General features: G+C 50.5%; 2 protein-coding genes across 2 annotated transcripts; both read left to right on the forward strand.

Moving 5' to 3' along the window:
* The first annotated feature begins 458 nt into the window (after positions 1-458).
* On the forward strand, positions 459-24,327 carry NRIP3 (nuclear receptor interacting protein 3). The gene is made up of 7 exons (XM_072119142.1): positions 459-809; positions 9,928-10,107; positions 16,565-16,647; positions 18,469-18,608; positions 18,858-18,910; positions 19,046-19,143; positions 23,353-24,327. Exons 1-7 carry the CDS (start codon positions 651-653, stop codon positions 23,366-23,368), a joined length of 729 nt encoding a protein of 242 aa, XP_071975243.1. The 5' UTR covers positions 459-650; the 3' UTR covers positions 23,369-24,327.
* Positions 24,328-30,063: 5,736 nt separating this feature from the next.
* TMEM9B (TMEM9 domain family member B) lies at positions 30,064-50,791 on the forward strand. The gene is made up of 5 exons (XM_072119143.1): positions 30,064-30,248; positions 37,266-37,357; positions 37,513-37,621; positions 44,746-44,880; positions 49,663-50,791. Exons 1-5 carry the CDS (start codon positions 30,177-30,179, stop codon positions 49,816-49,818), a joined length of 564 nt encoding a protein of 187 aa, XP_071975244.1. The 5' UTR covers positions 30,064-30,176; the 3' UTR covers positions 49,819-50,791.
* Positions 50,792-72,089: the final 21,298 nt, after the last annotated feature.

A 72,089-nucleotide genomic window follows, 5' to 3' on the forward strand; every position in this document is an offset into this window, starting at 1 on the left:
AGCCCCTGGTGATCTAGTGGTATATACAGCGCTCAGCCCCTGGTGATCTAGTGGTATATACAGCGCTCAGCCCCTGGTGATCTAGTGGTATATACAGCGCTCAGCCCCTGGTGATCTAGTGGTATATACAGCGCTCAGTCTCTGGTGATCCAGTGGTATATACAGCGCTCAGCCCCTGGTGATCTAGTGGTATATACAGCGCTCAGCCCCTGGTGATCTAGTGGTATATACAGCGCTCAGCCCCTGGTGATCTAGTGGTATATATTATTAGAAATATATTCTCCTATTTGTCAGGTCCTCGGCTGCCATACAGTGAAGCCTCGGAGAGGACATTACAGGGTTAATTATCTTTATTAGTCTCTGACATCACACGTCAGACATTCATGGGTTAATAATAAATCTCTATCCATTTTCCTCTGATCCTGCAGAGATGTAATTCTTGTAACAGCTCAGGGTTTGGTACAATATCATCCGCTCTGGTCACTCCTCTAGGAGGAGACTGATACATTGTAACAAACTCAGGGCTGCGGCTCCTGGTGATGATTCCTGCACTGGATACAATTGTGACAAACACTCATCTGTGAGAAGGGGATGTTCCCATTCACTGACAGCAAGCAGCTCTAGATCCTCTCCTGTACACAGAGACCGACATGTTCTACTCCGGGATCGTCTCCGAGGGCGGCCGGAAGGACGCGGAGGGCCTCAGGCAGCAGCGCAGGAGCAAGCAATCCCTACAGTTCATCCACAAGGACTCAGCCGACCTCCTGCCGCTGGACGGACTCCGGGGGCTCGGGACCTCCAGAGACACGGTGAGCCCGGGGGAGGGGACCCCGACAATGAGGGGGGGAAGGAAGAGGGGGAGGGGACCCCGACAATGAGGGGGGGAGGAAGAGGGGGAGGGGACCCCGACAATGAGGGGGGGAGGAAGAGGGGGAGGGGACCCCGACAATGAGGGGGGGAGGAAGAGGGGGAGGGGACCCCGACAATGAGGGGGGGAGGAAGAGGGGGAGGGGACCCCGACAATGAGGGGGGGAGGAAGAGGGGGAGGGGACCCCGACAATGAGGGGGGGAGGAAGAGGGGGAGGGGACCCCGACAATGAGGGGGGGAAGGAAGAGGGGGAGGGGACCCCGACAATGAGGGGGGGAGGAAGAGGGGGAGGGGACCCCGACAATGAGGGGGGGAGGAAGAGGGGGAGGGGACCCCGACAATGAGGGGGGGAGGAAGAGGGGGAGGGGACCCCGACAATGAGGGGGGGAAGGAAGAGGGGGAGGGGACCCCGACAATGAGGGGGGGAGGAAGAGGGGGAGGGGACCCCGACAATGAGGGGGGGAAGGAAGAGGGGGAGGGGACCCCGACAATGAGGGGGGGAGGAAGAGGGGGAGGGGACCCCGACAATGAGGGGGGGAGGAAGAGGGGGAGGGGACCCCGACAATGAGGGGGGGAGGAAGAGGGGGAGGGGACCCCGACAATGAGGGGGGGGAGGAAGAGGGGGAAGGGACCCCGACAATGAGGGGGGAAGAAGAGGGGGAGGGGACCCCGACAATGAGGGGAGAAGGAAGAGGGGGAGGGGACCCCGACAATGAGGGGGGGAGGAAGAGGGGGAGGGGACCCCGACAATGAGGGGGGGAGGAAGAGGGGGAGGGGACCCCGACAATGAGGGGGGGGAGGAAGAGGGGGAAGGGACCCCGACAATGAGGGGGGGAGGAAGAGGAGGAGGGGACCCCGACAATGAGGGGGGGAGGAACGGGGGGGTGTGATGAAGATGGGGAGGGGGGTGATAGTGCTGAAGAGGATGATGGGGGTGATGATGAGAGTGATTAAGAGGATGATGGGGGTGATGATGAGAGTGATTAAGAGGATGATGGGGGTGATGATGAGAGTGATTAAGAGGATGATGGGGTGATGATACTGATGAAGAGGATGATGGGGCTGATGATGAGAGTGATTAAGAGGATGAGGGGGGTGATGATGAGAGTGATGAAGAGGATGATGGGGGTGATGATGATACTGATGAAGAGGATGATGGGGGTGATGATACTGATGAAGAGGATGATGGGGCTGATGATGAGAGTGATTAAGAGGATGAGGGGGGTGATGATGAGAGTGATGAAGAGGATGATGGGGGTGATGATGATACTGATGAAGAGGATGATGGGGGTGATGATGAGAGTGATGTAGAAGATGATGAAGGTGATGATGATAGTCATGAAGAGGATGATGGGGGTGATGATGAGAGTGATTAAGAGGATGATGGAGGTGATGATGATACTGATTAAGAGAATGATGGGGCTGATGATGAGAGTGATTAAGAGGATGATGGGGGTGATGATGAGAGTGATTAAGAGGATGATGGGGGTGATGATGAGAGTGATTAAGAGGATGATGGGGGTGATGATGATACTGATGAAGAGGATGATGGGGGTGATGATGAGAGTGATGAAGAGGATGATGGGGCTGATGATGAGAGTGATTAAGAGGATGATGGGGGTGATGATGAGAGTGATTAAGAGGATGATGGGGCTGATGATGAGAGTGATTAAGAGGATGATGGGGGTGATGATGAGAGTAATGTAGAAGATGATGAAGGTGATGATGATAGTCATGAAGAGGATGATGGGGGTGATGATGATAGTCATGAAGAGGATGATGGGGGTGATGATGATAGTCATGAAGAGGATGATGGGAGTGTTGATTGCTGTATTGGTGAGGATGATGGGAGTGATGTCCGGTTTTACATTTGCAGCTATAAAGAATTGCACAGATCTGTAGGGGGCAGCAGCACAGCGGTTATATAAGGGGGGCAGCAGCACAGCGGTTATATAAGGGGGGCAGTGCATATTATATGTGGGGGTCTCTGGGAATGTGACCCCCATGTCCCTGTGTGGAGCACAGAATTCATACTGGAGGCAGAGAAGTGACAAGTTACACAATTATTAAAGTGTCTGCGCCAGTTTTCTGGTGACTTGTATATAAGTGCAGTCCCGCCCACATGACACATTGTGACAGCGCAATTCTGTCTGCTGGAAATAAGACCTGACAACAAACCACCCACGTACTACAACAACCATCCTCCGCACCAGAGCACAAGACTACTGAGCCGCCTGATGCCGGAGAGTAAGAGGAGCGCAATATCTGTCCGCACAGTACAACTTCCCCTATATATACAGTGCACAGTACTACTTCTCCTATATATACAGTGCACAGTACTACTTCTCCTGTATATATATAGTGCACAGTACTACTTCTCCTGTATATATATACAGTGCACAGTACTACTTCTCCTTTATATATACAGTGCACAGTACTACTTCTCCTGTATATATATACACTGCACAGTACTACTTCTCCTGTATATATACAGTGCACAGTACTACTTCTCCTGTATATATACACAGTGCACAGTACTACTTCTCCTGTATATATACAGTGCACAGTACTACTTCTCCTGTATATATATACAGTGCACAGTACTACTTCTCCTGTATATATACAGTGCACAGTACTACTTCTCCTGTATATATATACAGTGCACAGTACTACTTCTCCTGTATATATACAGTGCACAGTACTACTTCTCCTATATATACAGTGCACAGTACTACTTCTCCTGTATATATATAGTGCACAGTACTACTTCTCCTGTATATATACAGTGCACAGTACTACTTCTCCTGTATATATACAGTGCACAGTACTACTTCTCCTGTATATATACAGTGCACAGTACTACTTCTCCTGTATATATATACACTGCACAGTACTACTTCTCCTATATATACAGTGCACAGTACTACTTCTCCTGTATATATACAGTGCACAGTACTACTTCTCCTGTATATATACAGTGCACAGTACTACTTCCCCTATATATACAGTGCACAGTACTACTTCTCCTGTATATATACAGTGCACAGTACTACTTCTCCTGTATATATACCGTGCACAGTACTACTTCTCCTGTATATATATACAGTGCACAGTACTACTTCTCCTGTATATATACAGTGCACAGTACTACTTCTCCTGTATATATATACAGTGCACAGTACTACTTCTCCTGTATATATACAGTGCACAGTACTACTACTCCTGTATATATATACAGTGCACAGTACTACTTCTCCTGTATATATATACACAGTGCACAGTACTACTTCTCCTGTATATATATACAGTGCACAGTACTACTTCTCCTGTATATATACACAGTGCACAGTACTACTTCTCCTGTATATATAAAGTGCACAGTACTACTTCTCCTGTATATATACAGTGCACAGTACTACTTCTCCTGTATATATATACAGTGCACAGTACTACTTCTCCTGTATATATACAGTGCACAGTACTACTCCTGTATATATATACAGTGCACAGTACTACTTCTCCTGTATATATACAGTGCACAGTACTACTTCTCCTGTATATATATAGTGCACAGTACTACTTCTCCTGTATATATATACAGTGCACAGTACTACTTCTCCTGTATATATACAGTGCACAGTACTACTTCTCCTGTATATATATACAGTGCACAGTACTACTTCTCCTGTATATATACAGTGCACAGTACTACTCCTGTATATATATACAGTGCACAGTACTACTTCTCCTGTATATATACAGTGCACAGTACTACTTCTCCTGTATATATACAGTGCACAGTACTACTTCTCCTGTATATATACAGTGCACAGTACTACTTCTCCTGTATATATACAGTGCACAGTACTACTTCTCCTGTATATGCAGTGCACAGTACTACTTCTCCTGTATATATATACAGTGCACAGTACTACTTCTCCTGTATATATATACAGTGCACAGTACTACTTCTCCTGTATATATATACAGTGCACAGTACTACTTCTCCTGTATATATATACAGTGCACAGTACTACTTCTCCTGTATATATACAGTGCACAGTACTACTTCTCCTGTATATATATACAGTGCACAGTACTACTTCTCCTGTATATATACAGTGCACAGTACTACTACTCCTGTATATATATACAGTGCACAGTACTACTTCTCCTGTATATATATACACAGTGCACAGTACTACTTCTCCTGTATATATACAGTGCACAGTACTACTTCTCCTGTATATATATACAGTGCACAGTACTACTTCTCCTGTATATATATACAGTGCACAGTACTACTTCTCCTGTATATATATACAGTGCACAGTACTACTTCTCCTGTATATATATACAGTGCACAGTACTACTTCTCCTGTATATATACAGTGCACAGTACTACTTCTCCTGTATATATATACAGTGCACAGTACTACTTCTCCTGTATATATACAGTGCACAGTACTACTTCTCCTGTATATATATACAGTGCACAGTACTACTTCTCCTGTATATATACAGTGCACAGTACTACTTCTCCTGTATATGCAGTGCACAGTACTACTTCTCCTGTATATATATACAGTGCACAGTACTACTTCTCCTGTATATATATACAGTGCACAGTACTACTTCTCCTGTATATACAGTGCACAGTACTACTTCTCCTGTATATATACAGTGCACAGTACTACTTCTCCTGTATATATATACAGTGCACAGTACTACTTCTCCTTTATATATACAGTGCACAGTACTACTTCTCCTGTATATATACAGTGCACAGTACTACTTCTCCTGTATATATATACAGTGCACAGTACTACTTCTCCTGTATATATATACAGTGCACAGTACTACTTCTCCTGTATATATACAGTGCACAGTACTACTTCTCCTGTATATATATACAGTGCACAGTACTACTTCTCCTGTATATATATACAGTGCACAGTACTACTTCTCCTGTATATATATACAGTGCACAGTACTACTTCTCCTGTATATATATACAGTGCACAGTACTACTTCTCCTGTATATATACAGTGCACAGTACTACTTCTCCTGTATATATATACAGTGCACAGTACTACTTCTCCTGTATATATACAGTGCACAGTACTACTTCTCCTGTATATATATACAGTGCACAGTACTACTTCTCCTGTATATATATACAGTGCACAGTACTACTTCTCCTGTATATATATACAGTGCACAGTACTACTTCTCCTGTATATATATACAGTGCACAGTACTACTTCTCCTGTATATATATACAGTGCACAGTACTACTTCTCCTGTATATATACAGTGCACAGTACTACTTCTCCTGTATATATACAGTGCACAGTACTACTTCTCCTGTATATGCAGTGCACAGTACTACTTCTCCTGTATATATACAGTGCACAGTACTACTTCTCCTGTATATATACAGTGCACAGTACTACTTCTCCTGTATATATACAGTGCACAGTACTACTTCTCCTGTATATATACAGTGCACAGTACTACTTCTCCTGTATATATACAGTGCACAGTACTACTTCTCCTGTATATGCAGTGCACAGTACTACTTCTCCTGTATATATATACAGTGCACAGTACTACTTCTCCTGTATATATATACAGTGCACAGTACTACTTCTCCTGTATATACAGTGCACAGTACTACTTCTCCTGTATATATACAGTGCACAGTACTACTTCTCCTGTATATATATACAGTGCACAGTACTACTTCTCCTGTATATATACAGTGCACAGTACTACTTCTCCTTTATATATACAGTGCACAGTACTACTTCTCCTGTATATATATACAGTGCACAGTACTACTTCTCCTGTATATATATACAGTGCACAGTACTACTTCTCCTGTATATATATACAGTGCACAGTACTACTTCTCCTGTATATATATATACAGTGCACAGTACTACTTCTCCTGTATATATACAGTGCACAGTACTACTTCTCCTGTATATATATACAGTGCACAGTACTACTACTCCTGTATATATAAAGTGCACAGTACTACTTCTCCTGTATATATACAGTGCACAGTACTACTTCTCCTGTATATATATACACAGTGCACAGTACTACTTCTCCTGTATATATATACAGTGCACAGTACTACTTCTCCTGTATATATACACAGTGCACAGTACTACTTCTCCTGTATATATAAAGTGCACAGTACTACTTCTCCTGTATATATACAGTGCACAGTACTACTTCTCCTGTATATATATACAGTGCACAGTACTACTTCTCCTGTATATATACAGTGCACAGTACTACTCCTGTATATATATACAGTGCACAGTACTACTTCTCCTGTATATATACAGTGCACAGTACTACTTCTCCTGTATATATACAGTGCACAGTACTACTTCTCCTGTATATATACAGTGCACAGTACTACTTCTCCTGTATATATACAGTGCACAGTACTACTTCTCCTGTATATGCAGTGCACAGTACTACTTCTCCTGTATATATATACAGTGCACAGTACTACTTCTCCTGTATATATATACAGTGCACAGTACTACTTCTCCTGTATATATATACAGTGCACAGTACTACTTCTCCTGTATATATATACAGTGCACAGTACTACTTCTCCTGTATATACAGTGCACAGTACTACTTCTCCTGTATATATACAGTGCACAGTACTACTTCTCCTGTATATATATACAGTGCACAGTACTACTTCTCCTTTATATATACAGTGCACAGTACTACTTCTCCTGTATATATATACAGTGCACAGTACTACTTCTCCTGTATATATATACAGTGCACAGTACTACTTCTCCTGTATATATATACAGTGCACAGTACTACTTCTCCTGTATATATATATACAGTGCACAGTACTACTTCTCCTGTATATATACAGTGCACAGTACTACTTCTCCTGTATATATATACAGTGCACAGTACTACTTCTCCTGTATATATACAGTGCACAGTACTACTACTCCTGTATATATATACAGTGCACAGTACTACTACTCCTGTATATATATACAGTGCACAGTACTACTTCTCCTGTATATATATACACAGTGCACAGTACTACTTCTCCTGTATATATATACAGTGCACAGTACTACTTCTCCTGTATATATATATATATATACAGTGCACAGTACTACTTCTCCTGTATATATACAGTGCACAGTACTACTTATCCTGTATATATATACAGTGCACAGTACTACTTCTCCTGTATATATATACACTGCACAGTACTACTTCTCCTGTATATATATAGTGCACAGTACTACTTCTCCTGTATATATACAGTGCACAGTACTACTTCTCCTGTATATATATATACAGTGCACAGTACTACTTCTCTTGTATATATACAGTGCACAGTACTACTTCTCCTGTATATATACAGTGCACAGTACTACTTCTCCTGTATATATATACAGTGCACAGTACTACTTCTCCTGTATATATATACAGTGCACAGTACTACTTCTCTTGTATATATACAGTGCACAGTACTACTTCTCCTGTATATATACAGTGCACAGTACTACTTCTCCTGTATATATATACAGTGCACAGTACTACTTCTCCTGTATATATATACAGTGCACAGTACTACTTCTCCTGTATATATACAGTGCACAGTACTACTTCTCCTGTATATATACACAGTGCACAGTACTACTTCTCCTGTATATATACAGTGCACAGTACTACTTCTCCTGTATATATACAGTGCACAGTACTACTTCTCCTGTATATATATACACTGCACAGTACTACTTCTCCTGTATATATATAGTGCACAGTACTACTTCTCCTGTATATATACAGTGCACAGTACTACTTCTCCTGTATATATACAGTGCACAGTACTACTTCTCCTGTATATATACACAGTGCACAGTACTACTTCTCCTGTATATATAAAGTGCACAGTACTACTTCTCCTGTATATATACAGTGCACAGTACTACTTCTCCTGTATATATTTACAGTGCACAGTACTACTTCTCCTGTATATATATACACTGCACAGTACTACTTCTCCTGTATATATATACAGTGCACAGTACTACTTCTCCTGTATATATACAGTGCACAGTACTACTTCTCCTTTATATATACACAGTGCACAGTACTACTTCTCCTGTATATATAAAGTGCACAGTACTACTTCTCCTGTATATATACAGTGCACAGTACTACTTCTCCTGTATATATACAGTGCACAGTACTACTTCTCCTGTATATATACAGTGCACAGTACTACTTCTCCTGTATATATTGGCAGTGCCTTTATCACAGTCTGTGATTCTGCAGAACTTTCTCTGTCTCTCTGAGCATCTGGAGCTGTGACCTTCCCCCTCTGCTCTCCTGACACTATCTTCACAGCAGGGAGGCTGTTAACTCTTAGAGTCTAGTCTTTTTGGATGCTCCTCCATGTGAGCTGCCAGGATAGTCCTGAATGTACAATATGTGGAGCTCAGGGGAGATTTAGTTTTAGGACTCACTGGATTGCCTGAGTTAACTCAAGAGAGAACACAAAGCATCATGGGAAGTGAGGGTAGCATGTAATGGACTCATCTCCAGGACAGAGACAGGAAGCGGTTACACTCCACCCACTTCCTTGCTGCGGAGGATGATTTCTGACAAGAAGCTTCACAACTGATAAATGGCAGAACCCTGCGGGTACAGGAGGAGCAGCACAATCCGGGCGACGGGGGGGGGGGGGGGGGGACATCTGACAATCGGCTAAAAATCATTCTGAAATCAGAGTTACACTGCACCCATCTCTGCTGCAGGATTTCCTTACTGATTTGCATGTGGCAGAGTTTCCGCATCAATGTATTGGGTGCAGCGAGGGATCAGGGTGATAACCGGGATCAGAGCCGTGGCCACAGTTGTCACCTGGAGTTACTCCAGGAAAGCTGGGTGCTGCATTAGCGGTTCTCACTCGGCTTTCCCGCAGGCAGCCCCTCTGTATGTTCCTAATATTATCTGTTCTCCGCTTCTGTTCCTTCTCCTGCAGCAGCCGCACAACATCCTGCAGCGACGTTTACTGGAGAGCAACTTCTCCAAACTGAGGAGCAACCGGACGCCCTGGTTCCAGAAGAGCGAGGGCTCTGCCCAGAGCACCCGGGGGCATCATGGGAAGGGAGAGACCCCCAGGAGGAGCGAGGAGGACGGAGCCTTGTTTGTCTGGTGTCAGGTACAAGGGGGTCATGCAAGGGTTAATAATCTCCAATGTCCAAAGCAGGACCTGCACCCCCCAGGCATCGCCCCATAAACCCCTCCTATCACATTACTCCCCTTGCACCCCAACATGTCCCCTGCACCCCACCATATAACCCACCACACACATCACATAATTCATGGCCGCACCCCATCATATTACTCCTCTAGACACAATCATAAGCCCCCAACCGCACCCCATCATATAACCCCTGCACCCCATCACATCCCCCTCTGCACCTCATCATATAACCCCTGCACCCCATCATATTACTCCTCTAGACACAATCATAAGCCCCCAACCGCACCCCATCACATACCCCCTGCACCCCATCACATCCCCCTCTGCACCTCATCATATAACCCCTGCACCCCATCATATAACCCCTGCACCCCATCACATGCACGCGTGCACCCCATCACATACACCTGCACCCCATCACATACCCCGACCGCACCCTATTACATGACTCCTGCACCCCATCACATAACACCTGCACCCCATCACATACCCCCCTGCACCCCATCACATCCCCCTCTGCACCCCATCATATAACCCCTGCACCCCATCACATGCACGCGTGCACCCCATCACATACACCTGCACCCCATCACATACCCCGACCGCACCCTATTACATGACTCCTGCACCCCATCACATAACACCTGCACCCCATCACATACCCCCCTGCACCCCATCACATCCCCCTCTGCACCCCATCATATAACCCCTGCACCCCATCACATACCCCCTGCACCCCATCACATACCCCCCTGCACCCCATCATATAACCCCTGCACCCCATCACATACCCCCCTGCACCCCATCATATAACCTCTGCACCCCATCACATACCCCCTGCACCCCATCACATCCCCCTCTGCACCCCATCATATAACCCCTGCACCCCATCACATACCCCCCTGCACCCCATCACATACCCCCCTGCACCTCATCATATAACCCCTGCACCCCATCACATGCACGCGTGCACCCCATCACATACCCCGACCGCACCCTATTGCATGACTCCTGCACCCCATCACATCCCCCTCTGCACCCCATCATATAACCCCTGCACCCCATCACATACCCCCCTGCACCCCATCACATACCCCCCTGCACCCCATCATATAACCTCTGCACCCCATCACATGCACCCCTGAACCCCTCACATACACCTGCACCCCATCACATACCCCCCTGCACCCCATCATATAACCTCTGCACCCCATCACATGCACCCCTGCACCCCATCACATACACCTGCACCCCATCACATAACCCCTGCACCCCATCACATACACCTGCACCCCATCACATACACCTGCACCTCATCACATACCCCGACCGCACCCTATTACATGACTCCTGCACCCCATCACATAAAGGGGGTCATGCAAGGGTTAATAATCTCCAATGTCCAAAGCAGGACCTGCACCCCCCAGGCATCGCCCCATAAACCCCTCCTATCACATTACTCCCCTTGCACCCCAACATGTCCCCTGCACCCCACCATATAACCCACCACACACATCACATAATTCATGGCCGCACCCCATCATATTACTCCTCTAGACACAATCATAAGCCCCCAACCGCACCCCATCACATACCCCCTGCACCCCATCACATAACCCCTGCACCCCATCACATAACCCCCTGCACCCCATCATATAATCCCTGCACCCCATCACATACCCCCCTGCACCCCATCATATAACCCCTGCACCCCATCACATCCCCCTCTGCACCTCATCATATAACCCCTGCACCCCATCATATTACTCCTCTAGACACAATCATAAGCCCCCAACCGCACCCCATCACATACCCCCTGCACCCCATCACATCCCCCTCTGCACCTCATCATATAACCCCTGCACCCCATCATATAACCCCTGCACCCCATCACATGCACGCGTGCACCCCATCACATACACCTGCACCCCATCACATACCCCGACCGCACCCTATTACATGACTCCTGCACCCCATCACATAACACCTGCACCCCATCACATACCCCCCTGCACCCCATCACATCCCCCTCTGCACCCCATCATATAACCCCTGCACCCCATCACATACCCCCTGCACCCCATCACATACCCCCCTGCACCCCATCATATAACCCCTGCACCCCATCACATGCACGCGTGCACCCCATCACATACCCCGACCGCACCCTATTGCATGACTCCTGCACCCCATCACATACCCCCCTGCACCCCATCATATAACCTCTGCACCCCATCACATACCCCCTGCACCCCATCACATCCCCCTCTGCACCCCATCATATAACCCCTGCACCCCATCACATACCCCCCTGCACCCCATCACATACCCCCCTGCACCTCATCATATAACCCCTGCACCCCATCACATGCACGCGTGCACCCCATCACATACCCCGACCGCACCCTATTGCATGACTCCTGCACCCCATCACATCCCCCTCTGCACCCCATCATATAACCCCTGCACCCCATCACATACCCCCCTGCACCCCATCACATACCCCCCTGCACCCCATCATATAACCTCTGCACCCCATCACATGCACCCCTGCACCCCATCACATACACCTGCACCCCATCACATACCCCCCTGCACCCCATCATATAACCTCTGCACCCCATCACATGCACCCCTGCACCCCATCACATACACCTGCACCCCATCACATAACCCCTGCACCCCATCACATACACCTGCACCCCATCACATACACCTGCACCTCATCACATACCCCGACCGCACCCTATTACATGACTCCTGCACCCCATCACATAACCCCGACAGCACCCCATCACCTAATCCCGACAGCACCCCATCACATAACCCCTGCACCCCATCATATACCCCCGACCTCACCCTATTCATGACTCCTGCACCCCATCACATAACCCCGACAGCACCCCATCACATAACCCCTGCACCCCATCACATAACCCCTGCACTCCATCACATACACCTGCACCCCATCAGATAACCCCCTGCACCCCATCACACACCCCCTGCACCCCATCACATAACCCCTGCACCCCATCACATAACAATTGCACCCCATCACATGCCCCCTGCACCCCATCACATACCCCCTGCACCCCATCACATGCCCCCTGCACTCCATCACATACACCTGCACCCCATCAGATAACCCCCTGCACCCCATCACACACCCCCTGCACCCCATCACATGACCCCTGCACCCCATCACATGACCCCTGCACCCCATCACATACCCCCTGCACCCCATCACATACCCCCTGCACCCCATCACATAACCCCTGCACCCCATCACATAACCCCCTGCACCCTATCACATACACCTGCACCCCATCACATACCCCGACCGCACCCTATTACATGACTCCTGCACCCCATCACATAACCCCTGCACCCCATCACATACCCCCGACCTCACCCTATTACATACCCCCTGCACCCCATCACATAACCCCTGCACCCCATCACATACCCCCTGCACCCCATCACATAACCCCTGCACCCCATCACATAACCCCCTGCACCCCATCACATAACCCCCTGCACCCCATCACATACACCTGCACCCCATCACATACCCCGACCGCACCCTATTACATGACTCCTGCACCCCATCACATAACACCTGCACCCCATCACATAACCCCGACAGCACCCCATCACATAACCCCTGCACCCCATCACATACCCCTGCACCCCATCACATACCCCTGCACCCCATCACATACCCCCGACCTCACCCTATTACATGACTCCTGCACCCCATCACATAACCCCTGCACCCCATCACTTACCCCCGACCTCACCCTATTACATGACTCCTGCACCCCATCACATAACCCCTGCACCCCATCACATAACCCTGACAGCACCCCATCACATAACCCCGACAGCACCCCATCACATAACCCCGACAGCACCCCATCACATACCCCCGACCTCACCCTATTACATGACTCCTGCACCCCATCACATACCCCCTGCACCCCATCACATACCCCCGACCTCACCCTATTACATGACTCCTGCACCCCATCACATAACCCCCTGCACCCCATCACATACCCCCTGCACCCCATCACATAACCCCGACAGCACCCCATCACATAACCCCGACAGCACCCCATCACATAACCCCGACAGCACCCCATCACATACCCCCGACCTCACCCTATTACATAACCCCCTGCAACCCATCACATACCCCCTGCACCCCATCACATACCCCCTGCACCCCATCACATAACCCCTGCACCCCATCACATGACCCCTGCACCCCATCACATACCCCCTGCACCCCATCACATGCCCCCTGCACCCCATCACATAACCCCCTGCACCCCATCACATAACCCTGCACCCCATCACATGACCCCTGCACCCCATCATATAACCCCTGCACCCCATCACATAACCCCTGCACCCCATCACATAACCCTTGCACCCCATCACATAACCCCTGCACCCCATCACATAACCCTTGCACCCCATCACATAACCCCTGCACCCCATCACATAACCCCTGCACCCCATCACATACACCTGCACCCCATCACATACCCCCTGCACCCCATCACATAACCCCGACAGCACCCCATCACATAACCCCGACAGCACCCCATCACATACCCCCTGCACCCCATCACATACCCCCTGCACCCCATCACATAACCCCTGCACCCCATCACATACCCCCTGCACCCCATCACTTAACCCCTGCACCCCATCACATAACCCCTGCACCCCATCACATAACCCCTGCACTCCATCACATACCCCCTGCACCCCATCACTTAACCCCTGCACCCCATCACATAACCCCTGCACCACATCACATAACCCCGACAGCACCCCATCACATACCCCCCTGCACCCCATCACATAACCCCTGCACCCCATCACATACCCCCGACCTCACCCTATTACATGACTCCTGCACCCCATCACATACCCCCTGCACCCCATCACATACCCCCTGCACTCCATCACATAACCTCTGCACCCCATCACATAACCCCTGCACCCCATCACATAACCCTTGCACCCCATCACATAACCCCTGCACCCCATCACATAACCCCTGCACCCCATCACATATCCCCTGCACCCCATCACATAACCCCTGCACCCCATCACATGACCCCTGCACCCCATCACATGCCCCCTGCACCCCATCACATGCCCCCTGCACCCCATCACATAACCCCCTGCACCCCATCACATGACCCCTGCACCCCATCACATACCCCCTGCACCCCATCACATAACCCCTGCACCCCATCACATACCCCCTGCACCCCATCACATAACCCCCTGCACCCCATCACATACACCTGCACCCCATCACATAACCCCTGCACTCCATCACATAACCCCTGCACCTCATCACTTAACCCCTGCACCCCATCACATAACCCCCGGCACCCCATCACATAACCCCTGCACCCCATCACATAACCCCAACCACACCCCAATCATATTACTCCCCCCTGCACCCCATCACATAACCCCTGCGCCCCATCACATAACCCCTGCGCCCCATCACATGCCCCCTGCACCCCATCACATAACCCCCTGCACCCCATCACATGACCCCTGCACCCCATCAGATAACCCCCTGCACCCCATCACATACCCCCTGCACCCCATCACATAACCCCTGCACCCCATCACATATCCCCTGCACCCCATCACATAACCCCTGCACCCCATCACATGACCCCTGCACCCCATCACATGCCCCCTGCACCCCATCACATGCCCCCTGCACCCCATCACATAACGCCCTGCACCCCATCACATGACCCCTGCACCCCATCACATACCCCCTGCACCCCATCACATAACCCCTGCACCCCATCACATACCCCCTGCACCCCATCACATAACCCCCTGCACCCCATCACATACACCTGCACCCCATCACATAACCCCTGCACCCCATCACATAACCCCTGCACCCCATCACATACCCCCTGCACCCCATCACATAACCCCCTGCACCCCATCACATACACCTGCACCCCATCACATACCCCCTGCACCCCATCACATAACCCCTGCACCTCATCACTTAACCCCTGCACCCCATCACATAACCCCCGGCACCCCATCACATAACCCCAACCACACCCCAATCATATTACTCCCCCCTGCACCCCATCATATAACCACTGCGCCCCATCACATAACCCCTGCACCCCATCACATGCCCCCTGCACCCCATCACATAACCCCCTGCACCCCATCACATACTCCTGCGCCCCATCACATACACCTGCACCCCATCACATAACCCCTGCACCCCATCACTTGCCCCCCTGCACCCCATCACATACTCCTGCGCCCCATCACATACACCTGCACCCCATCACTTGCCCCCCTGCACCCCCAGATAATCAGTGTAATTCTTGTCCAGTGCGCAGGGAAGGAGATGAAGGTGAAGCTGGACACATCCTGTGTGCACAACGTCATATCCTCCGCCTGTCTGGATCGGCTCGGGTGAGTGTCAAAAATATACTCTAGTCACATCCAGAGCTGCATCATAATGTATCCCTTGCTATAGTTACATCCAGAGCTGCATTATATTATATCCTCTACTCCAGTACCATCCAGAGCTGCATTATATTGTATCCTGTACTCCAGTCACATCCAGAGCTGCATTATATTGTATCCTCTACTCCAGCCACATCTAGAGCTGCATCATATTGTATCCTCTACTCCAGTCACATCTAGAGCTGCATCATAATGTATCCCCTACTCCAGTCACATACAGAGCTGCATCATAATTTATCCCCTACTCCAGTCACATCCAGAGCTGCATCATATTGTGTCCTCTACTCCAGTCACATCCAGAACTGCATTACAATGTATCCTCTACTCCAGTCACATCCAGAGCTGCATTACATTGTATCCTCTACTCCAGTCACATCCAGAGCTGCATTACAATGTATCCTCTACTCCAGTCACATCCAGAGCTGGATTACAATGTATCCATTACTCCAGTCACACCTAGAGCTGCATTAAAATGGATCCTCTACTCCAGTCACATTCAGGGCTTCATTATATTATATCCTCTACTCCAGTCCCATCCAGAGCTGCATTACAATGTATCCTCTACTCCAGTCACATCCAGAGCTGCATTAAAATGGATCCTCTACTCCAGTCACATTCAAGGCTTCATTATATTATATCCTCTACTCCAGTCACATCCAGAGCTGCATTACAATGTATCCTCTACTCCAGTCACATCCAGAGCTGCATCACATTATATCCTCTACTCCAGTCACATCCAGAGCTGCATTACATTGTATCCTCTACTCCAGTCACATCCAGAGCTGCATCACATTATATCCTCTACTCCAGTCACATCCAGAGCTGCATTACATTGTATCCTCTACTCCAGTCACATCCAGAGCTGCATTACAATGTATCCATTACTCCAGTCACATCCAGAGCTGCATTACAATGTATCCATTACTCCAGTCACATCCAGAGTTGCATTACATTGTATCCTCTACTCCAGTCACATCCAGAGCTGCATTACAATGTATCCTCTACTCCAGTCACATCCAGAGCTGCATCATATTGTGTCCTCTACTCCAGTCACATCCAGAGTTGCATTACAATGTATCCATTACTCCAGTCACATCCAGAGCTGCATTACAATGTATCCATTACTCCAGTCACATCCAGAGTTGCATTACAATGTATCCTCTACTCCAGTCACATTCAGGGCTTCATTATATTATATCCTCTACTCCAGTCACATCCAGAGCTGCATCACATTATATCTTCTACTCCAGTCACATCCAGAGCTGCATTATATTATCTGCTATACTCCACACGGCATCAGTCTCTACTAATACCAGACACTTCCATCTCCCAGGTCCCATTGGCGCGGTGCTGGTGGCAGCGGGGGAGGGGCAGCGCTGGATTGTGCTGAGGTGTCGCTCCTCTAGCAGATTTAGGTCACTGCGCTCACATCTTATTATCATAAAAGCAGAAAATTATCCGGAGAAGCGGAAAGGTGCAGGGTACCAGCAGAGCATTACCCCTCCCTCTGGTTTGTTACAATGTGTCAGTGCAGGTGGCATGTATCAGTCTGAAGATCAGGTTTATGTGTAGACTGGATACAATTGTAACAGACCCTCAGCCGTGATAAATCCCTTCTAGAACAAAAAGTTAAGTCCCTGACAGCAATCAGAGATGGTAAGAAAAAGGAAAGCAAAGTGTATGTGAAAGTTGTGTGACCCGGATGCTGGGGTCAGAGGGTCCTGGGGGTCAGAGGTCTCGGGGTCACGTCTCTCCTCTCTGTCTCAGGCTGAAGGAACGTTTCAGGTCCTATAAGAAGGAGGAGGAGCAGCTCTGTCTTCCCTGCAATGTGCGGAGCATCGGGCGGGTGGAGGATCTGGCGCTGGTTCTGGGGGGGGAGCCCCTGGACTGCAGCGCCATCGTCATCGGTGAGTAGCAGCTGCTGCTGATGTGTTGCAGGACCTGCTTGCTGTCAGTGAATGTCATCCAGAGCAGCGCCATCTCCCCATCACTGCCGAGGAAATGTCCAGCTTGTGATGTAGAATTGTGTAAACTGGTACAAATGCAGCAAACCCCCAGCTCTGAGACATCCCGAGCACATACTATTGTTTCTATTCACTGGCAGCAAGCAGAGCTCCTGAGATTGACCTGGGATCCTCCTTGTGTCTCTTCTCCAGATGACAAGGAGCGGAGTTTCTCCCTGGGTCTCCAGGCTCTGCGCTCCCTGAAGGTAAGACCCCCGCAGCGCAGCGAGTGGGAGGAGCCATCAGACTGGATACAAAGTAACTGGGAGGAGTCGCTGTAACCCGGGGCGACAGCAATCACTGGGATCAGTCTTGTCCCATGATTCCTTCTGTTTCCTCAGTGTGTAATAAATCTGGAGAAGAATCACCTGGAGGTGGGAAGAAGTGAGAGAGCGGTGGTCCCATTCATTGCGAGCCGCAGCAGCGCCAAAGAGGAACGGTAAGGACTGACACTGCGCCCCCAACGCGTCAGACCCCGGAATAAGTGCAGACCCCAATACACACAGACCCCAGACCAGACCCCAGAATAAGTACAGACCCCAGACCAGACCCCGAATACACACAGACCCCAGACCAGACCACAGAATAAGTGCAGACCCCCAGACCAGACCCCGAATACACACAGACCCCCAGACCAGACCCCAAATACACACAGACCCCAGACCAGACCCCAGAATAAGTACAGACCCCAGACCAGACCCCGAATACACACAGACCCTAGACCAGACCACAGAATAAGTGCAGACCCCCAGACCAGACCCCGAATACACACAGACCCCCAGACCAGACCCCAAATACACACAGACCTCCAGACCAGACCCCAGAATAAGTACAGACCCCAGACCAGACCCCGAATACACACAGACCCTAGACCAGACCACAGAATAAGTACAGACCCCCAGACCAGACCCCGAATACACACAGACCCCCAGACCAGACCCCAAATACACACAGACCCCAGACCAGACCCCAGAATAAGTACAGACCCCAGACCAGACCCCGAATACACACAGACCTCCAGACCAGACCACAGAATAAGTGCAGACCCCCAGACCAGACCCCGAATACACACAGACCCCCAGACCAGACCCCAAATACACACAGACCTCCAGACCAGACCCCAGAATAAGTACAGACCCCCAGACCAGACCCCAAATACACACAGACCCCCAGACCAGACCCCAGAATAAGTACAGACCCCCAGACCAGACCCCAAATACACACAGACCCCCAGACCAAACCCCAGAATAAGTACAGACCCCAGACCAGACCCCAAATACACACAGACCTCCAGATCAGACCCCGGAATAAGTACAGACCCCCAGACCAGACCCCACATACACACAGACCCCCAGACCAGACCCCAGAATAAGTACAGACCCCAGACCAGACCCCGAATACACACAGACTCCAGACCAGACCACAGAATAAGTGCAGACCCCCAGACCAGACCCCGAATACACACAGACCCCCAGACCAGACCCCAAATACACACAGACCTCCAGACCAGACCCCAGAATAAGTACAGACCCCCAGACCAGACCCCAAATACACACAGACCCCCAGACCAGACCCCAGAATAAGTACAGACCCCCAGACCAGACCCCAAATACACACAGACCCCCAGACCAAACCCCAGAATAAGTACAGACCCCAGACCAGACCCCAAATACACACAGACCTCCAGATCAGACCCCGGAATAAGTACAGACCCCCAGACCAGACCCCACATACACACAGACCCCCAGACCAGACCCCAGAATAAGTACAGACCCCAGACCAGACCCCGAATACACACAGACCCCAGACCAGACCACAGAATAAGTGCAGACCCCCAGACCAGACCCCGAATACACACAGACCCCCAGACCAGACCCCAGAATAAGTACAGACCCCAGACCAGACCCCAAATACACACAGACCTCCAGACCAGACCCCAGAATAAGTACAGACCCCCAGACCAGACCCCATATACACACAGACCCCCAGACCAGACCCCAGAATAAGTACAGACCCCAGACCAGACCCCAAATACACACAGACTCCAGACCAGACCCAAATACACACAGACCTCCAGACCAGACCCCAAATACACACAGACCCCCAGACCAGACCCCAGAATAAGTACAGACCTCCAGACCAGACCCCAAATACACACAGACTCCAGACCAGACCCAAATACACACAGACCCCAGACCAGACCCCGAATACACACAGACCCCAGACCAGACCCCAGAATAAGTACAGACCCCAGACCAGACCCCAAATACACACAGACCCCAGAATAAGTGCAGAGATCAGCAGTAATTTTATAAACAGTTGTGGGAAAATGAAACTTGAGCTCTGATTGGTTCCCATGGGCAACTAGAACAGTTCTTTTTTCAGACATTTTTCAGTGACAGTCAGAGACAAATATAGAGACGGTCAGAGACAGACAGAGATAACCAGAGACAGTAAGCGAAAGATACACTCTGAGAAAGTCAAAGATAGAAATAGTCTAGGAAAGTCAGAGACAATCTATGTCTGACTGTCTCTTACAGTTTTAGACTATTTCTATCTCTGACTATCTCAGACTGTCTCTGTTTCTGATAGTCTGAGAAACAGAGACAGTCAGAGACACTCAGTTACAAAATAATTCAGAGACAGTCAGAGAGAGATACAAATACAATATTTTTTGATAACCCGTTTTATTTTGTTATAGCTAAGAGCAGTTACTTACTTTCCGGGAGCTACAGCGAGTATATATATATATACACAGGACGGAGGAGGAGTCTGCTCTCAGTTTCCTGTATTTCCCTGACTATAATAATTGTAGATTCGCACTGAAGGCGTCAGACCCTCTGACTTATCACATGTGGGATTATATTCTCACCACCCAGTGTGAGACCCCGGAGAATTTCTTATACCCCCGCTCCTTGTGCTGTGCTCACTGCTCTGCACAGCCTGGGCTTCTCTCCACAGATACAAGAGGTAGTCACCTGGAGAGGTACAAGAGGGAGTCACCTGGAGAGGTACAAGAGGTAGTCACCTGGAGAGATACAAGAGGGAGTCACCTGGAGAGATACAAGAGGTAGCCACCCGGAGAGGTACGAGAGGTAGCCACCCGGAGAGGTACAAGAGGGAGTCACCCGGAGAGGTACAAGAGGGAGTCACCCGCAGAGGTACAAGAGGTAGTCACCTGGAGAGATACAAGAGGTAGCCACCCGGAGAGGTACGAGAGGTAGCCACCCGGAGAGGTACAAGAGGGAGTCACCCGGAGAGGTACAAGAGGGAGTCACCCGCAGAGGTACAAGAGGTAGTCACCTGGAGAGGTACAAGAGGTAGCCACCCGCAGAGGTACAAGAGGGAGTCACCTGGAGAGATACAAGAGGGAGTCACCTGGAGAGATACAAGAGGGAGTCCCCTGGAGAGGTACAAGAGGTAGTCACCTGGAGAGATACAAGAGGTAGTCACCTGGAGAGACAAGAGGTAGTCACCTGGAGAGATAAGACGTAGTCACCTGGAGAGGTATAAGAGGTAGTCCCCTGGAGAGGTACGAGAGGGAGTCCCCTGGAGAGGTACGAGAGGGAGTCCCCTGGAGAGGTACAAGAGGGAGTCCCCTGGAGAGGTACAAGAGGGAGTCCCCTGGAGAGGTACAAGAGGGAGTCCCCTGGAGAGGTACAAGAGGGAGTCCCCTGGAGAGGTACAAGAGGGAGTCCCCTGGAGAGGTACAAGAGGGAGTCCCCTGGAGAGGTACAAGAGGGAGTCTCCTGGAGAGGTACAAGAGGTAGTCACCTGGAGAGATACAAGAGGTAGTCACCTGGAGAGACAAGAGGTAGTCACCTGGAGAGACAAGAGGTAGTCACCTGGAGAGATAAGAGGTAGTCACCTGGAGAGATACAATAGGTAGTCACCTGGAGAGATACAATAGGTAGTCACCTGGAGAGATACAAGAGGTAGTCACCTGGAGAGATGCAAGAGGGAGTCACCTGGAGAGATACAAAAGGGAGTCACATGGAGAGATACAGGAAGGAGTCACCTGGAGAGGTTCTCACATCACAGGTGCCCTGTGGCTCCTCATTGCCCCCTCTCCAGCTCAAGGGGCTCCTTTTTATGGACCAGAACCCAGAACTGGACAGCATATTCCAGGTGAGGGGAACCAATGCCTTGTACAGTGTAATATTACATCCCTATCCTCTTGTACCTCTCCAGGTGACTCCCTCTTGTATCTGATGGAGATCATTCCAGGTGACTACCTCTTGTACCTCTCCAGGGGACTCCCTCTAGTACCTCTCCAGGTGACTCCCTCTTGTACCTCTCCAGGTGACTCCCTCTTGTACCTCTCCAGGTGACTACCTCTTGTATCTGTGGAGAGCAGCCCAGACTGTGCAGAGCAGTGAGCACAGCACAAGGACCGGGGGGTATAAGAGAGTCTCCGGGGTCTCACACTGTTTGGTGAGAATATAATCCCACATGTGATAAGTCAGAGGGTCTGACGCCTTCAGTGTGAATCTACAATTATTATAGCCAGGAAAATACAGGAAACTGAGTGAGGAGGTGAGAGCAGACTCCTCCCCTGTCCTGTGTATATATATATATATATATATATGTACGGGAGGTTATTACAGGTTTGCACCATTATAACTGTAACCCTTTGTTCTCCTGTCAGTTCATCAGAGGCGTAAGAAGAAAATGGATCCAGAACCAAACAAGAAATGAGCCTCATTATCATCAAATCAGAACAAACCCGTCATCGTGTGGTTGTGTGTGTGCGGGTCCTGTGTCTGCGGGTCCTGTGTGTGCGGGTCCTGTGTGTGCGGGTCCTGTGTCTGCGGGTCCTGTGTGTGCAGGTCCTGTGTGTGCGGGTCCTGTGTGGCGGGTCCTGTGCCTGCGGGTCCTGTGCCTGCGGGTCCTGTGTCTGCGGGTCCTGTGTCTGCGGGTCCTGTGCCTGCGGGTCCTGTGCCTGCGGGTCCTGTGCCCCCCCCCCCGATCATTTCACTAGAACTAGAGATTTTTACTAGATGTATTTTAATATTTTGCTATTTATAGAAAACTGATTGTATCCAGGTAAATGTATCCTCAGCGCCACCACATGGCAGAGGCAGGAACTGCAGGGAACGCCCCAAGGCTGCAGGGCAGATAGTGACAGGACAGCTATATGTGACACCTACCCCAGATTATTCCCCCTCACACCCCAGATTATACTCCGCTCCCCCAGATTATATCCCCCCCCCTGGATTATACCCCCCCCCCCCAGGTTATACCTCACCCCCACCCTGGATTATACCCCCCCCAGATTATACCCCTCCCCCCTGGATTAAACCCCCCCCCCCCAGATTAAACCCCCCCCCCCCAGATTATACCTCACCCCCCACCCTGGATAATAGCCCCCTATCTGTGACAGGAATGGACAGGTGAATAGTTTATCAGAATATGTAACCAGTCCCCGGGCGAGTGCTGCCCCTGTCACCCACACACAGCAGAAGCCGCCGTACAGTGTGTCAGGGACTGAGCCTCCTCCTGCTGAACACCGGAGCCGAACCAGAACACCGCCACATCAGCCGCGACTGCGAGGACAATCACCCCCAACGGATCATCTACCCCAGAAATGTCTTATAATAAACTACTGCATGTCCACACCTCACCTGTGTATCTAATCCTATCCTGTGTGATACTGTCTGCTGAGCTGTGTATCTAATCCTCTCCTGTGTGATACTGCTGAGCTGTGTATCTAATCCTATCCTGTGTGATACTGCTGAGCTGTGTATCTAATCCTCTCCTGTGTGATACTGCTGAGCTGTGTATCTAATCCTATCCTGTGTGATACTATGTGCTGAGCTGTGTATCTAATCCTCTCCTGTGTGATACTGCTGAGCTGTGTATCTCATCCTATCCTGTGTGATACAGTCTGCTGACCTGTGTTTCTAATCCTCTCCTGTGTGATACTGTCTGCTGAGCTGTGTATCTAATCCTCTCCTGTGTGATACTGTCTGCAGAGATGTGTATCTAATCCTATCCTGTGTGATACTGTCTGATGAGCTGTGTATCTAATCCTCTCCTGTGTGATACTGTCTGCAGAGATGTGTATCTAATCCTATCCTGTGTGATACTGTCTGATGAGCTGTGTATCTAATCCTCTCCTGTGTGATACTGACTGCTGAGCTGTGTATCTAATCCCATCCTGTGTGATACTGACTGCTGAGCTGTGTATCTAATCCCATCCTGTGTGATACAGTCTGCTGAGCTGTGTATCTAATCCTCTCCTGTGTGATATTGTCTGCTGAGCTGTGTATCTAATCCTATCCTGTGTGATACTGTCTGCTGAGCTGTGTATCTAATCCTCTCCTGTGTGATACTGTCTGCAGAGATGTGTATCTAATCCTATCCTGTGTGATACTGTCTGATGAGCTGTGTATCTAATCCTCTCCTGTGTGATACTGACTGCTGAGCTGTGTATCTAATCCCATCCTGTGTGATACTGACTGCTGAGCTGTGTATCTAATCCCATCCTGTGTGATACAGTCTGCTGAGCTGTGTATCTAATCCTCTCCTGTGTGATATTGTCTGCTGAGCTGTGTATCTAATCCTATCCTGTGTGATACTGTCTGCTGAGCTGTGTATCTAATCCTATCCTGTGTGATACTGTCTGCTGAGCTGTGTATCTAATCCTCTCCTGTGTGATACTGCTGAGCTGTGTTTCTAATCCTATCCTGTGTGATACTGTCTGCTGAGCTGTGTATCTAATCCTATCCTGTGTGATACTGCTGAGCTGTGTATCTAATCCTCTCCTGTGTGATACTGACTGCTGAGCTGTGTATCTAATCCTATCCTGTGTGATACAGTCTGCTGAGCTGTGTATCTAATCCTCTGCTGTGTGATACAGTCTGCTGAGCTGTGTATCTAATCCTATCCTGTGTGATACTGACTGCTGAGCTGTGTATCTAATCCTCTCCTGTGTGATACTGCTGAGCTGTGTATCTAATCCTATCCTGTGTGATACTGTCTGCTGAGCTGTGTATCTAATACCATCCTGTGTGATACTGTCTGCTGAGCTGTGTATCTAATCCTATCCCGTGTGATACTGTCTGCTGAGCTGTGTATCTAATCCTATCATGTGTGATACTGTCTGCTGAGCTGTGTATGTAATCCTATCCTGTGTGATACTGTCTGCTGAGCTGTGTATCTCATCCTCTCCTGTGTGATACTGTCTGCTGAGCTGTGTATCTAATCCTCTCCTGTGTGATACTGACTGCTGAGCTGTGTATCTAATCCTCTCCTGTGTGATACTGCTGAGCTGTGTATCTAATCCTGTCCTGTGTGATACTGCTGAGCTGTGTATCTAATCCTCTCCTGTGTGATACTGCTGAGCTGTGTATCTAATCCTCTCCTGTGTGATACCGCCTGCTGAGCTGTGTATCTAATCCTCTCCTGTAGGATAGTGCCTGCTGAGCTGTGTATCTAGTCCTCTCCTGTGTGATACTGCTGAGCTGTGTATCTAATCCTGTCCTGTGTGATACAGTCTGCTGAGCTGTGTATCTAATCCTGTCCTGTGTGATACTGCTGAGCTGTGTATCTAATCCTGTCCTGTGTGATACTGCTGAGCTGTGTATCTAATCCTGTCCTGTGTGATACTGCTGAGCTTTGTATCTAATCCTGTCCTGTGTGATACTGTCTGCTGAGTGGTGTATCTAATCCTCTCCTATGCGATACTGCTGAGCTGTGTATCTAATCCTCTCCTATGCGATACTGCTGAGCTGTGTATCCAATCCTATCCTGTGTGATACTGTCTGCTGAGTGATGTATCTAATCCCTTAATGGTGTGGAGTAGAGGGAGACCCAGGTGCACATCAAACACTAGGATGAAGGATTGTAAACCCAGCACTGACATCCTGGTGTGCACCCCCTCTGGCAGAATCTGCTCTTCCTTAAGCTTTTTATGCCCTGGTTTTAAAAATTATGCAAATTAGCCTGAGGAGCTCCAGGTTCCATAGCTGTTAATTGAGCCTAGAGCCCCTCAAACTAATTTGCATAATTTCTAAAGTCTTTTTTTGTAAAAACAGGGGCATAAGAAGCTAAAAAAAAAGAGCAGATCCTGGCAGAGGGGACGCACACCAGGATGGCAGTGCTGGGTTTACAATCCTTCATCCTGGTGGTAGATTCCCCCCGATGTCTTCTCAGAGCTGGGAGTTTGATACAATTGTATCCTGATTCTGCACGGATACTATGTGACCGAGCCTTTACTATGCTAAGCTCAATCTATTCCACCAACTGATACATTGCAGCAAACCCTCAGCCCTCCAGATCATTTGCAGTGATCCGGTGGTGCCACGCTGTGCCCTGGGCTATTAGTGCCACGCCCGCTCCCTGCCGCTCTGCCCAATTATACAGGTGAGACCCCCAGGGCCGTGACCTTTAGATGCTCACAAAGCTGAGGGTTTGTTGCTATGGATCAGCACGGATCTATCTCCCAGATACAACTGTAGCAGACCCTCAGCTCTGAGGAGTACACGATGTGTGTGACCCCTCCCCAACTACATACATTCTCCTTATTATTTATGGATAAGCCTGAATCCCGGAGCCGGAGACGTAACCAGGCGGAAAGTCACCATGGAAACGCTGTACAACGAGGCCACGGGAACTGCCGCGCTGAAAACGTGGAAATCGATCACAAACCACGTGCCGGATCACAGGGGCGCCGCTGCTCCAACATCTACCTGATGGGAGAACAGCTGCACGGCTCGTTATATCCCTGGTCATGTGATGTCACACAGGTGCACGGCTCGTTATATCCCCGGTCATGTGATGTCACACAGGTGCAGGGCTCATTATATCCCCAATCATGTGATGTCACACAGCTGCACGGCTCGTTATATCCCCGATCATGTGATGTCACACAGGTGCAGGGCTCGTTATATCCCCGGTCATGTGATGTCACACAGGTGCATGGCTTATTATATCCCTGGTCATGTGATGTCACACAGGTGCACGGCTCGTTATATCCCTGGTCATGTGATGTCAAACAGGTGCACGGCTCGTTATATCCCTGGTCATGTGATGTCACACAGGTGCACGGCTCGTTATATCCCTGGTCATGTGATGTCACACAGGTGCGCAGCTCGTTATATCCCTGGTCATGTGATGTCACACAGGTGCGCAGCTCGTTATATCCCTGGTCATGTGATGTCACACAGGTGCGCAGCTCATTATATCCCTGGTCATGTGATGTCACACAGGTGTGCAGCTCGTTATATCCCTGGTCATGTGATGTCACACAGGTGCACGGCTCTTTATATCCCCGGTCATGTGATGTCACACAGGTGCATGGCTTATTATATCCCTGGTCATGTGATGTCACACAGGTGCACGGCTCGTTATATCCCTGGTCATGTGATGTCACACAGGTGCACGGCTCGTTATATCCCTGGTCATGTGACATCACACAGGTGCACGGCTTATTATATCCCTGGGCATGTGATGTCACACAGGTGCGCGGCTCATTATATCCCTGGTCATGTGATGTCATACAGGTGCACGGCTCGATATATCTTTGGTCATGTGATGTCACACAGGTGCACGGCTCGTTATATCTCTGGTCATGTGATGTCACACAGGTGCACGGTTCGTTATATCCCCGATCATGTGATGTCACACAGGTGCACGGCTCGTTATATCCCTGGTCATGTGATGTCACACAGGTGCACGGTTCGTTATATCCCCGATCATGTGATATCACACAGGTGCACAGCTCATTATATCCCTGGTCATGTGATGTCACACAGGTGCACGGCTCGTTATATCCCTGGTCATGTGATGTCACACAGGCGCACGGGTCGTTATAACCCTGGTCATGTGATGTCACACAGGTGCACGGCTCGTTATATCCCTGGTCATGTGATGTCACACAGGTACACGGCTCGTTATATCCCTGGACATGTGATGTCACACAGATGCACGGCTTGTTATATCCCTGGTCATAGGATGTCACACAGGTGCAGGGCTCGTTATATCCCTGGTCATGTGATGTCACACAGGTGCAGGGCTCGTTATATCCCTGGTCATGTGATGTCACACAGGTGCAGGGCTCGTTATATCCCTGGTCATGTGATGTCACACAGGTGCAGGGCTCGTTATATCCCTGGTCATGTGATGTCACACAGGTGCACGGCTCATTATATCCCTAGTCATGTGATGTCACACAGGTGCACGGCGTATTATATCCCGGGTCATGTGATGTCACACAGGTGCAGGGCTCGTTATATCCCCGGTCATGTGATGTCACACAGGTGCAGGGCTCGTTATAACCCTGGTCATGTGATGTCATGCAGGTGCAGGGCTCGTTATATCCCTGGTCATGTGATGTCACACAGGCGCACGGGTCGTTATAACCCTGGTCATGTGATGTCACACAGGTGCACGGCTCGTTATATCCCTGGTCATGTGATGTCACACAGGTGCACGGCTCATTATATCCCCGGTCATGTGATGTCACACAGGTGCGCGGATCATTACATCCCTGGTCATGTGATGTCACACAGGTGCACGGCTTGTTATATCCATGGCCTTGTTATGTCACACAGGTGCACGGCTCGTTATATCCCCGGTCATGTGATGTCACACAGGTGCAGGGCTCGTTATATCCCTGGTCATGTGATGTCACACAGGTGCACGGCTCATTATATCCCTGGTCATGTGATGTCACACAGGTGCACGGCTCATTATATCCCTAGTCATGTGATGTCACACAGGTGCACGGCGTATTATATCCCGGGTCATGTGATGTCACACAGGTGCAGGGCTCGTTATATCCCCGGTCATGTGATGTCACTCAGGTGCAGGGCTCGTTATAACCCTGGTCATGTGATGTCACACAGGTGCACGGCTCGTTATATCCCTGGTCATGTGATGTCATGCAGGTGCAGGGCTCGTTATATCCCTGGTCATGTGATGTCACACAGGTGCGCGGCTCGTTATATCCCTGGTCATGTGATGTCATGCAGGTGCACGGCTCGTTATATCCCTGGTCATGTGATGTCACACAGGTGCACGGCTCGTTATATCCCTGGTCATGTGATGTCATGCAGGTGCACGGCTCGTTATATGATGTGATGTCACACAGGTGCACGGCTCGTTATATCCCTGGTCATGTGATGTCACACAGGTGCACAGCTCGTTATATGCCATGTGACGTCATAGCCATTATTCAGGATACAGAGAGTAGATTGGAAATATTTGTAACTTTTTATTACACAAACAATAACAATTCTCCGATGAATCAGCACAGAGCACGTGATCTGCCATGCGCTGCCTGCAGGCACAGAGGCGGCCACCAGGGGTCAGGCTGTCCCTCTGCCGGAGATAACAGGCGAGGCGGAACCCTACTGCACCCCGTACTGGACCCGGGGGAAGGAATAGCGGGTGCGCGCGGATGCGGAAGTCGGCCGGAAGTGGGGCAGAGTCAGCTGACAGCGGGGTCGGTGCTGCTCGGGATCAGCGATGATGGCGGCCTCCCCGGTGTACACGGCGCTGGCGCTGCTGCTGCTGGCGGTGCTCGGCTCCGAGGGGAAGGTAAGAAGGAATCTGTGTGTATAGAGGTGTACGGGGGATGACAATCATAGAGACAACCTGCGCTCACCACCACAGACCCCCATTACCCCTGACTCCGCCCCTGCGTACTCCAATGCCCCCGACCCCTACATACGCCAATTACACCCTGATTTCGCTCCTGACTTCGCCCCTGCGTACACATCTACCTCCTGACTCCTCCCCTGCATACGCCAATTTCCCTTTGACTCCGCCCCTGCCATACTCCAATACCCGACTCCGCCCCTGCCATACTCCAATACCCGACTCCGCCCCTGCCATACTCCAATACCCGACTCCGCCCCTGCCATACTCCAATACCCGACTCCGCCCCTGCCATACTCCAATACCCGACTCCGCCCCTGCCATACTCCAATACCCGACTCCGCCCCTGCCATACTCCAATACCCGACTCCGCCCCTGCCATACTCCAATACCCGACTCCGCCCCTGCCATACTCCAATACCCGACTCCGCCCCTGCCATACTCCAATACCCGACTCCGCCCCTGCCATACTCCAATACCCGACTCCGCCCCTGCCATACTCCAATACCCGACTCCGCCCCTGCCATACTCCAATACCCGACTCCGCCCCTGCCATACTCCAATACCCGACTCCGCCCCTGCCATACTCCAATACCCGACTCCGCCCCTGCCATACTCCAATACCCGACTCCGCCCCTGCCATACTCCAATACCCGACTCCGCCCCTGCCATACTCCAATACCCGACTCCGCCCCTGCCATACTCCAATACCCGACTCCGCCCCTGCCATACTCCAATACCCGACTCCGCCCCTGCCATACTCCAATACCCGACTCCGCCCCTGCCATACTCCAATACCCGACTCCGCCCCTGCCATACTCCAATACCCGACTCCGCCCCTGCCATACTCCAATACCCGACTCCGCCCCTGCCATACTCCAATACCCGACTCCGCCCCTGCCATACTCCAATACCCGACTCCGCCCCTGCCATACTCCAATACCCGACTCCGCCCCTGCCATACTCCAATACCCGACTCCGCCCCTGCCATACTCCAATACCCGACTCCGCCCCTGCCATACTCCAATACCCGACTCCGCCCCTGCCATACTCCAATACCCGACTCCGCCCCTGCCATACTCCAATACCCGACTCCGCCCCTGCCATACTCCAATACCCGACTCCGCCCCTGCCATACTCCAATACCCGACTCCGCCCCTGCCATACTCCAATACCCGACTCCGCCCCTGCCATACTCCAATACCCGACTCCGCCCCTGCCATACTCCAATACCCGACTCCGCCCCTGCCATACTCCAATACCCGACTCCGCCCCTGCCATACTCCAATACCCGACTCCGCCCCTGCCATACTCCAATACCCGACTCCGCCCCTGCCATACTCCAATACCCGACTCCGCCCCTGCCATACTCCAATACCCGACTCCGCCCCTGCCATACTCCAATACCCGACTCCGCCCCTGCCATACTCCAATACCCGACTCCGCCCCTGCCATACTCCAATACCCGACTCCGCCCCTGCCATACTCCAATACCCGACTCCGCCCCTGCCATACTCCAATACCCGACTCCGCCCCTGCCATACTCCAATACCCGACTCCGCCCCTGCCATACTCCAATACCCGACTCCGCCCCTGCCATACTCCAATACCCGACTCCGCCCCTGCCATACTCCAATACCCGACTCCGCCCCTGCCATACTCCAATACCCGACTCCGCCCCTGCCATACTCCAATACCCGACTCCGCCCCTGCCATACTCCAATACCCGACTCCGCCCCTGCCATACTCCAATACCCGACTCCGCCCCTGCCATACTCCAATACCCGACTCCGCCCCTGCCATACTCCAATACCCGACTCCGCCCCTGCCATACTCCAATACCCGACTCCGCCCCTGCCATACTCCAATACCCGACTCCGCCCCTGCCATACTCCAATACCCGACTCCGCCCCTGCCATACTCCAATACCCGACTCCGCCCCTGCCATACTCCAATACCCGACTCCGCCCCTGCCATACTCCAATACCCGACTCCGCCCCTGCCATACTCCAATACCCGACTCCGCCCCTGCCATACTCCAATACCCGACTCCGCCCCTGCCATACTCCAATACCCGACTCCGCCCCTGCCATACTCCAATACCCGACTCCGCCCCTGCCATACTCCAATACCCGACTCCGCCCCTGCCATACTCCAATACCCGACTCCGCCCCTGCCATACTCCAATACCCGACTCCGCCCCTGCCATACTCCAATACCCGACTCCGCCCCTGCCATACTCCAATACCCGACTCCGCCCCTGCCATACTCCAATACCCGACTCCGCCCCTGCCATACTCCAATACCCGACTCCGCCCCTGCCATACTCCAATACCCGACTCCGCCCCTGCCATACTCCAATACCCGACTCCGCCCCTGCCATACTCCAATACCCGACTCCGCCCCTGCCATACTCCAATACCCGACTCCGCCCCTGCCATACTCCAATACCCGACTCCGCCCCTGCCATACTCCAATACCCGACTCCGCCCCTGCCATACTCCAATACCCGACTCCGCCCCTGCCATACTCCAATACCCGACTCCGCCCCTGCCATACTCCAATACCCGACTCCGCCCCTGCCATACTCCAATACCCGACTCCGCCCCTGCCATACTCCAATACCCGACTCCGCCCCTGCCATACTCCAATACCCGACTCCGCCCCTGCCATACTCCAATACCCGACTCCGCCCCTGCCATACTCCAATACCCGACTCCGCCCCTGCCATACTCCAATACCCGACTCCGCCCCTGCCATACTCCAATACCCGACTCCGCCCCTGCCATACTCCAATACCCGACTCCGCCCCTGCCATACTCCAATACCCGACTCCGCCCCTGCCATACTCCAATACCCGACTCCGCCCCTGCCATACTCCAATACCCGACTCCGCCCCTGCCATACTCCAATACCCGACTCCGCCCCTGCCATACTCCAATACCCGACTCCGCCCCTGCCATACTCCAATACCCGACTCCGCCCCTGCCATACTCCAATACCCGACTCCGCCCCTGCCATACTCCAATACCCGACTCCGCCCCTGCCATACTCCAATACCCGACTCCGCCCCTGCCATACTCCAATACCCGACTCCGCCCCTGCCATACTCCAATACCCGACTCCGCCCCTGCCATACTCCAATACCCGACTCCGCCCCTGCCATACTCCAATAGCCCCCCCTGTCTCTGCCCCTGGCATACTCCAATAGCCCCCCCTGTCTCTGCCCCTGCATACTCCAATAGCCCCCCCTGTCTCTGCCCCTGCATACTCCAATAGCCCCCCCTGTCTCTGCCCCTGCATACTCCAATAGCCCCCCCTGTCTCTGCCCCTGCATACTCCAATAGCCCCCCCTGTCTCTGCCCCTGCATACTCCAATAGCCCCCCCTGTCTCTGCCCCTGCATACTCCAATAGCCCCCCCTGTCTCTGCCCCTGCATACTCCAATAGCCCCCCCTGTCTCTGCCCCTGCATACTCCAATAGCCCCCCCTGTCTCTGCCCCTGCATACTCCAATAGCCCCCCCTGTCTCTGCCCCTGCATACTCCAATAGCCCCCCCTGTCTCTGCCCCTGCATACTCCAATAGCCCCCCCTGTCTCTGCCCCTGCATACTCCAATAGCCCCCCCTGTCTCTGCCCCTGCATACTCCAATAGCCCCCCCTGTCTCTGCCCCTGCATACTCCAATAGCCCCCCCTGTCTCTGCCCCTGCATACTCCAATAGCCCCCCCTGTCTCTGCCCCTGCATACTCCAATAGCCCCCCCTGTCTCTGCCCCTGCATACTCCAATAGCCCCCCCTGTCTCTGCCCCTGCATACTCCAATAGCCCCCCCTGTCTCTGCCCCTGCATACTCCAATAGCCCCCCTGTCTCTGCCCCTGCATACTCCAATAGCCCCCCTGTCTCTGCCCCTGCATACTCCAATAGCCCCCCTGTCTCTGCCCCTGCATACTCCAATAGCCCCCCTGTCTCTGCCCCTGCATACTCCAATAGCCCCCCTGTCTCTGCCCCTGCCATACTCCAATAGCCCCCCTGTCTCTGCCCCTACATACACACTGATCATCCTCCACCCCTGCATATACCTCAGTGATTACCCCCTGACTCTCCCCTGGCATAGCCCCAGAATACTGGTGATTCTGCCCCTGTTTAGTCCCTTATTACCACCTAATTCTACATCTGTATATACAGGCGGTCCCCTACTTAAGAACACCCGACTTACAGATGACCCCTAGTTACAGACGGACCTCTGGATGTTGGTAATTTCCTGTACTTTTGCCTAAGGCTACAATAATCAGCTGTAACAGTTATCAGGCGTCTGTAATGAAGATTTATTGTTACTCCTCCTTCTGATGACAACCCAACATTTTTAAAATCAGTTTGTCATTAAATTTTGACTGGAGTTATAAAATTATAAAATATACAGTTCTGACTTGCATACAAATTCAACTTAAGAACAAACATACAGAACCAAACTTGTACGTAACCTGTATCCTGAATAATAATGGCTCCTCCCCTGCCTAGCTCCCTGCTTGCTGGCTCCTCCCCTGCCTAGCTCCCTGCTTGCTGGGTCCTCCGCTGTGTGGCTCCTTACTTTGCTGGCTCCTCCCCTGCCTAGCTCCCTGCTTGCCGGCTCCTCCCCTGCCTAGCTCCCTGCTTGCCGGCTCCTCCCCTGCCTAGCTCCCTGCTTGCCGGCTCCTCCCCTGCCTAGCTCCCTGCTTGCCGGCTCCTCCCCTGCCTAGCTCCCTGCTTGCCGGCTCCTCCCCTGCCTGGCTCCTTACTTTGCTGGCTCCTTCCCTGCGTGGCTCCTTACTTTGCTGGCTCCTTACTTTGCTGGCTCCTTACTTTGCTGGCTCCTTACTTTGCTGGCTCCTTACTTTGCTGGCTCCTTACTTTGCTGGCTCCTTACTTTGCTGGCTCCTTCCCTGCGTGGCTCCTTACTTTGCTGGCTCCTTCCCTGCGTGGCTCCTTACTTTGCTGGCTCCTTCCCTGCGTGGCTCCTTACTTTGCTGGCTCCTTCCCTGCGTGGCTCCTTACTTTGTTGGCTCCTTCCCTGCGTGGCTCCTTACTTTGTTGGCTCCTTCCCTGCGTGGCTCCTTACTTTGCTGGCTCCTTCCCTGCGTGGCTCCTTACTTTGCTGGCTCCTTACTTTGCTGGCTCCTTACTTTGCTGGCTCCTTACTTTGCTGGCTCCTTACTTTGCTGGCTCCTTACTTTGCTGGCTCCTTACTTTGCTGGCTCCTTCCCTGCGTGGCTCCTTACTTTGCTGGCTCCTTCCCTGCGTGGCTCCTTACTTTGCTGGCTCCTTCCCTGCGTGGCTCCTTACTTTGCTGGCTCCTTCCCTGCGTGGCTCCTTACTTTGCTGGCTCCTTCCCTGCGTGGCTCCTTACTTTGTTGGCTCCTTCCCTGCGTGGCTCCTTACTTTGCTGGCTCCTTCCCTGCGTGGCTCCTTACTTTGCTGGCTCCTTCCCTGCGTGGCTCCTTACTTTGCTGGCTCCTTCCCTGCGTGGCTCCTTACTTTGCTGGCTCCTTCCCTGCGTGGCTCCTTACTTTGCTGGCTCCTTCCCTGCGTGGCTCCTTCCCTGCGTGGCTCCTTCCCTGCGTGGCTCCTTCCCTGCGTGGCTCCTTCCCTGCGTGGCTCCTTCCCTGCGTGGCTCCTTCCCTGCGTGGCTCCTTCCCTGCGTGGCTCCTTCCCTGCGTGGCTCCTTCCCTGCGTGGCTCCTTCCCTGCCTGGCTCCTTCCCTGCCTGGCTCCTTCCCTGCCTGGCTCCTTCCCTGCCTGGCTCCTTCCCTGCCTGGCTCCTTCCCTGCCTGGCTCCCCGCTTGCTGGCTCCTCCCCTGCCTGGCTCCCCGCTTTGCTGGCTCCTCCCCTGCCTGGCTCCTTACTTTGCTGGCTCCCTCCCCTGCCTGGCTCCCTACTTTGCTGGCTCCCTCCCCTGCCTGGCTCCCCGCTTGCTGGCTCCCTCCCCTGCCTGGCTCCCCGCTTGCTGGCCCCTCCCCTGCCTGGCTCCTTACTTTGCTGGCTCCCTCCCCTGCCTGGCTCCCCGCTTTAATGGCTCCCTCCCCTGCCTGGCTCCCCGCTTTGCTGGCTCCCTCCCCTGCCTGGCTCCCCGCTTTGCTGGCTCCCTCCCCTGCCTGGCTCCCTGCTTTGCTGGCTCCCTCCCCTGCCTGGCTCCCTGCTTTGCTGGCTCCCTCCCCTGCCTGGCTCCCTGCTTTGCTGGCTCCCTCCCCTGCCTGGCTCCCCGCTTGCTGGCTCCCTCCCCTGCCTGGCTCCCCGCTTGCTGGCTCCCTCCCCTGCCTGGCTCCTTACTTTGCTGGCTCCTCCCCTGGGTGGCTCCTTACTTTGCTGGCTCCTCCCCTGGGTGGCTCCTTACTTTGCTGGCTCCTTACTTTGCTGGCTCCTTACTTTGCTGGCTCCTTACTTTGCTGGCTCCCTCCCCTGCCTGGCTCCCTACTTTGCTGGCTCCTTACTTTGCTGGCTCCCTCCCCTGCCTGGCTCCCTACTTTGCTGGCTCCTTACTTTGCTGGCTCCTCCACTGGCTGGCTCCTTACTTTGCTGGCTCCTTACTTTGCTGGCTCCTCCCCTGGGTGGCTCCTTACTTTGCTGGCTCCTCCCCTGGGTGGCTCCTTACTTTGCTGGCTCCTCCCCTGGGTGGCTCCTTACTTTGCTGGCTCCCTCCCCTGCCTGGCTCCTTACTTTGCTGGCTCCTTACTTTGCTGGCTCCTTACTTTGCTGGCTCCCTCCCCTGCCTGGCTCCCTACTTTGCTGGCTCCTTACTTTGCTGGCTCCCTCCCCTGCCTGGCTCCCTACTTTGCTGGCTCCTTACTTTGCTGGCTCCTCCACTGGCTGGCTCCTTACTTTGCTGGCTCCTTACTTTGCTGGCTCCTCCCCTGCCTGGCTCTGTGACAAGTTATTTCATTCTAGTAGTTTTACTTTTGTATTTCATTGTCTTTATGTATTCCTAGAATTCGGAGGACGTGCGCTGCAAATGTATCTGCCCCCCGTACAAGGACAAACCCGGGAGCATCTACAACCGCAACGTGACGCAGAAGGACTGGTCAGTACACCTTCCCCCCCCCCCCCATTAACCTTCCCTACACAGGGAGCAGCAGAAAGTAACTGATCAGTCCGCCCCCAGGTACATGCTCCGCCCCCTCCGTATTATACAAGCAAAATTCTGGAGGCGGCTGATAATTGTCTCTCTCGTTACAGCGATTGTCTCCATGTGGTGAGCCCCATGCCGGTCCCCGGAGCCGATGTAGAGGCTTATTGTCTGCGCTGTGAGTGTAAATACGAGGAGAGGAGCTCAGTCACCATCAAGGTGAGACCCTGCTGAGTGCAGCTCTGGGGTATAATACAGGATGTAACTCAGGATCAGTACAGGATAAGTAATGTCATGTATGTACACAGTGACTGCACCAGCAGCAGAATAGTGAGTGCAGCTCTGGGGGTATAATACAGGAGGTAACTCAGGATCAGTACAGGATAAGTAATGTCATGTATGTACACAGTGACTGCACCAGCAGCAGAATAGTGAGTGCAGCTCTGGAGTATAATACAGGATGTAACTCAGGATCAGTACAGGATAAGTAATGTCATGTATGTACACAGTGACTGCACCAGCAGCAGAATAGTGAGTGCAGCTCTGGGGTATAATACAGGATGTAACTCAGGATCAGTACAGGATAAGTAATGTCATGTATGTACACAGTGACTGCACCAGCAGCAGGATAGTGAGTGCAGCTCTGGGGTATAATACAGGATGTAACCCAGGATCAGTACAGGATAAGTAATGTCATGTATGTACACAGTGACTGCACCAGCAGCAGAATAGTGACTGCAGCTCTGGGGTATAATACAGGATGTAACTCAGGATCAGTACAGGATAAGTAATGCCATGTATGTACACAGTGACTGCACCAGTAGCAGAATAGTGAGTGCATCTCTGGGGTATAATACAGGATGTAACTCAGGATCAGTACAGGATAAGTAATGTCATGTATGTACACAGTGACTGCACCAGCAGAATAGTGAGTGCAGCTCTGGAGTATAATACAGGATGTAACTCAGGATCAGTACAGGATAAGTAATGTCATGTATGTACACAGTGACTGCACCAGCAGCAGAATAGTGCAGCTCTGGGGTATAATACAGGATGTAACTCAGGATCAGTACAGGATAAGTAATGTCATGTATGTACACAGTGACTGCACCAGCAGCAGAATAGTGAGTGCAGCTCTGGGGTATAATACAGGATGTAACTCAGGATCAGTACAGGATAAGTAATGTCATGTATGTACACAGTGACTGCACCAGCAGCAGAATAGTGAGTGCAGCTCTGGGGTATAATACAGGATGTAACTCAGGATCAGTACAGGATAAGTACTGTCATGTATGTACACAGTGACTGCACCAGCAGCAGAATAGTGAGTGCAGCTCTGGGGTATAATACGGGATGTAACTCAGGATCAGTACAGGATAAGTAATGTCATGTATGTACACAGTGACTGCACCAGCAGCAGAATAGTGAGTGCAGCTCTGGGGTATAATACAGGATGTAACTCAGGATCAGTACAGGATAAGTAATGTCATGTATGTACAGTGACTGCACCAGCAGCAGAATAGTGAGTGCAGCTCTGGGGTATAATACGGGATGTAACTCAGGATCAGTACAGGATAAGTAATGTCATGTATGTACACAGTGACTGCACCAGCAGCAGAATAGTGAGTGCAGCTCTGGGGTATAATACAGGATGTAACTCAGGATCAGTACAGGATAAGTAATGTCATGTATGTACACAGTGACTGCACCAGCAGCAGAATAGTGAGTGCAGCTCTGGGGTATAATACGGGATGTAACTCAGGATAAGTAATGTCATGTATGTACACAGTGACTGCACCAGCAGCAGAATAGTGAGTGCAGCTCTGGGGTATAATACAGGATGTAACTCAGGATCAGTACAGGATAAGTAATGTCATGTATGTACACAGTGACTGCACCAGCAGCAGAATAGTGAGTGCAGCTCTGGGATATAATACAGGATGTAACTCAGGATCAGTACAGGATAAGTAATGTCATGTATGTACACAGTGACTGCACCAGCAGCAGAATAGTGAGTGCAGCTCTGGAGTATAATACAGGATGTAACTCAGGATCAGTACAGGATAAGTAATGTCATGTATGTACACAGTGACTGCACCAGCAGCAGAATAGTGAGTGCAGCTCTGGGGTATAATACGGGATGTAACTCAGGATCAGTACAGGATAAGTAATGTCATGTATGTACACAGTGACTGCACCAGCAGCAGAATAGTGAGTGCAGCTCTGGGGTATAATACGGGATGTAACTCAGGATCAGTACAGGATAAGTAATGTCATGTATGTACACAGTGACTGCACCAGCAGCAGAATAGTGAGTGCAGCTCTGGAGTATAATACAGGATGTAACTCAGGATCAGTACAGGATAAGTAATGTCATGTATGTACACAGTGACTGCACCAGCAGCAGAATAGTGAGTGCAGCTCTGGGGTATAATACGGGATGTAACTCAGGATCAGTACAGGATAAGTAATGTCATGTATGTACACAGTGACTGCACCAGCAGCAGAATAGTGAGTGCAGCTCTGGAGTATAATACAGGATGTAACTCAGGATCAGTACAGGATAAGTAATGTCATGTATGTACAGTGACTGCACCAGCAGCAGAATAATGAGTGCAGCTCTGGAGTATAATACAGGATGTAACTCAGGATCAGTACAGGATAAGTAATGTCATGTATGTACACAGTGACTGCACCAGCAGCAGAATAGTGAGTGCAGCTCTGGGGTATAATACGGGATGTAACTCAGGATCAGTACAGGATAAGTAATGTCATGTATGTACACAGTGACTGCACCAGCAGCAGAATAGTGAGTGCAGCTCTGGGGTATAATACAGGATGTAACTCAGGATCAGTACAGGATAAGTAATGTCATGTATGTACACAGTGACTGCACCAGCAGCAGAATAGTGAGTGCAGCTCTGGGGTATAATACAGGATGTAACTCAGGATCAGTACAGGATAAGTAATGTCATGTATGTACACAGTGACTGCACCAGCAGCAGAATAGTGCAGCTCTGGGGTATAATACAGGATGTAACTCAGGATCAGTACAGGATAAGTAATGTCATGTATGTACACAGTGACTGCACCAGCAGCAGAATAGTGAGTGCAGCTCTGGAGTATAATACAGGATGTAACTCAGGATCAGTACAGGATAAGTAATGTCATGTATGTACACAGTGACTGCACCAGCAGCAGAATAGTGAGTGCAGCTCTGGGGTATAATACAGGATGTAACTCAGGGTCAGTACAGGATAAGTAATGCCATGTATGTACACAGTGACTGCACCAGCAGCAGAATAGTGAGTGCAGCTCTGGGGTATAATACAGGATGTAACTCAGGATCAGTACAGGATAAGTAATGCCATGTATGTACACAGTGACTGCACCAGCAGCAGGATAGTGAGTGCAGCTCTGGGGTATAATACAGGATGTAACTCAGGATCAGTACAGGATAAGTAATGTCATGTATGTACACAGTGACTGCACCAGCAGCAGAATAGTGAGTGCAGCTCTGGGGTATAATACAGGATGTAACTCAGGATCAGTACAGGATAAGTAATGTCATGTATGTACACAGTGACTGCACCAGCAGCAGAATAGTGAGTGCAGCTCTGGGGTATAATACAGGATGTAACTCAGGATCAGTACAGGATAAGTAATGTCATGTATGTACACAGTGACTGCACCAGCAGCAGAATAGTGAGTGCAGCTCTGGGGTATAATACAGGATGTAACTCAGGATCAGTACAGGATAAGTAATGTCATGTATGTACACAGTGACTGCACCAGCAGCAGAATAGTGAGTGCAGCTCTGGGGTATAATACAGGATGTAACTCAGGATCAGTACAGGATAAGTAATGTCATGTATGTACACAGTGACTGCACCAGCAGCAGAATAGTGAGTGCAGCTCTGGGGTATAATACAGGATGTAACTCAGGGTCAGTACAGGATAAGTAATGCCATGTATGTACACAGTGACTGCACCAGCAGCAGAATAGTGAGTGCAGCTCTGGGGTATAATACAGGATGTAACTCAGGATCAGTACAGGATAAGTAATGTCATGTATGTACACAGTGACTGCACCAGCAGCAGGATAGTGAGTGCAGCTCTGGGGTATAATACAGGATGTAACTCAGGATCAGTACAGGATAAGTAATGTCACGTATGTACACAGTGACTGCACCAGCAGCAGAATAGTGAGTGCAGCTCTGGGGTATAATACAGGATGTAACTCAGGATCAGTACAGGATAAGTAATGTCATGTATGTACACAGTGACTGCACCAGCAGCAGAATAGTGAGTGCAGCTCTGGGGTATAATACAGGATGTAACTCAGGATCAGTACAGGATAAGTAATGTCATGTATGTACACAGTGACTGCACCAGCAGCAGAATAGTGAGTGCAGCTCTGGGGTATAATACAGGATGTAACTCAGGATCAGTACAGGATAAGTAATGTCATGTATGTACACAGTGACTGCACCAGCAGCAGAATAGTGAGTACAGCTCTGGGGTATAATACAGGATGTAACTCAGGATCAGTACAGGATAAGTAATGTCATGTATGTACACAGTGACTGCACCAGCAGCAGAATAGTGAGTGCAGCTCTGGGGTATAATACAGGATGTAACTCAGGATCCGTACAGGATAAGTAATGTCATGTATGTACACAGTGACTGCACCAGCAGCAGAATAGTGAGTGCAGCTCTGGGGTATAATACAGGATGTAACTCAGGGTCAGTACAGGATAAGTAATGCCATGTATGTACACAGTGACTGCACCAGCAGCAGAATAGTGAGTGCAGCTCTGGGGTATAATACAGGATGTAACTCAGGATCAGTACAGGATAAGTAATGTCATGTATGTACACAGTGACTGCACCAGCAGCAGAATAGTGCAGCTCTGGGGTATAATACAGGATGTAACTCAGGATCAGTACAGGATAAGTAATGTCATGTATGTACACAGTGACTGCACCAGCAGCAGAATAGTGAGTGCAGCTCTGGAGTATAATACAGGATGTAACTCAGGATCAGTACAGGATAAGTAATGTCATGTATGTACACAGTGACTGCACCAGCAGCAGAATAGTGAGTGCAGCTCTGGGGTATAATACAGGATGTAACTCAGGGTCAGTACAGGATAAGTAATGCCATGTATGTACACAGTGACTGCACCAGCAGCAGAATAGTGAGTGCAGCTCTGGGGTATAATACAGGATGTAACTCAGGATCAGTGCAGGATAAGTAATGTCATGTATGTACACAGTGACTGCACCAGCAGCAGAATAGTGAGTGCAGCTCTGGGGTATAATACAGGATGTAACTCAGGATCAGTACAGGATAAGTAATGCCATGTATGTACACAGTGACTGCACCAGCAGCAGGATAGTGAGTGCAGCTCTGGGGTATAATACAGGATGTAACTCAGGATCAGTACAGGATAAGTAATGTCATGTATGTACACAGTGACTGCACCAGCAGCAGAATAGTGAGAGCAGCTCTGGGATATAATACAGGATGTAACTCAGGATCAGTACAGGATAAGTAATGTCATGTATGTACACAGTGACTGCACCAGCAGCAGAATAGTGAGTGCAGCTCTGGGGTATAATACAGGATGTAACTCAGGATCAGTACAGGATAAGTAATGTCATGTATGTACACAGTGACTGCACCAGCAGCAGAATAGTGAGTGCAGCTCTGGGGTATAATACAGGATGTAACTCAGGATCAGTACAGGATAAGTAATGTCATGTATGTACACAGTGACTGCACCAGCAGCAGAATAGTGAGTGCAGCTCTGGGGTATAATACAGGATGTAACTCAGGATCCGTACAGGATAAGTAATGTCATGTATGTACACAGTGACTGCACCAGCAGCAGAATAGTGAGTGCAGCTCTGGGGTATAATACAGGATGTAACTCAGGGTCAGTACAGGATAAGTAATGCCATGTATGTACACAGTGACTGCACCAGCAGCAGAATAGTGAGTGCAGCTCTGGGGTATAATACAGGATGTAACTCAGGATCAGTACAGGATAAGTAATGTCATGTATGTACAGTGACTGCACCAGCAGCATAATAGTGAGTACAGCTCTGGAGTATAATACAGGATGTAACTCCGGATCAGTACAGGATAAGTAATGCCATGTATGTACACAGTGACTGCACCAGCAGCAGAATAGTGAGTGCAGCTCTGGGGTATAATACAGGATGTAACTCAGGATCAGTACAGGATAAGTAATGTCATGTATGTACACAGTGACTGCACCAGCAGCAGAATAGTGAGTGCAGCTCTGGGGTATAATACAGGATGTAACTCAGGATCAGTACAGGATAAGTAATGTCATGTATGTACACAGTGACTGCACCAGCAGAATAGTGAGTGCAGCTCTGGAGTATAATACAGGATGTAACTCAGGATCAGTACAGGATAAGTAATGTCATGTATGTACACAGTGACTGCACCAGCAGCAGAATAGTGAGTGCAGCTCTGGAGTATAATACAGGATGTAACTCAGGATCAGTACAGGATAAGTAATGTCATGTATGTACACAGTGACTGCACCAACAGCAGAATAGTGAGTGCAGCTCTGGGGTATAATACAGGATGTAACTCAGGATCAGTACAGGATAAGTAATGTCACGTATGTACACAGTGACTGCACCAGCAGCAGAATAGTGAGTGCAGCTCTGGGGTATAATACAGGATGTAACTCAGGATCAGTACAGGATAAGTAATGTCACGTATGTACACAGTGACTGCACCAGCAGCAGAATAGTGAGTGCAGCTCTGGAGTATAATACAGGATGTAACTCAGGATCAGTACAGGATAAGTAATGTCATGTATGTACACAGTGACTGCACCAGCAGCAGAATAGTGAGTGCAGCTCTGGGGTATAATACAGGATGTAACTCAGGATCAGTACAGGATAAGTAATGTCATGTATGTACACAGTGACTGCACCAGCAGCAGAATAGTGAGTACAGCTCTGGGGTATAATACAGGATGTAACTCAGGATCAGTACAGGATAAGTAATGTCATGTATGTACACAGTGACTGCACCAGCAGCAGAATAGTGAGTGCAGCTCTGGGGTATAATACAGGATGTAACTCAGGATCAGTACAGGATAAGTAATGTCATGTATGTACACAGTGACTGCACCAGCAGCAGAATAGTGAGTGCAGCTCTGGAGTATAATACAGGATGTAACTCAGGATCAGTACAGGATAAGTAATGTCATGTATGTACACAGTGACTGCACCAGCAGCAGAATAGTGAGTGCAGCTCTTGGTGATGCAGTTGCTGTTGTGTGTTTCCATAGGTGACGATCATCATCTATCTGTCCATCCTGGGTCTCCTCCTGCTCTATATGGTGTACCTGACCCTGGTGGAGCCCATGTTGAAGAGACGTCTCTTTGGTCACTCTCAGCTAATACAGAATGAAGATGATGTTGGGGTGAGTGTGTAGATGTACTGCGGCTCCATTAGGGGGCGCTCCTCCTCATGGTGTGTACTGTACACTCAGGTCTGTATAATGGGGTCGCACGCAGGCTACGAGCTCCTGGTGACCTCTGTACAGTCTCTGGGCTCGGTGCATTGTGGGAGATGTTTCCTGGTAACAGCAGGTGTAGCGGCCCCTGAACAATGGCGCCTGTTTACTAAGCAGAGGTGGAGTGTGGTGACAATATGGCTGCACCCGCTCCGCGCCGTGTCCTGGCTCCGGATCCCACAATTATTGATGTGGATTAAAATAACAAAGAGGAAACCCGACCCGACAGCTGCCGCCTGTTTTATAAACACGTCACATTGATCCGATCACTGATATAAGATACACAACCTGCTGCTCAGGGCTCTGGGAAAGCTGGGTGACCAGGACCCCATTAACAAATGGGGTTTAGCTGCCCCCCTGAGATGTGATGGGTCTGTACCCCCAGGCTCTGTGCCCTGTGCTCATGTAAATAAAGGTGTGCACATCCTGGAGGGATCATCTGCAGGGGAAAGGCACAGCTGTGCTCTGTGCAGCCAGTGTTATAGAGATAGTGTAATCAGACCTCACACTGCTGTGCTCTGTGCTCTCTGCAGCCAGTGTTATGTACTGTCCCTGGAGAGATGTGTAATCAGACCTCACACTGCTGTGCTCTGTGCTCTCTGCAGCCAGTGCTATGTATTGTCCCTGGAGAGATGTGTAATCAGACCTCACACTGCTGTGCTCTGTGCTCTCTGCAGCCAGTGTTATGTATTGTCCCTGGAGAGATGTGTAATCAGACCTCACACTGCTGTGCTCTGTGCTCTCTGCAGCCAGTGTTATGTATTGTCCCTGGAGAGATGTGTAATCAGACCTCACACTGCTGTGCTCTGTGCTCTCTGCAGCCAGTGTTATGTATTGTCCCTGGAGAGATGTGTAATCAGACCTCACACTGCTGTGCTCTGTGCTCTCTGCAGCCAGTGTTATGTATTGTCCCTGGAGAGATGTGTAATCAGACCTCACACTGCTGTGCTCTGTGCTCTCTGCAGCCAGTGTTATGTATTGTCCCTGGAGAGATGTGTAATCAGACCTCACACTGCTGTGCTCTGTGCTCTCTGCAGCCAGTGTTATGTATTGTCCCTGGAGAGATGTGTAATCAGACCTCACACTGCTGTGCTCTGTGCTCTCTGCAGCCAGTGTTATGTATTGTCCCTGGAGAGATGTGTAATCAGACCTCACACTGCTGTGCTCTGTGCTCTCTGCAGCCAGTGTTATGTATTGTCCCTGGAGAGATGTGTAATCAGACCTCACACTGCTGTGCTCTGTGCTCTCTGCAGCCAGTGTTATGTATTGTCCCTGGAGAGATGTGTAATCAGACCTCACACTGCTGTGCTCTGTGCTCTCTGCAGCCAGTGTTATGTATCGTCCCTGGAGAGATGTGTAATCAGACCTCACACTGCTGTGCTCTGTGCTCTCTGCAGCCAGTGTTATGTATCGTCCCTGGAGATATGTGTAATCAGACCTCACACTGCTGTGCTCTGTGCTCTCTGCAGCCAGTGTTATGTATCATCCCTGGAGAGATGTGTAATCAGACCTCACACTGCTGTGCTCTGTGCTCTCTGCAGCCAGTGTTATGTATTGTCCCTGGAGAGATGTGTAATCAGACCTCACACTGCTGTGCTCTGTGCTCTCTGCAGCCAGTGTTATGTATTGTCCCTGGAGAGATGTGTAATCAGACCTCGCACTGCTGTGCTCTGTGCTCTCTGCAGCCAGTGTTATGTATTGTCCCTGGAGAGATGTGTAATCAGACCTCTCACTGCTGTGCTCTGTGCTCTCTGCAGCCAGTGTTATGTATTGTCCCTGGAGAGATGTGTAATCAGACCTCGCACTGCTGTGCTCTGTGCTCTCTGCAGCCAGTGTTATGTACTGTCCCTGGAGAGATGTGTAATCAGACCTCACACTGCTGTGCTCTGTGCTCTCTGCAGCCAGTGTTATGTACTGTCCCTGGAGAGATGTGTAATCAGACCTCACACTGCTGTGCTCTGTGCTCTCTGCAGCCAGTGTTATGTATTGTCCCTGGAGAGATGTGTAATCAGACCTCACACTGCTGTGCTCTGTGCTCTCTGCAGCCAGTGTTATGTATTGTCCCTGGAGAGATGTGTAATCAGACCTCACACTGCTGTGCTCTGTGCTCTCTGCAGCCAGTGTTATGTATCATCCCTGGAGAGATGTGTAATCAGACCTCACACTGCTGTGCTCTGTGCTCTCTGCAGCCAGTGTTATGTATTGTCCCTGGAGAGATGTGTAATCAGACCTCACACTGCTGTGCTCTGTGCTCTCTGCAGCCAGTGTTATGTATCATCCCTGGAGAGATGTGTAATCAGACCTCACACTGCTGTGCTCTGTGCTCTCTGCAGCCAGTATTATGTATTGTCCCTGGAGAGATGTGTAATCATACCTCACACTGCTGTGCTCTGTGCTCTCTGCAGCCAGTGTTATGTATTGTCCCTGGAGAGATGTGTAATCAGACCTCACACTGCTGTGCTCTGTGCTCTCTGCAGCCAGTGTTATGTATTGTCCCTGGAGAGATGTGTAATCAGACCTCACACTGCTGTGCTCTGTGCTCTCTGCAGCCAGTGTTATGTTTTGTCCCTGGAGAGATGTGTAATCAGACCTCACACTGCTGTGCTCTGTGCTCTCTGCAGCCAGTGTTATGTACTGTCCCTGGAGAGATGTGTAATCATACCTCACACTGCTGTGCTCTGTGCTCTCTGCAGCCAGTGTTATGTATTGTCCCTGGAGAGATGTGTAATCAGACCTCACACTGCTGTGCTCTATGCTCTCTGCAGCCAGTGTTATGTATTGTCCCTGGAGAGATGTGTAATCAGACCTCACACTGCTGTGCTCTGTGCTCTCTGCAGCCAGTGTTATGTATTGTCCCTGGAGAGATGTGTAATCAGACCTCACACTGCTGTACTCTGTGTTCTCTGCAGCCAGTGTTATGTATTGTCCCTGGAGAGATGTGTAATCAGACCTCACACTGCTGTGCTCTGTGCTCTCTGCAGCCAGTGTTATGTACTGTCCCTGGAGAGATGTGTAATCAGACCTCACACTGCTGTGCTCTGTGCTCTCTGCAGCCAGTGTTATGTATTGTCCCTGGAGAGATGTGTAATCAGACCTCACACTGCTGTGCTCTGTGCTCTCTGCAGCCAGTGTTATGTATTGTCCCTGGAGAGATGTGTAATCAGACCTCACACTGCTGTGCTCTGTGCTCTCGGCAGCCAGTGTTATGTACTGTCCCTGGAGAGATGTGTAATCAGACCTCACACTGCTGTGCTCTGTGCTCTCTGCAGCCAGTGTTATGTACTGTCCCTGGAGAGATGTGTAATCAGACCTCACACTGCTGTACTCTGTGTTCTCTGCAGCCAGTGTTATGTACTGTCCCTGGAGAGATGTGTAATCAGACCTCACACTGCTGTGCTCTGTGCTCTCTGCAGCCAGTGTTATGTACTGTCCCTGGAGAGATGTGTAATCAGACCTCACACTGCTGTGCTCTGTGCTCTCTGCAGCCAGTGTTATGTACTGTCCCTGGAGAGATGTGTAATCAGACCTCACACTGCTGTGCTCTGTGCTCTCTGCAGCCAGTGTTATGTATTGTCCCTGGAGAGATGTGTAATCAGACCTCACACTGCTGTGCTCTGTGCTCTCTGCAGCCAGTGTTATGTACTGTCCCTGGAGAGATGTGTAATCAGACCTCACACTGCTGTACTCTGTGTTCTCTGCAGCCAGTGTTATGTACTGTCCCTGGAGAGATGTGTAATCAGACCTCACACTGCTGTGCTCTGTGCTCTCTGCAGCCAGTGTTATGTACTGTCCCTGGAGAGATGTGTAATCAGACCTCACACTGCTGTGCTCTGTGCTCTCTGCAGCCAGTGTTATGTATTGTCCCTGGAGAGATGTGTAATCAGACCTCACACTGCTGTGCTCTGTGCTCTCTGCAGCCAGTGTTATGTATTATCCCTGGAGAGAGGTGTAATCAGACCTCACACTGCTGTGCTCTGTGCTCTCTGCACCCAGTGTTATGTACTGTCCCTGGAGAGATGTGTAATCAGACCTCACACTGCTGTGCTCTGTGCTCTCTGCAGCCAGTGTTATGTACTGTCCCTGGAGAGATGTGTAATCAGACCTCACACTGCTGTGCTCTGTGCTCTCTGCAGCCAGTGTTGTGAATTGTCCCTGGAGAGATGTGTAATCAGACCTCACACTGCTGTGCTCTGTGCTCTCTGCAGCCAGTGTTATGTATTGTCCCTGGAGAGATGTGTAATCAGACCTCACACTGCTGTGCTCTGTGCTCTCTGCAGCCAGTGTTGTGAATTGTCCCTGGAGAGATGTGTAATCAGACCTCACACTGCTGTGCTCTGTGCTCTCTGCAGCCAGTGTTATGTACTGTCCCTGGAGAGATGTGTAATCAGACCTCACACTGCTGTGCTCTGTGCTCTCTGCAGCCAGTGTTATGTATTCTCCCTGGAGAGATGTGTAATCAGACCTCACACTGCTGTGCTCTGTGCTCTCTGCAGCCAGTGTTATGTACTATCCCTGGAGAGATGTGTAATCAGACCTCACACTGCTGTGCTCTGTGCTCTCTGCAGCCAGTGTAATGTATTGTCCCTGGAGAGATGTGTAATCAGACCTCACACTGCTGTGCTCTGTGCTCTCTGCAGCCAGTGTCTGTAGTTATACTTGATGTCTCACCCTCTCTCCTTTCTCCTCCAGGATCACCAGCCTTTCGCTAACGCTCACAACGTCCTCTCCCGCTCGCAGAGCCGCGCCAATGTCCTGAACAAGGTGGAGCACGCGCAGCAGCGCTGGAAGCTACAGGTGCAGGAGCAGCGCAAGTCCGTCTTTGACCGCCATGTGGTGCTGAGCTAGTGTCAGGGCGGCCAGTACTGCGCAGGAGCCACCGGAGGGCGCTGCTTCCCGGAGAGTGACCTCCTTGTATATAATGTTCCTGATAATAAATGGTTAATATATTGTGACTCTGCCGCTGCAGCCCATGTGATCACATGTTCATTCCTCCACCAATCAAATCTTGTCGCTCTGATTCCTGCATCTTGGAGATCTCATCCCCGTCATAGCTATGGGAGCCCTGTATATAGCGCATGCGCTGCCCTGGTGCATTGTGGGGGATGCATGTCCCTATAGCTTCACCCTCACAGGGGACAGAGGATCATGTGTGGTGCGGCCTGCGGGGGGCGATACGTGCAGACTCTGTGCTCCCTGAGCTCGGGGTGCAGGTTACTGAAGAGAGGAGAAAGGACTGGATCAGTATTATCCCCCTCCCCTCTCCATAGACTATCATGGAGAGCTGTAATCTAATCCATCAGGGTGTTATCCCTCATTCCCCGGATTCTCCTGTAGTATCCCGATCCTGGAGCTGCACCAGGACACGGAGGCGCGGAGGGAGGGGCAGCTGTGACCCCACACACACTGCAGGGGGTGCAAGATGGTAAAACCTCCACTACTCCTTTATGTAAATATTCATAGCTGTTACCTAAACTGACACATTGTAACAAACCCCCAACTAGTAAATGCTCAGAGATGACAATGAATTTCCAGAAATCTGCAGAACATTTCATTGGCCACGGAGGACCACGTGATGGGAAGGGGCGGCCGATCCCCGGTGTGGACATTGTATCCGCTGATACAAAGTATCTGTGCATGCGGGGGAGGGGCAAACCTGGAACGTACCAAGCTCAGGTGCCAAGGGGTGCTCCCCAGCTGATGCACCCTGAGACCACTGCTGGGGTGACCGGGGAGGCGACCTCCGACCTGTGACCTTACCCTGGGATCTCTCCTTGTTAACACTTTTCTATGATGAGATAATAAACACTGATTTACCCCCGATATGTGTCACGTGTCAGATTCTTCTATAGACTGGAGGACCGGCAGAGTGATAGGAGGACACTGCCCCCTGCTGGTGTGATGATGTGGGGGCCATGGTATAGGACACACTGCCCCTAGTAGTGATAGGAGGACACACTACCCCCTGCTGGTGTGATAATGTGGAGGCCATGGTATAGGACAGTCACCCCTAGCAGTGATAGGAGGACACTGCCCCCTGCTGGTGTGATGATGTGGGGGCCATGGTATAGGACAGTCACCCTTAGCAGTGATAGGAGGACACTGCCCCCTGCTGGTGTGATGATGTGAGGGCCATGGTATAGGACACACTGCCCCTAGAAGTGATAGGAGGACACACTGCCCCCTGCTGGTGTGATGATGTGAGGGCCATGGTATAGGACAGACACCCCTAGCAGTGATAGGAGGAAACTGCCCCCTGCTGGTGTGATGATGTGGAGGCCATGGTATAGGACAGTCACCCCTAGTAGTGATAGGAGGACACACTGCCCCCTGCTGGTGTGATGATGTGAGGGCCATGGTATAGGACAGTCACCCCTAGGAGTGATAGGAGGACACACTGCCCCCTGCTGGTGTGATGATGTGGGGGTCATGGTATAGGACAGTCACCCCTAGGAGTGATAGGAGGACACTGCCCCCTGCTGGTGTGATGATGTTGGGCCATGGTATAGCACAGTCACCCCTAGCAGTGATAGAGGACACACTGCCCCCTGCTGGTGTGATGATGTGGGGGCCGTGGTATAGGACAGTCACCCCTAGCAGTGATAGGAGGACACTGCCCCCTGCTGGTGTGATGATGTGAGGGCCATGGTATAGGACAGACACCCCTAGCAGTGATAGGAGGAAACTGCCCCCTGCTGGTGTGATGATGTGGGGCCATGGTATAGGACAGTCACCCCTAGCAGTGATAGGAGGACACACTGCCCCCTGCTGGTGTGATGATGTGGGAGCCATGGTATAGGACAGTCACCCCTAGCAGTGATAGGAGGACACACTGCCCCCTGCTGGTGTGATGATGTGGGGCCATGGTATAGGACAGTCACCCCTAGTAGTGATAGGGGGACACACTGCCCCCTGGTGGTGTGATGATGTGAGGGCCATGGCATAGGACAGTCACCCCTAGAAGTGATAGGAGGACACTGCCCCCTGCTGGTGTGATGATGTGGGGGCCATGGTATAGGACAGTCACCCCTAGCAGTGATAGGAGGACACACTGCCCCCTGCTGGTGTGATGATGTGGGGGCCATGGTATAGGACAGACACCCCTAGCAGTGATAGGAGGAAACTGCCCCCTGCTGGTGTGATAATGTGGGGACATGGTATAGGACAGTCACCCCTAGTAGTGATAGGAGGACACTGCCCCCTGCTGGTGTGATGATGTGGGGGCCATGGTATAGGACAGACACCCCTAGCAGTGATAGGAGGAAACTGCCCCCTGCTGGTGTGATGATGTGGGGCCATGGTATAGGACAGTCACCCCTAGTAGTGATAGGAGGACACACTGCCCTCTGCTGGTGTGATGATGTGGGGCCATGGTATAGGGCAGTCACCCCTAGTAGTGATAGGAGGACACACTGCCCCCTGCTGGTGTGATGATGTGGGGGCCATGGTATAGGGTAGTCACCCCTAGAAGTGATAGGAGGACACTGCCCCCTGCTGGTGTGATGATGTGGAGGCCATGGTATAGGACAGTCACCCCTAGCAGTGATAGGAGGACACTGCCCCCTGCTGGTGTGATGATGTGGGGGCCATGGTATAGGACAGTCACCCTTAGCAGTGATAGGAGGACACTGCCCCCTGCTGGTGTGATGATGTGAGGGCCATGGTATAGGACACACTGCCCCTAGAAGTGATAGGAGGACACACTGCCCCCTGCTGGTGTGATGATGTGGGGGCCATGGTATAGGACAGTCACCCCTAGTAGTGATAGGAGGACACACTGCCCCCTACTGGTGTGATGATGTGGGGCCATGGTATAGGACACACTGCCCCTAGTAGTGATAGGAGGACACTGCCCCCTGCTGGTGTGATGATGTGAGGGCCATGGTATAGGACAGACACCCCTAGCAGTGATAGGAGGAAACTGCCCCCTGCTGGTGTGATGATGTGGAGGCCATGGTATAGGACAGTCACCCCTAGTAGTGATAGGAGGACACACTGCCCCCTACTGGTGTGATGATGTGGGGACATGGTATAGGACAGTCACCCCTAGAAGTGATAGGAGGACACTGCCCCCTGCTGGTGTGATGATGTGGGGGCCATGGTATAGGACAGTCACCCCTAGCAGTGATAGGAGGACACACTGCCCCCTGCTGGTGTGATGATGTGGGGGCCATGGTATAGGACAGACACCCCTAGCAGTGATAGGAGGAAACTGCCCCCTGCTGGTGTGATAATGTGGGGTCATGGTATAGGACAGTCACCCCTAGTAGTGATAGGAGGACACTGCCCCCTGCTGGTGTGATGATGTGGGGGCCATGGTATAGGACAGACACCCCTAGCAGTGATAGGAGGAAACTGCCCCCTGCTGGTGTGATGATGTGGGGCCATGGTATAGGACAGTCACCCCTAGTAGTGATAGGAGGACACACTGCCCTCTGCTGGTGTGATGATGTGGGGCCATGGTATAGGGCAGTCACCCCTAGTAGTGATAGGAGGACACACTGCCCCCTGCTGGTGTGATGATGTGGGGCCATGGTATAGGACAGTCACCCCTAGAAGTGATAGGAGGACACTGCCCCCTGCTGGTGTCATGATGTGGGGCCATGGTATAGGACAGTCACCCTTAGAAGTGATAGGAGGACACTGCCCCCTGCTGGTGTGATGTGGGGGCCATGGTATAGGACAGTCACCCCTAGAAGTGATAGGAGGACACTGCCCCCTGCTGGTGTCATTATGTGGGGCCATGGTATAGGGCAGTCACCCCTAGAAGTGATAGGAGGACACACTGCCCCCTGCTGGTGTGATGATGTGGGGGCCATGGTATAGGACAGTCACCCCAAGTAGTGATAGGAGGACACACTGCCCCCTGCTGGTGTGATGATGTGGGGGCCATGGTATAGGGTAGTCACCCCTAGAAGTGATAGGAGGACACTGCCCCCTGCTGGTGTGATGATGTGGGGGCCATGGTATAGGACAGTCACCCCTAGTAGTGATAGGAGGACACACTGCCCCCTGCTGGTGTGATGATGTGAGGGCCATGGTATAGGACAGTCACCCCTAGCAGTCATAGGAGGACAATGCCCCCTGCTGGTGTGATGATGTGGGGGCCATGGTATAGGACAGTCACCCCTAGAAGTGATAGGAGGACACACTGCCCCCTGCTGGTGTGATGATGTGAGGGCCATGGTATAGGGCAGTCACCCCTAGAAGTGATAGGAGGACACACTGCCCCCTGCTGGTGTGATGATGTGAGGGCCATGGTATAGGACAGTCACCCCTAGTAGTGATAGGAGGACACACTGCCCCCTGCTGGTGTGATGATGTGTGGGCCATGGTATAGGGCAGTCACCCCTAGTAGTGATAGGAGGACACACTGCCCCCTGCTGGTGTGATGATGTGAGGGCCATGGTATAGGACAGTCACCCCTAGTAGTGATAGGACACACTGCCCCCTGCTGGTGTGATGATGTGAGGGCCATGGTATAGGACAGTCACCCCTAGTAGTGATAGGAGGACACACTGCCCCCTGCTGGTGTGATGATGTGTGGGCCATGGTATAGGGCAGTCACCCCTAGTAGTGATAGGAGGACACACTGCCCCCTGCTGGTGTGATGATGTGGGGCCATGGTATAGGACAGTCACCCTTAGAAGTGATAGGAGGACACTGCCCCCTGCTGGTGTCATGATGTGGGGCCATGGTATAGGGCAGTCACCCCTAGAAGTGATAGGAGGACACTGCCCCTGCTGGTGTGATGATGTGGGGGCCATGGTATAGGACAGTCACCCCTAGTAGTGATAGGAGGACACACTGCCCCCTGCTGGTGTGATGATGTGGGGCCATGGTATAGGACAGTCACCCTTAGAAGTGATAGGAGGACACTGCCCCCTGCTGGTGTGATGTGGGGGCCATGGTATAGGACAGTCACCCCTAGAAGTGATAGGAGGACACTGCCCCCTGCTGGTGTCATTATGTGGGGCCATGGTATAGGGCAGTCACCCCTAGAAGTGATAGGAGGACACTGCCCCCTGCTGGTGTCATTATGTGGGGCCATGGTATAGGGCAGTCACCCCTAGAAGTGATAGGAGGACACACTGCCCCCTGCTGCTGTGATGATGTGGGGGCCATGGTATAGGACAGTCACCCCTAGAAGTGATAGGAGGACACACTGCCCCCTGCTGGTGTGATGATGTGGGGGCCATGGTATAGGACAGTCACCCCTAGAAGTGATAGGAGGACACACTGCCCCCTGCTGGTGTGATGATGTGAGGGCCATGGTATAGGGCAGTCACCCCTAGTAGTGATAGGAGAACACACTGCCCCCTGCTGGTGTGATGATGTGGGGACATGGTATAGGACAGTCACCCCTAGTAGTGATAGGAGGACACTGCCCCCTGCTGGTGTGATGATGTGGGGGTCATGGTATAGGACAGCCACCCCTAGTAGTGATAGGAGGACACTGCCCCCTGCTGGTGTGATGATGTGGGGGCCATGGTATAGGACAGTCACCCCTAGAAGTGATAGGAGGACACACTGCCCCCTGCTGGTGTGATGATGTGGGGGCCATGGTATAGGGTAGTCACCCCTAGAAGTGATAGGAGGACACTGCCCCCTGCTGGTGTGATGATGTGGGGACATGACATGGGACAGTTTTCCATTAGTTCTCTTTCGTATTCTTCCATCAATCGCTCATCATTAGTCACATTTATAAGTTCTCTCTCTCCCTCCGGGCTGTGGATTTGTTTTGTTGTCTTTATAACAATATAGAGACGTGTAATGTACAAGTGACAACACAGACACAATCACATCATTGCTCCATATTTTCCCATAAACAAGTCTCCTCATCGCTGCAGCCGCCTCTTATTTCCCTGTTTATTTAATGGAATCTGAGCGATAATCCAGACCCTGCTCCATGTATACACAACTCCGAGCATTGTCCTGACCGCTATATATGACAGCAGGTGCCAGAACCTGAGGCCAGGAGAGGACCGACACCGGAGAGGTAAGAGGAGCACACTGCCGTAATAGTGAGTGCAGCTCTGGGGTATAATACAGGATGTAACTCAGGATCAGTACAGGGTAAGTAATGTCATGTATGTACACAGTGACTGCACCAGCAGCAGAATAGTGAGTGCAGCTCTGGGGTATAATACAGGATGTAACTCAGGATCAGTACAGGATAAGTAATGTCATGTATGTACACAGTGACTGCACCAGCAGCAGAATAGTGAGTGCAGCTCTGGGGTATAATACAGGATGTAACTCAGGATCAGTACAGGATAAGTAATGTCATGTATGTACACAGTGACTGCACCAGCAGCAGAATAGTGAGTGCAGCTCTGGAGTATAATACAGGATGTAACTCAGGATCAGTACAGGATAAGTAATGTCATGTATGTACACAGTGACTGCACCAGCAGCAGAATAGTGAGTGCAGCTCTGGAGTATAATACAGGATGTAACTCAGGATCAGTACAGGATAAGTAATGTCATGTATGTACAGTGACTGCACCAGCAGCAGAATAGTGAGTGCAGCTCTGGGGTATAATACAGGATGTAACTCAGGATCAGTACAGGATAAGTAATGTCATGTATGTACACAGTGACTGCACCAGCAGCAGAATAGTGAGTGCAGCTCTGGGGTATAATACAGGATGTGACTCAGGATCAGTACAGGATAAGTAATGTCATGTATGTACACAGTGACTGCACCAGCAGCAGAATAGTGAGTGCAGCTCTGGAGTATAATACAGGATGTAACTCAGGATCAGTACAGGATAAGTAATGTCATGTATGTACACAGTGACTGCACCAGCAGCAGAATAGTGAGTGCAGCTCTGGGGTATAATACAGGATGTAACTCAGGATCAGTACAGGATAAGTAATGTCATGTATGTACACAGTGACTGCACCAGCAGCAGAATAGTGAGTGCAGCTCTGGGGTATAATACAGGATGTAACTCAGGATCAGTACAGGATAAGTAATGTCATGTATGTACACAGTGACTGCACCAGCAGCAGAATAGTGAGTGCAGCTCTGGGGTATAATACAGGATGTAACTCAGGATCAGTACAGGATAAGTAATGTCATGTATGTACAGTGACTGCACCAGCAGCAGAATAGTGAGTGCAGCTCTGGGGTATAATACAGGATGTAACTCAGGATCAGTACAGGATAAGTAATGTCATGTATGTACACAGTGACTGCACCAGCAGCAGAATAGTGAGTGCAGCTCTGGGGTATAATACAGGATGTAACTCAGGATCAGTACAGGATAAGTAATGCCATGTATGTACACAGTGACTGCACCAGCAGCAGAATAGTGAGTGCAGCTCTGGGGTATAATACAGGATGTAACTCAGGATCAGTACAGGATAAGTAATGTCATGTATGTACACAGTGACTGCACCAGCAGCAGAATAGTGAGTGCAGCTCTGGAATATAATACAGGATGTAACTCAGGATCAGTACAGGATAAGTAATGTCATGTATGTACACAGTGACTGCACCAGCAGAATAGTGAGTGCAGCTCTGGGGTATAATACAGGATGTAACTCAGGATCAGTACAGGATAAGTAATGTCATGTATGTACACAGTGACTGCACCAGCAGCAGAATAGTTCGTGCTGGCTCATTCCCCTGTGAGCTACTGAAGGGTGTGGTTGTTGCTGCTGAGCTCCTGCACCACCTGGAGCAATCTCCATCCACCCAGGCCTGTTCTCTCCTCCCCAGGGAGGGAGTGGGTTACTGGGATGAGTGAGCCAGGAAAATCCCAGGCTTCTGCCTCCCGGACCAGGCCGGCGGGGGGCAGGAGAAGCCAGTTACCGGCCAAAGCGGAGGGGGTGAGAAGATCTGCCCGGAGCTAAGGACGCAGCGATGTGACCTCGGCTGCCACCCCCAAGACCCAGGGAAGCCGCAAGGTCTCCGGAACACAGAAGATCAAGGCAAGTAACATCAGCCTGAGTGCTCCTCCTGGAAAGCTGAGTGACTGTGCGGGAAAGCTGGGTGGTTCAGCTGAAAAGCTGGGTGCTCACGGAGGTGTGCAAAAAGCATGGGGTGAACTTAAGGCCCGGGAGTCTGCTACCATCTATGGCTCCCGGATTGCTGAGCACCTCCGTGAGTACGAGGAAGCTGGCAAGGCGCTGAGGAGACTCCAGGAGGAGATAAGGGAGACCTTGGCCCTAGCGGGGGTGGATACTAAAAAGAAGAAGCCTGATCTTCTAACCACCATCAACAGGCTTAAAGCCGAGGTCACCGCTCTGGAGGAGAAGCGTCGGCTTATCCGTGAAAACAGCGGTCCGTTCCGGGAAAAGCTTGAGAATGACACCAGATTTGAAAAAATGCAACAAGAGCAGCTGAGAAAGCAAAAGGGGCTTGAGATCCAGGCGGATGATGGCGATGATGAGGAGGATGAGGAAGACCTGCCGTGTCCGTCTGGTGGCCTGCACCAACACCAGCAGGCCTCGCACGACAGGCTGCCTGCAGAGCAAGCGCCATTACCATCAGGCTGCGGCTCTGCCAACCTGGAGGAGGAAAGTGATGACAGCGGCCAGGGGGGGGCGCTAATGGCTCAGATCCGTCAGCTTGAGTCCCCAGTTCACCTCCAGAACTTCTCCTTCGGCGATGATATGCCAGATGACGACCTAAAGAGAAAGAAGACGAGACCCAAGAAGACCAAGGCGTCTCAGGAGGTGAATCTGGTGTTTCGTCCCCTCCCTGTTCCCTCCGGGCGGGCAGCAGTGCCAGCCTGTCGTGTAGGCCCCGTTGCCCAGCCCAGCACGAATCCTGCAGTGGACTCGGTGCCAGGGTGCGGGGAGATTGCAAAGCCACGTTCTATCATGGCGCAGAGCACCAGCCTTGTTTGTAGTAGCAAGGATGGTGCAGGGAAGGCATCGGCCGAAAGGCCGGACAGTGAGGGCGATCCAGCAAGTCCTGGTACTGTGCGCTGCCCCCCAGTGGGAGGGGGGGGTGGCCCGGTGCCAGGGACGGTGGCTCCTGTGGCCCCTAGCGCTGTGGCTGCATCTAGCTCCGGTGAGCAGCGGCAGTGTGATGGGGCTGCTGGGGCTTCTGGTGCGGCGCCTCCCAAGCGTCCTGTGCAGCCTGTGGGAAAGGGCGCAGGAACAGTGTTATTTTGTATTGGTGCATCTGACCCTGGAGATGACCATAAGAGACTGTCCGGAGTAAATAAAGACAGGAGGCCTCTTGCATCCAGCGAGCAGCGATGCTCAAACCTTAGAAAAACTGCTGGACAACAAGGGGTTAATGCCAATGAGGCAGAGGGCACAAGTAAGATCGGGGTTGGAGCTGCCTCTTCTCAGGCTGTATCAGCTATGGAGGTGGCTCTACCCCCAGTGTCCAGTGACGCTGAGGCAACCCCAGGTCCTCCTGGCCCAGCTGGTGTGAGTGATGCAAGGAAGCGAGGCAGTAATGCACATAGTGTGGTGAATGTGGGGGTGGTGAATGGCGCTGAGGGGGATCCCGGTGTGAGTGCTGGTCCATCTGCACCCCCAGTGGTGGCCGCTCCCATAAGGAGCTATGCGAGTGTCACCGCTGGGGCAAGTGGGGTTAACTCCTTGTCTCCTGGCTCTGGGAACAGCGTTTTGCAAAGACGTCTTCTGGAGGCTCTCAGGAGAGGGGAAAAGTCAATCACTGTAGAGGGGAGAGATGTTGATCTGTCCTTCTGGACAGACAGGCATGGCCTGGCAGCCTTCCAAGAGAAAAGGGGGGGAGAGACTGTATGGTCTTTACCCACAACCGGGCCCGGAGCTGCCCGTAGGAATGTGGTTCGTCTTCGCTGGAGGGGCAGTGACGCATGCCCACCCAGGTCAAGGGTGGTGGAGCTCCTCCTGAAGATGAACTTCAGGGCTAGTGACATCTTTGCCCTGATACATCCTTATGGTACTCCGGAGTTCGATGTCAGCTTTGTTCGGCCGGAGGGCTTAGAGCTCTTCTGGTCGAATTATGAGCTGGCAAAGAACGAGCCCGCATGGCGAGACTTTGCTGTGCAAGCAGTGTCTCGCCAAAACACAGTCAAGAAGGTGACCGTTTTGACCCGTAACGAGTCACTTTCTTGCATGGACATCATGACTTGGCTCAGTCGTTATGGTGAGGTTGTACAGGTACCTCAGAAAAACCGCGATGAATTTGGCATTTGGTCTGGGGCCTGGACCTTCATGATGAAGTTGAAGTGTTCAGGCGGCACAGTCGCCCACATTCCCTCTTCAGCCTTTCTTGGGCGGGACAGAATCCTGATTTTCTACCAGGGGCAGCCGAAGGTCTGTCACAGGTGCGGTGACCCCACACACTTTAGCGCCAGCTGCCAAGTGCAGAAGTGCGCTTTGTGTGGTGGGCTAGGTCATCTCGCTGCATCCTGTAAGGACATTAGGTGTAACCTGTGTGGTGAGCTCGGTCACCCTTTCAGCCGTTGTCCTCGCTCCTTTGCCAATGCGGTTGTGACCCCAGTGGAGGAGAGCCATGAGGTTGCTTCTGCTGGGGAAGGTACCAGCAGAGGTGGAGGAGCTGAGGGGCCTGTGAAGAAAAGCAAGAATAAGTCGCCTTCTCAGTTGAGGCGGCTTGAAGCCAGACAAAAAGGGAGAGAACTGGGGAAGCCTCAGGTTGCTGGGGTGACCCTTGGTCCTTCCTCAGAGGCTGGTCATGCTACTGAGGCCCTGAGGGATGATGAGTTGGATGAGGAGGTCAGGAGGATGGAGCGCGAGAAAGGTGCCATGTCCTCCACGTCCTCCCATTATGAGAGTATGGATGAGGATAACAGGATTTGGCTAGAAAATAAGCGCAAGCAGAAAAAGAAAAAACGCGGCCGATCTAAGGTACCTAAGGAAGGGAAAACTTCCTCCCCTCTGGTTGAGCTTTCCAACCAGTTCCTCACCCTCGATGAGATCGCCTCCTCGGGAAGAGAGGCTGAGGGTGGGGTTCTGGAGGTGGCGGCGGAGCAGCCTGCAGGGGGCGCTGAGTCTCTATCCTCTGGGGATGCTGGGTCCTCAGGGAGACTGACTCAGAGTCAGGAGACAAGGACGAAGGAGAGGGTGGTCCGGGTGGGTCCTTGGGGGCCAGTAATAACATGGACACCTCAATTTCGTTAAAAAGAAGTTGCCCCAATTCTGAAGGGAAAAGGGAAAAGGGATCATCCTCAGAGGACAGTAGAGGGAAGGGAGTTAGTAAGAAAAAAGCCGTCTAACTCAATCACTCATGATGGCGGCACCCACTCCGTTGACGCTGGCGTCCATTAATGTCGCCAGCATTAAGTCTGATGCGGCTAGATTTGCGGCCTTTGATTTTCTCGGCCGAGTTGAAGCCGACATTTTATTTTTGCAGGAGACCAGGCTGCCAGATTTGGCGGCCGTGTTTAAAGCTAAGAGGGAATGGAGACACGGGCCTTCCTATTGGTCTCTTGCGGCCGAGCCGTATAGCGGAGTGGCGGTCCTTTTTACCGCACCGGTAGAATGCAGACGAGTTATTGAGTTAGAAATGGGGAGGTGCCTGATCCTGGATGTCCTCATGAAGGGACAAGAACTGCGCCTAATTAATATCTATGGTCCCCAGTCCAAGTGGGACAGGAAGTGTCTCTTTATGAGGATCAAGCCCTACCTTTTTACAAGTCGGCAGGTGGTCTTTGGAGGGGACTTCAATGCTGTCACGAGGTCCCAGGATAGGGGAGGTTCCAGAGACAAGCTGACTTATGATAGCGTCGCTCTTAATAGCATAGCCAGTGAGGCTCGCCTGGTGGATGTCCACATCCGGCACACCCCAGGCCACGCGGGGTTCACCTATTATAGGGGTAGCTGCAGGTCTAGAATAGACAGGTTTTATTTAAAGGAGGAAGCCATTTCTTCAGCAGTGTCCGTTGTTGAGGTGGAGTTCTCCGACCACTGTCTAATTTTGTTTTCTCTGAATGTTACAGAGACCCCCCGGATGGGAAGAGGCTACTGGAAGCTCAATTCGTCTCTCCTGGAAGAAGCAGAGATAAGACAATCCTTTGAGGACTTTCTTCAGAGCCAGGTACCATTGCTGGGCCTTTGTAGCAGTAAGTCAGAGTGGTGGGAGATGCTCAAGAAAAGGGTGGCGAGATTCTTCCGCCAGCTCTCGAGCCTCAGGAGCCTGGACAGGTACCGCCTGTATCAGGGCCTGAGGAGGAAACTCGAGCATCTCGTCTCGACTGGGGGTAGTCGTGAGGACATCTCCAGAGTGAAATCCTTGCTGAAGAGGTGTCAGTACGATAGACACGCATCTTTGGTTTTTGAGAGGGATTACGGGAAATACCGCTCGCCCGACCCTTACAGAAACTGCAAGATGTCAGTGAATGGTAAAGTTGTCACAGGACTGGTTGACAGTACGGGATCCCTGAAAAGGTCCAGATCAGGGATTCTGGAGGTCGTCAGATCCTTCTACTCGCACCTCTTGGGCAGGAAGGATCTAGATCGGGAGGTGATGTCGGTTTTCCTGGCTGAAACTGTCCCTGAGCCAGGAGTAGACCCCTCTCTTGATGTTTTGACAGAGATGATCAGGGAAGAGGAAGTCAGCCGGGCGATTGAAGGGCTCGCCCTCAAGAAATCGCCAGGTCCGGATGGCTTAACATCTGAGTTTTATAAGACCTTTAAGGACGCCTTGGTTCCCCTCTTGACTGAGGTATTCAATGAGTGTCTTTCCTCGGGCGCTCTGCCGAAGTCAATGAGGAGGTCAGCCCTGATCATCCTGTCAAAGGGTAAGGACCGATCTCGTATTGAGAACTGGCGTCCCATAGCGCTTCTCAATACGGACAGAAAGGTTTTGGCAAAGGTGCTGTTTAATCGGCTGGTGCAGTTTGCGCCCCGGCTCCTTTCGGGGACCCAGCACTGCTCTGTTCCAGGCCGCAGTACATTTAGTGCTGTGCTTTGTGTCCGGGAGGCAGTGGAGCAGGGCAGGGCTGGTAACTGGAAGGGGTACTTGCTGTCCTTGGATCAGGCAAAAGCGTTTGATCGGGTTGACCACGAGTACCTCTGGTCTGTCCTTCTGAGGTATGGCCTGCCGGAGGAGTTTGTCAATTGGCTAAAGGTTTTGTACGCAGGGGCAGAGAGTTTCCCGCTTGTGAACGGTTGGATTGGCCGCTCTTTTGAGGTCGGGTCTGGTGTTCGCCAGGGTTGTCCTCTGAGCCCACCACTGTACGTGTTCGCGATTGACCCATTCCTTAGGAGGGTTGATCGTGGGCCGTTAGTGGGAGTCGGGATGGACCGGGCAGCACCGGAAGCCACTCTAAGGGTGGTAGCGTACGCCGATGACGTCACCGTTTTTGTGTCCTCGAGAGGGGAGGCGCAATGGGTGATGTCAGAGGTTGACCGCTACTCAGAGGCTTCTGGGTCCAAGATCAACCGGGATAAGTGTGAGAGTCTCTGGCTGGGAGAGGGGGATCCAGGCTTTGATCTCCCGGACACTCTTCCAGGGCCCCAAGACTCTGCCAAAGTTCTCGGCATCGAATTTGGCCAGGGGGATTACCCCATGCAAAACTGGGACGGCAGGCTTAAGATCGCCGCTCAGAGGGTGGACCAGTGGAAGGGTTGGTCTACAGTCTGTTCTTCCAGCTGTTATGGGGGAATAGGCTGAACCTTATCAAGAGGGAGGTTACTTACCGCACGAGGAGACAAGGAGGGTTGTGTATGGTCAACCCTGTGGTGTTCCTAGTGAATACCTTTCTTAAGATCAATGTAGCAAACCTCTGGAAAGAGAGGGCTCCTCCGTGGGTATACTCCTGCAGGGGATGGTTTAGGTCTTTCTTCCAGGAATGGGAGACAGGAGGGCGAGTGAAGGATCTTCGTACACCGCATGGGCATCTTCCGGCTTACGCTACCCCGGTTCTGAAGGTGATTCGCCGGTGGGGTCTGGGAATGTGGGAGATCAGGACCATGTCGAGGAAAATCCTTGACAAGAGGGTTCTGTTTGCCCGTTTCCAGAAGCCTCTGGCCCTCAGGGATTGCCCAAGTCGGGATCTTGGGGTGGGTTTAGGTCTTTTGAATTCTATCCGGATCCCCTTGAAGTTTTGGGACTTGGCTTGGCGCTGCTTCCATGGAAAGCTGTGTGTGAGGGACAATCTGAAGTGTAGGAGCTCTGAGGAAAGGGGTTGTCCCCGGGAGGAGTGCGGTGGCCTGCTGGAGAGCATGGACCACTTCCTGCTTCAGTGCCCCTTTAACACAGAGGTGTACAACCGGGTGGGCGCTTCCATCCATTGGCCCGTGTTGGCCGGTCTCTCCTATGCGGAGTGGGCCTATGGAGCATTCAGAGGCCTGGGTGGCCGGGACCGCTGCACGTTATTCCTAGTTAGCCTAGTGGTCAGGTACCACACGTGGAACGCACGGTGCTTAGTATCGACGCAGCGTAAAGTCCTCCCGGTGGATGAGGTGGTTAGGAACATTCTGGGTGACCTGGTGAAGGTGCGCTCTCTGGAGTATGAGAGGCTGGGCACGGGGAGGGCCTCTCTCCTTTAGTGTCCCTTAGTCTGTCCTCTCCCCCCTGGTGAAGGTGCGCTCTCTGGAGTATGAGAGGCTGGGCACGGGGAGGGCCTCTCTCCTTAGTGTCCCTTAGTCTGTCCTCTCCCCTCCTGGTGAAGGTGCGCTCTCTGGAGTATGAGAGGCTGGGCACGGGGAGGGCCTCTCTCCTTTGGAGGGGGTTCTCCTTTAGTGTCCCTTAGCCTGTCATCTCCGCTCCTGGTGTTGGGGCTGATGCTGCACAGTAGATTTTTGTTTTGTATCTGAGCGTGTAGTGATGTGGGGCTTGCAGGTGCCGAACCTGGGCTTTATGTGGTTGGTTTTGTTATGTTGATTTGTTTAATGTGTTTGTATTTTGTGTACAGTGTGTATTTATGTAGTTATAGTTCTTGTGTATATAGGTTGGTTGGTTTTGGGGTGTTGGTGTTAGGGTGTTAGGTTGGGAGGGGGGTGGACGGGATTTGGACAGTATGATCCTGGGCACTGGTCTGGACTATATAGCGCAAACTTTGGACGTTAGACCAGTGTCTGGGTGGGAGGGTGATGGGCGTGGGATTTAGTTAGTTATATTTAATGTTTTTATTTCCTGTTTTATGTCTTTTTTTTGCTGTGTATTCTTTAGTTATTTATGGGGAAAAAAAAAAAAAAAAACATTATTAAAAAAAAAAATTAGGTGGTGGGACTGTGTGAGGGTTTTGGTTGTTCTCATGCTGAGTGTGTGGTGAGTGTGTGTGGCTGGGCCAGGAGGTTTTGTAAGTTTATTTTTGATTATATTTGTTGTAATTATTTTGCCAGAAGTTATGGCTTCATTTATGTTTATTGTTGTTATGTTTTTCATTTTTATATAAAATAAAAGATTTACAGGATGTAACTCAGGATCAGTACAGGATAAGTAATGTCATGTATGTACACAGTGACTGCACCAGCAGCAGAATAGTGAGTGCAGCTCTGGGGTATAATACAGGATGTAACTCAGGATCAGTACAGGATAAGTAATGTCATGTATGTACACAGTGACTGCACCAGCAGCAGAATAGTGAGTGCAGCTCTGGTGTATAATACAGGATGTAACTCAGGATCAGTACAGGATAAGTAATGTCATGTATGTACACAGTGACTGCACCAGCAGCAGAATAGTGAGTGCAGCTCTGGGGTATAATACAGGATGTAACTCAGGATCAGTACAGGATAAGTAATGTCATGTATGTACACAGTGACTGCACCAGCAGCAGAATAGTGAGTGCAGCTCTGGGGTATAATACAGGATGTAACTCGGGATCAGTACAGGATAAGTAATGTCATGTATGTACACAGTGACTGCACCAGCAGCAGAATAGTGAGTGCAGCTCTGGGGTATAATACAGGATGTAACTCAGGATCAGTACAGGATAAGTAATGTCATGTATGTACACAGTGACTGCACCAGCAGCAGAATAGTGAGTGCAGCTCTGGTGTATAATACAGGATGTAACTCAGGATCAGTACAGGATAAGTAATGTCATGTATGTACACAGTGACTGCACCAGCAGCAGAATAGTGAGTGCAGCTCTGGGGTATAATACAGGATGTAACTCAGGATCAGTACAGGATAAGTAATGTCATGTATGTACACAGTGACTGCACCAGCAGCAGAATAGTGAGTGCAGCTCTGGGGTATAATACAGGATGTAACTCGGGATCAGTACAGGATAAGTAATGTCATGTATGTACACAGTGACTGCACCAGCAGCAGAATAGTGAGTGCAGCTCTGGGGTATAATACAGGATGTAACTCAGGATCAGTACAGGATAAGTAATGTCATGTATGTACACAGTGACTGCACCAGCAGCAGAATAGTGAGTGCAGCTCTGGGGTATAATACAGGATGTAACTCAGGATCACTACAGAATAAGTAATGTCATGTATGTACACAGTGACTGCAGCAGCAGAATAGTGAGTGCAGCTCTGGGGTATAATACAGGATGTTACTCAGGATCAGTACAGGATAAGTAATGTCATGTATGTACACAGTGACTGCACCAGCAGCAGAATAGTGAGTGCAGCTCTGGAGTATAATACAGGATGTAACTCAGTATCAGTACAGGATAAGTAATGTCATGTATGTACACAGTGACTGCACCAGCAGCAGAATAGTGAGTGCAGCTCTGGAGTATAATACAGGATGTAACTCAGTATCAGTACAGGATAAGTAATGTCCTGTATGTACACAGTGACTGCACCAGCAGCAGAATAGTGAGTGCAGCTCTGGAGTATAATACAGGATGTAACTCAGGATCAGTACAGGATAAGTAATGTCATGTATGTACACAGTGACTGCACCAGCAGCAGAATAGTGAGTGCAGCTCTGGGGTATAATACAGGATGTAACTCAGGATCAGTACAGGATAAGTAATGTCATGTATGTACACAGTGACTGCACCAGCAGCAGAATAGTGAGTGCAGCTCTGGGGTATAATACAGGATGTAACTCAGGATCAGTACAGGATAAGTAATGTCATGTATGTACACAGTGACTGCACCAGCAGCAGAATAGTGAGTGCAGCTCTGGAGTATAATACAGGATGTAACTCAGGATCAGTACAGGATAAGTAATGTCATGTATGTACACAGTGACTGCACCAGCAGCAGAATAGTGAGTGCAGCTCTGGAGTATAATACAGGATGTAACTCAGGATCAGTACAGGATAAGTAATGTCATGCATGTACACAGTGACTGCACCAGCAGCAGAATAGTGAGTGCAGCTCTGGGGTATAATACAGGATGTAACTCAGGATCAGTACAGGGTAAGTAATGTCATGTATGTACACAGTGACTGCACCAGCAGCATTATAGTGAGTGCAGCTCTGGGGTATAATACAGGATGTAACTCAGGATCAGTACAGGATAAGTAATGTCATGTATGTACACAGTGACTGCACCAGCAGCAGAATAGTGAGTGCAGCTCTGGAGTATAATACAGGATGTAACTCAGGATCAGTACAGGATAAGTAATGTCATGTATGTACACAGTGACTGCACCAGCAGCAGAATAGTGAGTGCAGCTCTGGGGTATAATACAGGATGTAACTCAGGATCAGTACAGGATAAGTAATGTCATGTATGTACACAGTGACTGCACCAGCAGCAGAATAGTGAGTGCAGCTGTGGGGTATAATACAGGATGTAACTCAGGATCACTACAGGATAAGTAATGTCATGTATGTACACAGTGACTGCAGCAGCAGAATAGTGAGTGCAGCTCTGGGGTATAATACAGGATGTTACTCAGGATCAGTACAGGATAAGTAATGTCATGTATGTACACAGTGACTGCACCAGCAGCAGAATAGTGAGTGCAGCTCTGGAGTATAATACAGGATGTAACTCAGTATCAGTACAGGATAAGTAATGTCATGTATGTACACAGTGACTGCACCAGCAGCAGAATAGTGAGTGCAGCTCTGGAGTATAATACAGGATGTAACTCAGGATCAGTACAGGATAAGTAATGTCATGTATGTACACAGTGACTGCACCAGCAGCAGAATAGTGAGTGCAGCTCTGGAGTATAATACAGGATGTAACTCAGGATCAGTACAGGATAAGTAATGTCATGCATGTACACAGTGACTGCACCAGCAGCAGAATAGTGAGTGCAGCTCTGGGGTATAATACAGGATGTAACTCAGGATCAGTACAGGGTAAGTAATGTCATGTATGTACACAGTGACTGCACCAGCAGCATTATAGTGAGTGCAGCTCTGGGGTATAATACAGGATGTAACTCAGGATCAGTACAGGATAAGTAATGTCATGTATGTACACAGTGACTGCACCAGCAGCAGAATAGTGAGTGCAGCTCTGGAGTATAATACAGGATGTAACTCAGGATCAGTACAGGATAAGTAATGTCATGCATGTACACAGTGACTGCACCAGCAGCATTATAGTGAGTGCAGCTCTGGAGTATAATACAGGATGTAACTCAGGATCAGTACAGGATAAGTAATGTCATGTATGTACACAGTGACTGCACCAGCAGCAGAATAGTGAGTGCAGCTCTGGAGTATAATACAGGATGTAACTCAGGATCAGTACAGGATAAGTAATGTCATGTATGTACACAGTGACTGCACCAGCAGCAGAATAGTGAGTGCAGCTCTGGGGTATAATACAGGATGTAACCCAGGATCAGTACAGGATAAGTAATGTCATGTATGTACAGTGACTGCACGAGCAGCAGAATAGTGAGTGCAGCTCTGGGGTATAATACAGGATGTAACTCAGGATCAATACAGGATAAATAATGTCATGTATGTACACAGTGACTGCACCAGCAGCAGAATAGTGAGTGCAGCTCTGGGGTATAATACAGGATGTAACTCAGGATCAGTACAGGATAAGTAATGTCATGTATGTACACAGTAACTGCACCAGCAGCAGAATAGTGAGTGCAGCTCTGGGGTATAATACAGGATGTAACTCAGGGTCAGTACAGGATAAGTAATGTCATGTATGTACAGTGACTGCACCAGCAGCAGAATAGTGAGTGCAGCTCTGGAGTATAATACAGGATGTAACTCAGGATCAGTACAGGATAAGTAATGTCATGTATGTACACAGTGACTGCACCAGCAGCAGAATAGTGAGTGCAGCTCTGGAGTATAATACAGGATGTAACACAGGATCAGTACAGGATAAGTAATGTCATGTATGTACACAGTGACTGCACCAGCAGCAGAATAGTGAGTGCAGCTCTGGGGTATAATACAGGATGTAACTCAGGATCAGTACAGGATAAGTAATGTCATGTATGTACAGTGACTGCACGAGCAGCAGAATAGTGAGTGCAGCTCTGGGGTATAATACAGGATGTAACTCAGGATCAATACAGGATAAATAATGTCATGTATGTACACAGTGACTGCACCAGCAGCAGAATAGTGAGTGCAGCTCTGGGGTATAATACAGGATGTAACTCAGGATCAGTACAGGATAAGTAATGTCATGTATGTACACAGTGACTGCACCAGCAGCAGAATAGTGAGTGCAGCTCTGGGTATAATACAGGATGTAACTCAGGATCAGTACAGGATAAGTAATGTCATGTATGTACACAGTGACTGCACCAGCAGCAGAATAGTGAGTGCAGCTCTGGAGTATAATACAGGATGTAACTCAGGATCAGTACAGGATAAGTAATGTCATGCATGTACACAGTGACTGCACCAGCAGCATTATAGTGAGTGCAGCTCTGGGGTATAATACAGGATGTAACTCAGGATCAGTACAGGATAAGTAATGTCATGTATGTACACAGTGACTGCATAAGCAGCAGAATAGTGAGTGCAGCTCTGGGGTATAATACAGGATGTAACTCAGGATCAATACAGGATAAATAATGTCATGTATGTACACAGTGACTGCACCAGCAGCAGAATAGTGAGTGCAGCTCTGGAGTATAATACAGGATGTAACTCAGGATCAGTACAGGATAAGTAATGTCATGTATGTACACAGTGACTGCACCAGCAGCAGAATAGTGAGTGCAGCTCTGGGGTATAATACAGGATGTAACTCAGGATCAGTACAGGATAAGTAATGTCATGTATGTACACAGTGACTGCACCAGCAGCAGAATAGTGAGTGCAGCTCTGGGGTATAATACAGGATGTAACTCAGGATCAGTACAGGATAAGTAATGTCATGTATGTACACAGTGACTGCACCAGCAGCAGAATAGTGAGTGCAGCTCTGGGGTATAATACAGGATGTAACTCGGGATCAGTACAGGATAAGTAATGTCATGTATGTACACAGTGACTGCACCAGCAGCAGAATAGTGAGTGCAGCTCTGGGGTATAATACAGGATGTAACTCAGGATCAGTACAGGATAAGTAATGTCATGTATGTACACAGTGACTGCACCAGCAGCAGAATAGTGAGTGCAGCTCTGGGGTATAATACAGGATGTAACTCAGGATCACTACAGGATAAGTAATGTCATGTATGTACACAGTGACTGCAGCAGCAGAATAGTGAGTGCAGCTCTGGGGTATAATACAGGATGTTACTCAGGATCAGTACAGGATAAGTAATGTCATGTATGTACACAGTGACTGCACCAGCAGCAGAATAGTGAGTGCAGCTCTGGAGTATAATACAGGATGTAACTCAGTATCAGTACAGGATAAGTAATGTCATGTATGTACACAGTGACTGCACCAGCAGCAGAATAGTGAGTGCAGCTCTGGAGTATAATACAGGATGTAACTCAGTATCAGTACAGGATAAGTAATGTCCTGTATGTACACAGTGACTGCACCAGCAGCAGAATAGTGAGTGCAGCTCTGGAGTATAATACAGGATGTAACTCAGGATCAGTACAGGATAAGTAATGTCATGTATGTACACAGTGACTGCACCAGCAGCAGAATAGTGAGTGCAGCTCTGGGGTATAATACAGGATGTAACTCAGGATCAGTACAGGATAAGTAATGTCATGTATGTACACAGTGACTGCACCAGCAGCAGAATAGTGAGTGCAGCTCTGGAGTATAATACAGGATGTAACTCAGGATCAGTACAGGATAAGTAATGTCATGTATGTACACAGTGACTGCACCAGCAGCAGAATAGTGAGTGCAGCTCTGGAGTATAATACAGGATGTAACTCAGGATCAGTACAGGATAAGTAATGTCATGCATGTACACAGTGACTGCACCAGCAGCAGAATAGTGAGTGCAGCTCTGGGGTATAATACAGGATGTAACTCAGGATCAGTACAGGGTAAGTAATGTCATGTATGTACACAGTGACTGCACCAGCAGCATTATAGTGAGTGCAGCTCTGGGGTATAATACAGGATGTAACTCAGGATCAGTACAGGATAAGTAATGTCATGTATGTACACAGTGACTGCACCAGCAGCAGAATAGTGAGTGCAGCTCTGGAGTATAATACAGGATGTAACTCAGGATCAGTACAGGATAAGTAATGTCATGTATGTACACAGTGACTGCACCAGCAGCAGAATAGTGAGTGCAGCTCTGGGGTATAATACAGGATGTAACTCAGGATCAGTACAGGATAAGTAATGTCATGTATGTACACAGTGACTGCACCAGCAGCAGAATAGTGAGTGCAGCTGTGGGGTATAATACAGGATGTAACTCAGGATCACTACAGGATAAGTAATGTCATGTATGTACACAGTGACTGCAGCAGCAGAATAGTGAGTGCAGCTCTGGGGTATAATACAGGATGTTACTCAGGATCAGTACAGGATAAGTAATGTCATGTATGTACACAGTGACTGCACCAGCAGCAGAATAGTGAGTGCAGCTCTGGAGTATAATACAGGATGTAACTCAGTATCAGTACAGGATAAGTAATGTCATGTATGTACACAGTGACTGCACCAGCAGCAGAATAGTGAGTGCAGCTCTGGAGTATAATACAGGATGTAACTCAGGATCAGTACAGGATAAGTAATGTCATGTATGTACACAGTGACTGCACCAGCAGCAGAATAGTGAGTGCAGCTCTGGAGTATAATACAGGATGTAACTCAGGATCAGTACAGGATAAGTAATGTCATGCATGTACACAGTGACTGCACCAGCAGCAGAATAGTGAGTGCAGCTCTGGGGTATAATACAGGATG

Source organism: Engystomops pustulosus, chromosome 7, assembly GCF_040894005.1.
Source record: "Engystomops pustulosus chromosome 7, aEngPut4.maternal, whole genome shotgun sequence".
Lineage (NCBI taxonomy): Eukaryota > Metazoa > Chordata > Amphibia > Anura > Leptodactylidae > Engystomops > Engystomops pustulosus.

Excerpts from the sequence above, each read along its gene's own strand:
- TMEM9B (XM_072119143.1), top strand. The coding sequence starts at position 30,177 with ATGATGGCGGCCTCCCCGGTGTACACGGCGCTGGCGCTGCTGCTGCTG. Across the intron at positions 37,358-37,512 it reads AACGTGACGCAGAAGGACTG|CGATTGTCTCCATGTGGTGA; the intron begins GTCAGTACACCT and ends CTCTCGTTACAG. Across the intron at positions 44,881-49,662 it reads AGAATGAAGATGATGTTGGG|GATCACCAGCCTTTCGCTAA; the intron begins GTGAGTGTGTAG and ends TTTCTCCTCCAG.
- NRIP3 (XM_072119142.1), top strand. The coding sequence starts at position 651 with ATGTTCTACTCCGGGATCGTCTCCGAGGGCGGCCGGAAGGACGCGGAG. Across the intron at positions 10,108-16,564 it reads CCTTGTTTGTCTGGTGTCAG|TGCGCAGGGAAGGAGATGAA; the intron begins GTACAAGGGGGT and ends ATTCTTGTCCAG. Across the intron at positions 18,609-18,857 it reads CTGCAGCGCCATCGTCATCG|ATGACAAGGAGCGGAGTTTC; the intron begins GTGAGTAGCAGC and ends TCTCTTCTCCAG.